The sequence below is a fragment of the Cinclus cinclus genome, chromosome 5 (assembly GCF_963662255.1).
Source record: "Cinclus cinclus chromosome 5, bCinCin1.1, whole genome shotgun sequence".
Classification (NCBI taxonomy): Eukaryota; Metazoa; Chordata; class Aves; order Passeriformes; family Cinclidae; genus Cinclus; species Cinclus cinclus.
In genome coordinates this window covers 40,504,899-40,576,987 of record NC_085050.1, presented here as the reverse complement: position 1 = coordinate 40,576,987, position 72,089 = coordinate 40,504,899, and positions in this window count along the sequence as shown.

Below are 72,089 nucleotides of genomic sequence, written 5' to 3'. Positions count from 1 at the left end.
TTAAATTGCTATTAAAAAATTGGATGTTTTACACCAGTGATTTTTTTTTTTCATTAGCTCTTCTGTGATAACTTGCCATGTAGGTTGTTGGTCTATAAGCTCATGCTGATGTGGTTTATAAATTTGTCAGACTTTATTTAAGCCATGCCTTATTTCATACATTAATGAGATATATTTAAAACTGTGTGTATTCATGCCTTTCAGGTATGTCTACTCTCATAGAGGCTGAAAAGCAGGATAGATTAGTCCTCACTAATCATTGTGTCCTTACATAATACTGACAAGCTAGACTGATCATTTGGAAATTAGTTTGGGCATTTCTATATTGCAGGAAGATTGCCAAAGCTTACTGAGAAGGAATTAAAGCCTCTCTTTCCCCCTTCCTCCTCCTCTTCTTCACTGCTTCAGTAGCTCTGACAGTCTTACTGTGTAGCTCTCCTCCTGCCTCCCCTCTGCCTGCCTGCATCTGTTACATCCTCTTGTTCTCATTTTTGTGGTTTCTTTCAATTTTTTTTCATGTGTTGCTTAACGTATTAAAATTATGAGTTATTACAAAAATTATCTCACTCTCATTACGAGTAAGATAAATGCAATCTTAAGTTACCTGAATAAGCAAAGGGTCTATGTTTCTCCCTAGTGCTGGGATTTCCAGAGTAGCTCAGAATTGCATGTCCAGCTTTCATTGGCCTTTGTCTCCAGACTCCCATGCAGAGAGCCTCCTTTGCAAAGATCACCCAGGATTTATATGCTCACATAGTATTCTCTAGTCAGCAAGTCCCTGAAGGACTGTTTCTCACTGACAAATTGTGCAACCCCTAGTTCGACTCCTAATGTACCTCCTTGCCTCTGTTCGATGGCCTCTTAATTGTGCTGCTCTGATTCTGTGTGGAGTCATGCTCCAGAGCAATCTGATTTCAGCATGAACAATCTCCACTGTTGAGTTGTCTTGCTGCATAATGGCAGGTGCATGCCTCAGGCCTGAAGAGAGCAGGTGTTATCTTAAAATTGTTTTGGTATTGGAGAAACTACAATGTAGGACAATATCCTAAGAGGTTTCTCAGCATAAAATGACAGTCTGTGATTGCTATTTAGAAAAGTGCTAGGTATAGGTTAAATTCTCTCTTTACCCCGATATCTAAACATAATATATTAATCTCAAGAGAAACTTGAGGACATTTTAATTATGCCAGAGGATTCTGACCTGGCAGCTAATATAAACATATTAATGCATTTGCAGTGTTGGGGAATGAAATCTGATTACCTAAAGAGTTTTCTGTTTGCTAAATCTGGTTAGAATTATGGTAACACAGACTATATGCAAGAAACATTGTGGTGATGACAGAATATATGTCTGAAATGATGTAGCGTTTTCACAAATTACAAGGTGAAGGGATAGCTTATCTTCAGATTTTAGCACTTGCTACTGCAGTTTGAATTATATTGTATAATCTTTACCTCCAGTCTGAAAATTGTCTGCAGTCACATATATTTAATTTAGGAGGAAAGCACATAAAGTAAATTAGGTTAAAAAAGTGAACTCTGCATTTTGTAATGTTGATTTAATAGAAAGCAGCCCAAAAATAATATAGTAATGACAGGGAATAAATGTTAGCATTATGTATAAATAAATGTCAGACATCGGTTTCCTTCTAAATTTTTCTTAAGAATTGAGTTAGGATGGATGTCTCTTGGGAAAGTAAGTACAGAACATCTGACAAACGCCTGCCAAACAAGAAGTTTATCAGAAAGCACGTTATAGAAAATGATATAACATTCGACACAGATCTCTCTTGAATATTCTTCCCTCATTCTTCCCTCAGCTCAGTGCAGGTGAGATTGTAATGATGGACATTTTAGGCCCCCTGGGGAGAGAGGGCTGGGAACTGGAGAAAACACACATCTGGGAAGTTTCTAAGGAGCCTGGGGAAAACCTAGTAGAAAGAGAGAAAAAGAAGGACCAGATGGTGTGCTGACTACCAGATTCAGAATCTGAAGATATTTCTGTTTAAATAAAAGTTCCATTTTATGTCCTGGTAAGATCCGTGAAGAAGTTAGAAGTTGCAGTTACTTGATACAAAGTAGATGGACCTCTTGCATATTAATTGTCCCTTTCTCCTTCATCTTAAGAGCTTCAGTGTGGTGACATTCTTGAGATGATTATGAGGTGTAAAACCATAAAGAACTCATTTAGCCGTTAAATATGAGAAGCTGGTACACTATGATTTTCTGATTGGATTATGGTAGTAAGTGTACAGGTGACAGTTTTGACAAGTCTAGTAAATAGAAAAGTATTATATTATTTTTCATTATCTCATGAACTGTGAAGGTACTTCTTAACTGTAGTTCCCATTTTCTCTTTGAATTATTGCTTAGCTAGACTTAAAAAATAAATGTTCTGATTAAAGAATTAATATTAAGGAAAGAATAAATTATGCCTTTAAGTTACAGTAAATCAAGATTAAGATCAATATGTTAATTTTTAGGTGTCTTAAAAATGTCTGTGAAATAGATGTGATTTTTCCTGCAATTTAATCTGTATTTTTTAGGAAATTTTAGAGACTGTCACGTAGTGATGCTTATTGCTCTATCCAATAGTAAATTAACATATGGAAGTGTGATTTTGTGAACGATGGCTGTTTTTGTGATTGAGAAAGCTGAACTCTGGTCATTTCATATTTACAGAATTCATCCTCTTAAGTTTGTGATCAAAACTGTTAGTGAAAATTGTAGTTTTTATATTCTCTCTGTGTAGTGGTTGTATCTTCTGCAGAATTTGTCTTGGGAGCAGGAGGGAAAAGCTGTCCTAGAAGGGAGAGAGAAGCTGGGACAAGGTTCCACACCACAGGTGCAGTCAGTTTTGTTCAAATCACTGTTTTTGGGAATTGAACACTAGGGTCCTGAGGGCAGCTTTGGGGGCTGCAGCCTCTCCCCTGCCCTGATGACTTTGCACAGTGTTTCTAATTCTTTCACAGAGTCAATAGACAAACAAACAAAAATATTCTAATGCTGTGTTTGTCCAAGTTCACATGCCATATTTTTGTAGACATGCCATTTGATTCTCACAAGAAAGGAAAAGTTGAAGGGTGGGTGGGTGGTGATGGGGTTGCTTCCCTGATGGGTGGCTGATGTAAAGCTTGAGACACCTATTAAAATGTATGCTTCTGAGTGCTGCTTACATTTGTGAAATTTTAAAGATATATTTGAAGTTAGCTGAGTGTGAAATATGATTCTGAGGTGATTCAAATTTTGTGAACCACAGAAAAATTGGCCAATAAAATGGTAATAATAGTAAGAAAGAAAGTTACAAGATGCTTGTTAAAAGCATAATTCAACCCAAAAAGTGATTCTTACCACTTTCCTGCAATTGTCTTCTACATGGTTTTTAGCTGTAATATCTAAGAATAACTAACTCAGAGTATTTTTAATATACTGAACAAAATAAATTATTTTATGATAACCTTGTGGTATTCTACACATTGTGCCAATTTAATTTCTTGCTATTACCAAAAGGGGCCTAAAAGAAATTGAAATGGGGTTTGATAGCTACCTGGATTTATCTGTGCATAGAACCAGGCATGTACGCCTCCAATTCTGTTTAATTTTTATGTGAAATACTTGGTGCATATATATATGTTGTATATAGCTAAACAAAAAAATTCTTATAAAACCCTATAGATTCTGATCATGGAGATTTGGTTGGTAAATTTTGAATGCCCATAATATATAGAGTGCAATACCCTGAACTGTCAGTTCTTACCTGCCTTTAGTTCCTGTGGTACATTTGAATTTCACGCAGTGGATATGTTTTGCTCAGGCTAAACATCCACACAGCCTGTTCTATGTGCTCCAACCATTGCTTCCATCAATGAAGTTGTGAAGTTTAAATAACAAATACTATTTAAAAAATGTACATGCTTTTAGAGTAATTTTGTTAGGTGCATTCAACAGAAATAATGACACCTAAATTGGTAGCATTACTGGTGGTTTTGTTGTGGTTTAGAGTTTGGCAAGTCTGTGAATGCTTCTGCTAGCTGGGCCTATAGACTAGGTTTTATAAGGAAAAAGCCTCTCTTCTTTCTAAACATACAGTTGCATTTTCTATGAAAAGCAAGTATTTTATTGCAAATAACAAGGTTAAAATGAGGCTAATTTTTTCTAGTTTGCCCTTTATTAATACAGCTAATTTTCCAATGGGTGAAGCGTTCACAGAGCCATAGAAAAGTGAAAATTTTTATTCGGTTGGAAAATGTCATTTTAAAAATTGCAAAAAAATGTCAGAACTAACTTGCGTTTGTTTTTTTGTTGTTTGTTTGTTTGGGGTGGGTTGCAGAGGGGAAAAACTTCACATTCTTAATATTTCAAGTTGGCAACATCTTGTTAAATTGTTTTGCGAGAGCTGGGAGTTTGCTGGCTGATGAATGCATGCTCTGTACTGTGTGATACCATGCATATAAAATGGTTTATTGAGCAAAATAAACAATTCTCTGCAGTCTCCATCAGACAACTTACATTTCTCTGTAGTCTCATGCTGACAGCTATGACCAGCCAAGTAAACTCTACCTGTGCATTTGCAAAGCCTTCTCTCTGTTTCATACAATTTAACCCTAAATGCCTCCTTAGTAGTGCACACCTGTCACTTGTTTTCTTAGTTGGAAATGTTTGATACTCTAATTCTGTGTTACGTTACGCACAAAGTGTACTTTGCAATAAGATTTACCTGTGAGGCTTAGGCTGTCATAGACCCTCTGCTTATCTGTCTAGTATCTCATGTGAAACAGTTGTTATTTCCTAATTAATATGTATACAGTTTTTCTAACTATTATTTTCAGTTAGCATATGGAGGAATGAGATAATTAATGTGTGTGTGTTTTTTAGTTGTTGCCTTTAAAGGAACAAAATCCATGCAATTTATTTTCATCATCCAGTTTTCTTAGTTTTTAAATGCAAAAGTCGCACTTACAGAGATACAGAGACTTTGAAAAAAGTTATATTCTCATTTCAGAATTTATTTTTTCTATGCTAAATACATCCTTTTATTCAGTTCTTACCACTGATTTTATGCCTTTTATTTACTTGTGTCAAAATGCATAGATAGAAAATAGCAGATAGCAGAGCCCCACTGTATTTTCATCCAATTTGTCAAACCATATTTTAAACTTTAAAATGGTCTAGTTTTTCTGGTACACAGCTATTAACAGGAAAGGATTCTGCAATCTTCCAGCATCCTTTGTTACTGCTAAGTATCCTGAAACTAAAATGAGCAGAACCTCTTCCTTGATGATAGCTCTGTGATCCTGTGCTCATTGTTTTCAAAATCTGCACAGAGTCAATATTCAGGTGGAGATGAGAGGCTGATTAAAATCAAGGTAATCTGTTTAAGGTATCCAATATAAAGAATAGTCTGTTGACAGTTACTTAGTAATTTTGTGATAGTGAAGTAAATTCAGAAGTTAAAAAAGGTGCACAGGGATGAGAATGTTCAAAGCTGTTGTGCCGTCCCTGCGAGGGACCTTTCAGTGTAATTTCTGGTTCACCACTCCTGACAAGGGAAAACTCTTCAAGGAGTTTATCTTATGACAGGTAAATATGAAAACATTTTGAAAATGGGAGAAGTAGTCTTATTCCTGATCTACATCAAGACAATTCATAATTAGACAAGTTTCTTGCTTTTAGATGACCTCTTTGCAAAAGCCCAATGAAAAGGGTCATTTTGTTAAAGAGAAACCCAGAGCGCATGCAAAGAGGAACACTGTGCAGAGGTACAGTCACAGTGATGTACTTTCCTTTATTGCTTTTGAGGTAGTTGTGTAATGGTATCCTGGATTAGTGATAATAGGAAAATGCCAGCAGGAGTCTGCGTCACTGTTCTATTTTCCTTGTTCTTTGATGGTATTAGGAAGAAAAGCTTCCATACAAAACAATTTAACTTAATTTAATGAGAGGAACACTTGGGTTTTTAAAAGTTTACAGTACACAATGCTTTTCCACTAATGAGATATTAAAATTTTATCATTTCCATTTGACAACCTTCTCAGCACCCTCATGAATTAAAATCTGACTCTACTTCTCTAATAAAATTGTTAATTCATGACTATTGTGAACTTCTGTAGCATGGATCAATATTTATTTTCTGAATTGGCATCCCATTAAACTTACTAAAATAAGCAATCTGGTCATAGAAAACATATTTATGTTTCAATTGAGTAAGAAGTTGATTTAGTCTTACTGCTGTATTTTGAGAATTCAAGGCCTCCAATGAAGAGAAAAACAGACTTAGGCCTGCATAAGGCAATGAATAATAGTTTTTATAGTTTTCTGTCAAATAATTCAGCATGAGGAATAAGAATATTTCAGTTATTCCAGTCACTAAGAGAACAATTAAGTCTTTGAGCAGCTCCCTGTTCTTGGCTCCTAAAATTATTAAGATTATTTAGCCCGATTTTGGACACTTTTAATCATAGACTATGTGCAGAGAATCAGACTATGTCATGGCACTGAATGATCAGATACTGACTGCAATTCATTGCCTGCATGGAAGTGCCCAGCACCATGTGAGATGCCCTCAGGGTATCCAAGCCCTCTGTGAAGAACTGGGAAATATGACACAGGATGAATGGAAGACCCTTGCTCTTCTAGCATATCATCTGAAGGCCAAGCCAAAAGTCCTAAAGCATCTGAAAGTTACTAGATGCCTATGTATGGGCGAGTGTATCAACCCCTCCAGACAGAGAGTTTAAGAATGGACAGCTCACTGTTCTTATTGGAGCCCTAAGTGTTAGTGTATTTTGAAAATTGTGTTTCATGCTCCTTTGCCTATGCTTTCCTTCCCATGCTTTCTTCTCATTTTTGACACTTTCAGTTTTGGGGATTTTAGGGGTTTGATTTTTTTTTTTTTAATTTGTGTGTGGCATTTTGCCTTGGTGGATGGACATATTAGGTTCAGTCTAAAATATTTCTTTCCTATATTTCACATTTGTAAATGTTTTCCAAATTCTTAAAGATAGTTTTCTTGGTTTATCTATTGTTGAACAAGAGTGCTGTCCATAATTGTAAAAGGAGAGAGTGCCCTGTGATGTATGTTTTCAATATAATAAGTTAAATAGGCAACTTACGAAGTGGCTGTTGAATGTAGTCATGACTGACTGCTCAGAAGCACAAAGTAAAATCACTGATCAGAAGCAAAAGTTTGATTTACTGCAGGAGAAAGTCACTAAAGGCAATTCAAACATTAGCTGATGCAGTGGAAGGTTCCCTGTTTTATATGCTAATGAATAGCTCTCTCCAAACAGGGCCCTTGCCTTCCCTACAATGAGCGCAGATGGGAAGGCTTAATAGCCAAAAGAGAGCTGATGACTGTGCCTCCCTAAACTAATGTTATTTTCTGATCATGTCTTACTATCTTAGTACATTTTCTGTAAGAGAACATGTACTCTAATTAGAAACAAGTTGCAATGAAAATGTTAGAAACAGAAATATTTTATTCTTTCCTTTTTTTTCAGATTTTCTTTTCTGACATAATTGATGAGCACTTATGATAACAGAATTTGGTCTACAAATATCTGCAAAGAAGAATTTTTAAATCAGCTGGCTCTCTGGGTTAAGGACCTCACATGGGAATTCATGTGAACTATTGCTTATTACAGCCTTCCTGATTTCTAGCGTCACTTTTACAATGTTAGCTGGTGCTAGCACACAACTGGAGAAATGTGGATTCATGGAAGCTTTATGGACTAATCAGTATAAGAATCAGTACCTCAGAGACTCAGAAATGTATGCAAACTCTGCTGTTCCAATGCCCACAAATCTCAGACAGGTATTTCAACCTAAATTCTTGTGTGGTCTTTTTCTCATTGAATGGCTAAGTAGAAAGTGAGAGATTGTTGCAGAAATAAAAGTGGTTTATTTTCAGTGACAGAGAAAGTGGGAAAGGAGGCCATAGGGACTATTCTAATCTCTCCTGCATGGTTATAAGTGAATACATCCATTTTTGGCTTTCTCTTTTTTTTGTCCTTTGTCCAGCAGAAAAAAAAACCAAATGCTTTAGCTATTGTCCAGTAGTTTCCTGAATTGAGTCTCTCTCCTATGGACCTCTTACAGGCAGATTCAATTTAAAAAAATGAATCCCTATTGGGAATTACCTTCCTTTCTCTGATTTTGGTTTTTAAGTAAAGGTTATTGTAGTAATCAGTGCAAAATAAGGAAAATGCTAACATGTGATATAGCATGTAACATCTAATAATGTGCAGGTGGAACAGATGTATCTGAAATTTACTCTGTTTGTTTTCTCCTGTTCAAGAGCTGTACATAGCAAATATAATAACCATGCAGTTGTGTTTGCTTTTCTCCTCATGAGAGGAAGGTGAGGATGCTGGAATATATAAAGGGTTTCAATTGTTTCACCTGCTCTCTCACACATTTGTACACTTGTGCACCTCCTGTTACCCTTGGCATCCTACCATCTCTGTGGACTAGATCTGCTGAAAAGAATTCCTTAAGCAAAGAAATATTTATGACTGACAATTCATTTTTCTACCCTTCTTCAGAATTGAAAGTATTGGTCTCAGTAGAGAGAAATAAGAATACAGTTATCTCCTTAGAAGAGACTTGCAAAGGGTTGGACCTTTTTCAGCATGGATGTTACTTCATTTAGACTCAGTGGAAAGAAACAGGACAGTAGCTATCCCACACCAAAGTAAGGAGGAGTAGGAAATAGAGCAGGAAAAGACCTTTGGTTGAGACTGATGGGGTAAAAAACCCACTTGTACAAAACCATATTAAAATAAAACTGTAAGTTCTTCAAATTACTTTAATGAATATTAATGAAAAGGATCTTAACTGGGAAAGAAATTTTATTGTATTGAAGGGGTATTAATCAGTATCAGAAACAATCTTCCATATGTTCCAATTCCAGCAGTTATATCTATGTTCTTTTACTGGAAAGCTGCCCAAATTATGACTTTTTAAAAATCCAAGTATTTTTTGAAATTTTAGCCTGTGTTTACCTTTTTGCACTGAAAAATAAAGTACAAGAAGCTTGTAAGCACTATGATTGCTGGGATGAAAATATGAGTTAAATTGTTTGGTTGTTTTTGAACCAAATTTCTTTTCTTGGGTTGTTAGAAGCCTGGCTGTTTACATATGTGCCAGAAACAACTGAAATCCTTGGAACATTTGAGATAAATACAAATTATGTAAGAGATTTTTTCAAGGTTTTAAAGGAACTATTGTCAAACTAATTTTATTTCTGAGTAACAGTCACTTTGTTTCTCAGAGGATTTATTTATATTCAGGGTTACTCAGCATAAGTGCTTTAAAACTAGACAAAAAAATGCCTCGATGCATTGCAGAGATCTGGAATTTCTATTTTAAGCACGAAAGTCATCTTACCCTTAACAAAGAAGCCAGAAGCAAAGCTCCATAAAGTACAAAATCCCACTGTTTAACAAGTGCCCTATCTTGGTGTGGTGCTGGTGTGTTGCCTGGCCCTTGTTTTTGCTGAACAGCTGTGTTATGATCCAAAACACATGGAAACCACAGGTCCTCTTTGTGCTAGGCATAGTGCAAACTTGTAAGAAAAGGGACAGTACCTTGATGAAGGCTACTGGTGTTCTCTGCTTTGGATTTGTGCTATTGGGACCTAAAAATACTTTAAACTTTGAGTTTATTTACTTGTGTTATCTGATAATATACAGGGGAGTTGATGTTAATTTTCTTTTCAGCGAGCCATTCATTATCTTTCAGACAAACTTTGTGTTATAGTAGTAGCAGCTGCAATACCACTGAAATGCAAATAGCATCTGGAGAACCCTATTTACCACATGATGATCTGTATCCTGGTTTGATTTTTATCCTGGTTTGGTGCTCTGTCTTCAGACCCTTTCAAAATCTTTTTATTAAAAGACACACTGAGTGTAAATTAGCACTCAAAGTAGGGCTGTAAATACATTCTTGGGAGATATTTTCATATGATCTTGGTTCTCTTAAGTTAAAAAACCCCAAAACTTAAAAATAACCTTTGGTGCAAATATCTTTGATAATGATGCTTAATGTTTTTCTATCATATAAGAGAAAAATAATGACGCCACCTCAGGAACCACAGCATTAGCAGCAGAAGTACAGCTTCTGTGGAGTTTGCACTTTGTATTTATGAGGTGCTTTTGGTGGTCATCTTTAAAAAATAATTTTTAGTTCTGTTTTCCTCATTGCTGGGGGCTAAACCCTAAAGGCTGGGATAATTGCTGCTATCCTATGCTGCTCAGGCCCTTAAAGTAAGAGAGCTTATTCATACAGTGAGACAAAGTCTTGGGGTTGCTACAGTTTTTGATTAATGTTATTACAGCACTTTTATTCTCTTTGTTTTCCTGATATATATATATATATATATATTTATGGCACCTCAGATTTTATCTTAATAGGACTTAATGCAGCCTGCATGTAACACATCCTTGTCAAATAAAGAAAGGTCAAGACTTTTCACATATGGACAGATCATATGAATGCCTGCCTGAAACACTTATTCAAATTGCATGGGAATATAGTGCAAAAAGAATATCACCACAGATTTAGTTTTGACACTAGACAGATTTTGGTCTGGGTTAAAACATATATGTTTGAAACTAATGTCAGTGGCACTTATCTCAGATTTACATCCATGTAATTGAGAAAGTCATCTGATGTTCCACAGCTGGTCTGTCCCCTAAGATTTCCTTTACTTGTCTCCTTGCACCACAAAGATTGTCCCTCTCGTCTCATATCTAAGATGTTAGATACACATCTTTCTTTGATCAAGTTATGTTTGTCATTTTTGTATCAATCTTTACTAGTCCAACCCTGCTCATTGGTCTAGTTTATCTTAAAATTTTTGAATGGCAGTCAGAGCAAGTGAGAGAAATATCAGGATAATTTTATCTGACCCATTCAAATTTGAGTTACATTCATCACTGTTAAAAAAATGTATGGGTTGAATTGTTATTGTTGGTACCATTTCCATGTTCAAAAACATACCGAACAGGAGTCAGAAATCTTTGCAAAATAGGGTGGTATGTGGAAAGAGTCCCTTAATGTTGAGAGTACTGCATCAACATTTCTTAAGTGTCTGAGAGCTAGGTAAGCTGTGAGGGGAAGACTGCTCAGCTGTCCAGTCCTTGTTTCCACAGCCTTTTGCTCTGTGCATTAGTGAATAATTCAGTCATGCTGGGAGGGGGTTCCAAATGAAGTATAAATGATCACTTCCCATGATGCTGTTGCAAGGTCCATCTTGGCAGTAGGGGTGAGCTAGGCTAGGTCTAGGAAGTTGCTGAACCATTTTTCCCTCTTCTGTCAGACATGAAATATGGCTTTTATTCATCCACTGTGATCTTAAAACACTTAATCTAAGTATCCTTGTTACAATAAGTTACTGGTAAAATTAGTGGAGGATTATAATATTTTCAGATTACAACTCAGTTAACTGAAAGATGTGAACTGTCTTTTGGACTGGCCAGTTTATCTCTGTTTTAAACCAGGAGCCCAGACTAACTTGGTTTCTTCCCTGAAATATCTCGAATTCTAGAACTCATGTCTCAGTGGTTTTCAGGAAAAAGAGGCTAATATGATATTCCTTTGTCACATACAAAATGAAGCAAATACTTTTAAAGTTGTGGAGACATCCACATGTCTAGGATTGATGGGGCTATTTTCTTCAATTTTAGATCAAAAGCTGGAAGTACTTTCTAAAGAAAATACTCTCTGAGTATTAATGGTTATGGAATATTTGAAGATATAAAACTGAATAAATTAATCTTTCTGTTGTGTTTTTTTTTTGTTACTTTTTTTGTGGAAAAAAGAGGAATTTGCAATACTGTGAACAAGGTGAAGTGTAATACAAGAGTGGTTTTCAGTACATTGATTTTGCTTTATGATAAAGGAAGTGCCAAATGCTTCAGTGCTCCTAGGTGTACATGAGTCACACTTCTGTTCATCTCATTTTGAAGTGAAATGCTCTGGAAATTGAGTATATGAACAATTCTAGATAGTCAAGAAGATACTGGTAGAATGAAGTAAGTTGCTTGAAATTAATTATTTGGGAAGTGCTTTGCAAAGCAGAACTGTAAAGGAGGTAAAATTTTTTACTGGCTTATTAAAATGTGAGAACATTATATTAATCAGTGAATTAGTGATTAATATCCCATTTTATTTTCTTGTAAAATACAAGATCTGAAAACTAAAGTACATCTATCTCCAACATACATAGCCTTCAAGTGCTTTGTCTGTCAAGATGTAGTTTGGTTTTTCATTAGGAATTTCATCTATTTTTTAAATTCTAAAATTACTTCACTGTTTTGAGCTTGCCTGATATTCTGAAAGTTGTGCATTTTCCAGAAAACCTTCCCACATATTTGTCTTCTCTATTTGTCTTCACTTTGCCTTCAAAGGAATTTTTGGAAACTAATCTTCATTTCTTGTTTAATTTGTTCCTCCTGTCCCTTTTTAAGACATCTGAGTCCAAGTTAAAAGTACAAGTGCACAGAGGTATGATCTTTGATAGCATGGAAGTGCCTTAATGTTTGGGTAGCTTGCTTGTGTGTTTAAGATATGTCTTAAGTGACTCATTTAATGGTTTCAGACACTAAATATCAAAACACACAAAACAAACAAAAAACCTGCCCCTTACTATGCTGTCCTCATGATATTAGACACCAAATGCCATTTCAAAAATGTAATTTGGTCTTAAAGTCATTTACATCTGTTGTGCTCCAAATACCTCCATAATTTCTACAATTCAATATGTCTTAAACTTATATGCTATACATAGTATATATATTTGTTTTGCAGAGGCTCTGTTTGCACTGGAAGGTTAGCAGGGCTGGAGATGTGGGGTGGTATGGCACAATAAACAGGTCCATGGGGTGCACTGAGTGTATTTATCCCACATTATTGAAAGTCAAAGTTAATGTGAGCTGTACACTGAATAAATTTGTCTCTGTGAAAACCAGTGAGTTTCTAGGCATCAAAAAACCCAAAACCCTAAGGTTAAGCAAGCAACCAGAGCAGGGGATCTCAGCATCATGGTTTGCATTCTGCCTTTGCTCCAGACTTATTTGTGCCTTGAGTTGTACTCGGGTACTAGAGTGAGTTGAAAAGATGATCTCTTCTGCATTTGTCAATGCATTGTGAAGGGTGTTGTAAGCTGAAGTACCAAACATTTTGGGTGTGCAAATAGTCAGCATTGCCTAAGCCATTACCCCTTAAAGATGTGTGGCAGTAGAGATGCCAGGCTGCACAGGGTCGTGCTGGTGTGCTGTACTGTGCCCAGCTCTGTCTCCAGAATCCTGTGGTCCTCTTGCTATATATTTCTTTCTGTGGTAAATTGTGCAGTGCAGCATGGAGCAGTTATCTTCAGGAGAAATCATTTTACTCTGATTCAAATTTAAGTGAGTGGTGGCAGAAACAGTGGGTTCAATCAATAACCTCCCTGTCTCCCCCTTTCCATACAGGGAATGATTCATTGTGTGCCCAGATCCTCTCTGTTTCTCAATTAAGAAGCTATGAATTGAAAACTGGCATCGACTTTTCACAGTAATGCAAGATCTAGATCCCCTTGGGTTTTCATCCCTCCTGCAACTGAACACTTCAGCCTTCAAAAATTTGCTTTGGCTTTTGAAGTAGGGATGTCATATCATTTTACAACAGTGAGTGTTTCTTTCCACTTGCAGCTATGTGGAAGTCACCACAGGGACCAAAATTGTTCAAGTGTTCAGCAAGAAAAGCTATATCACATTCATAAATCTCTTAAGTCAAATCTGAAATAAAAGTCATGCAGCAAACCGGAAAATGAATTTTATTCTAAATCGAAATGGGGATCAGCAGATATAGCCTGGGATTTGAAAATGATTAAGTGTAGGATTCAGTTAAGAAGTTTCACCTCTCAAGAAAATATAAAACAAACATTCTTATTCCTGACCTATAGATCTTCACTGTGTTCAGAATAATAAAATGACTGATCCAATCACATATTGATGCAGAACATCTTGGAGCATTTGTACTGAGACATAAGTCAATAATAGATTTTGTGGTTTCAGCTTTTCTTTCCTGGTTAGACCATATTTCAGTTTCAGCTCCTCTCCCTCTGAATTTTAAGTCCTACTGGTAGATGTTGAAAAGTGCTGAAGGCTGTATTTTACCTTATCCTTACTTATATCAGTGGAAATCTTGTGTAAATTGAGATTGAGGTCCTGAAGGTCCAAGTGTGCTTGCTTTATTTCTTCTCTTTCAGACTCATGTTCAGTGAAACAAATGAGATTCAGAAGGAAATGTATTGAGCAAAATATGTAAATCCATTGTCCTAAGTGGATGTAATTAGAAAATGAAATTAATCGTGTTTCTTATTCATTCAGTTCAATGTGTACTTGCAGTTTTCAGCTTTGAATCCTAGGAAGATTTTTAAAGCCTACTTAATCCTGTCTTCTAGAGACTCTTTCCTGCACCAGCTATTAACCAAATTTTCCTTCATCATCTCTTGTCACTCACTACTTGACTTTGAGGTTTGGATCATGGGTTTCCCTACCATAGCCAAAATGACTTAGAGATCTTTTCCAAATTTAAAAGCCACTCTACTGGTAACATTGTTGAATCTTGACTAATGGTACAGATAATCATATTTAGCTCTTATTTCTCTTTACTTTGTTGTCTAAGGAAATGACTGATACTATGACTTAACATAGCTTATAGGGCATGATGAGGTGATAGGAAAGGTATTTGGAGCACTAACATATAATCCCAAAATATCCCTAATCTCACTGAATGAGTTATGCATCTGCACAAATTCCATCAATTCCATCCATTCAAATTTGAATTTGAAGAACAGGATGAAGAGTAACATTTGGCATTTCCAGATGGTGATGCTCATATTTTTGGTGTGAAACTTTGCTTCTTTCATTCCACAGAAGAATCTGATATATCGGAGCACTGTCGTCAGTCTGCTGCAAAAGACAAATACATGATTTAACTATTAATCCCAGTCTCCATCTGCCACTGAAGGTTTTCACTGACTAGCCCCTTCTCAGAAACAAAATGATAAGGAGCAAAGTTTGTATTTTTAGACATATATACACAAACTTCATGGGAGAGCTTTTCTCATGGGGAGACAGTTTTTTTGAGAGTGGTGTCAAGGTCAGGTATTTTGACCTTTGGGAACAGGAGACAAGATTCCTGCCTGTTCATAGGATCCCTATGCTTTTTCAAAATTTCTCCATTATCTCTCTCCTGCCTTTAATTTTCCTTTTGTGATGAAGTCTTATGACTGGAAACTGCATTTTATCTGCCGTCATGCCCCACTGAAGGAAAGTACAGGAAAGGTTTTAGCTCATATTTCACCCAGATGTTTGGTGAGCAAAATTCTCTTTGCCTTGGTATTTTCCTGTGAATTGGAGCAAAGGATGCTGCACTTGATATTATTTCCATTAAGCTTTGCAATATTTAAGACAGAATCACTGAAGCAGTGACCTCTGACTGACAAAAATTTTTGCAAGCCCAAACTCTTCCCAAGAGTATGATAAAGACATTAGCAGATCTGCCAAAACTGGCTTTAAACCATCATTGGCCTTCCTAAAATTCACTTGTGTGTTATTTACCTTTCATTGACCTGTTATAAGCACATCTCCACTGAACAATTATACCAGAATCTAAAATTCAGGAAATAATGATTTCGTTTGTCTAGAGCATCAACCTAGCATCCTGAGAATGTAGCTTGGAAACTACTGCTGATATTTGTGAGATATAGCTAGCTGTGAGATTTTGTCTAGCTGTGTTGAAACAATTTGCTGAAACACTGATGTTTGGAGCTTTTCCTCCAAATCAAAAAGGTAATGTAAAGTAGTGTCATAGAAAAGGAAATCTAACAGAGATACTTGTTTTACCTTGATGTGAAAAGTAATAATACTAAAACATCCTGCTGCATCAATTCTGCTCTTAAGAGACTTAAGCATCTTGTAATGAAGTTGTGGTAGTCCTAAGGTTTTTTAATAGAATTTGGATCCTGTAACTGGGAGGATGTGAAAAAATGTGCTTACCTTAGCTTCCTGATGAATAAAGCATTTATTATTAATTAATGCTTGGGAAGATAATAATGCGGTGATGTCTTGCAAAGATCTTTCAGGTTTCAATTCACATGAAATTTATACACGTACTGAACTTTATCTGGAGAAGTAATGCCATGAAACAGTGTTTATGTTGGATAGGGAATTCTGAAAGTAATTCTGGACATAATATTTTAAGATAAACTACTGTTTGGATTAAGAAGAAATATGAGTATTATGTTAACCTTGGTTTTTAATGTCCTTCATCAAATTATCAATTTATTACTTTTGCTGCAGGCAGTTTCTTCTTTCATCTATACCCAGATACCTCAGGAGGAATGCTGCTGAAATTGGATGGAGCATCCTGGTCTGAAATAAATTTGACTCTCCACTCTGAATGGCAGGTTACACCAGAGGATATCCTGAAATCCCTTCCAACCTGAATTATTCTACCATTGTGTTATACTGAGGAGGCACCAGAACAGGGCCCAAGTAACCAAGGATGTGTTTGAAATTTCAGGTATACTGAAAATGCAAACAGCTGCCACAATACAAGAAAAAGTAAAATTGTACCTTCTAGCAATAACTGACTTGAATAAAATCTCCTGCTTTTCTAAGAAAACAAAAGAAGAGAAACAGATGGGAGTGAATTAGGAAAAGAAAAATCTTATTATTGTGATGCTTTAATCCATTGAAATATGTAAGCCTGAAAATGTAGTAATAAAAATTCAGGGACTTTATTTTAGGAGGAATTAGGTGCTAGCAGTTATTTTCTAGGGCTGGAGGTTACACTGGCCTGAAGAATGACAGCAGGGCAGTCAGCTCTGGAGTGTTGCATCGGTGATTCTGCATACCACAGCCCAAGCCAGAGATGCTGAAATGTGTTCTCATGACTGGGAATCCAGCTGCTCTCTCTAGGATGCAGGTAAGATTCAGCTGTGGTTTCATGTCTCATCCTCTTTTTTTCCCCTTTCTTTCCTCATGACTGGTATTGATGCTATAGCTTAGTAAAAGGTAATTCCAGTATTTTCTTTGCTCAGCCTGACTGACTCACTCCTCAGTCAGCAGTCATCAGCAGCTGTGCTTTGTGCACTGAACTGAATGACCTTTTCCACCTACTCAGGACAAATACTTTTTTTTTCCTTAGCAAAGATAGGCACTTTCTTCACTTAAAGCTAAGTGGGAAAACCGAATTCTGGCATCCTAGTTCTAGCAGGCAGCCTTAGTTTACATGCCAGCAGGTTGCATGGCATTACAACACATTTTTTATTCAAAGAAAAATGAATAGTTGCTATAGTTACGAAAAAATCATAAGATGCTATGCAAAACTGGGAAACTAATGCATTGTCATTACATGACATAACTGGCAATGAATAAGAACAGTCTTTTCCTTTTGTTTTAACCGACTGGGTGGTGACATCATTCCAGTTGCTATTATATGCAGTGCAAAATCTCAGAATCTCAGACAGTATACTGAACCCTTCATGGGGTGAATATATAAACATATAACTAGTGCATTTGCAGGTATACCTCAGACATATATATTATTGGAATCTTTGTAGATACAGTCATTAATAGAACTGGTGCCTTTACTTTTTCTCATATAAGAGAATGGTTTCTTTTTGTTGGGGAAAATATATCTGATTTTCCTTATTTTTAAAGCATGAAAAGAAAATTTTTCAAGATTCTGGTAGACACATTTTAACTTTGTAACCTCTCTTGACAGACTACATAAATGGCTTGACTTAGTTGAGAATTGCACTGGTGCCAAAATTGGTGAATCCTGAATTTAGCTAAACTTCAACAATCTAGTTAAAGCAATTGACATGCTTCTGTTACCTTGCGTTGATGGGAATCAGGTATCTATATTGTTATAGTTTGGGTTTGCCAATTGTAGTATATTCACCTATTGTTGTGAAATAGAATTAGGAGTAAAAGTAAAGCAGGCCTAAAACTTAAAAGGGAATAAATAAAAACATTATTAAAAACACAAAGAAAAAAAATTAATAATAAATTCAGAACAGATCTTCAGACCAGTCCTTCTTTCCCCTTTATCACAGCTTAACAACATACAGAGACACTTCAGTCAATTCCTTACTTAAATAATCCTTTTCAGTTCACTTTAGGGAGAGGAGTTTCCTCTTGTTTAGATAAAAAAAATCTCTTTCAAGAGAGGAAATAACCAGTTCTCCCCTGACTCCACTTTTTTCATGAATAACAGCCGCCCGGGATCTGCCATCATCAAACTCCTCCCACTTTCACAGACTTCCTAAAATTGTGCCTGTGGGCCATGGTAAAAAGTCACAGGGGATTACTTTTAAGGATGAGCTACTCAAAGGCAGAAGTTCTCTTCAGCTCTCTTCTCTCTGTTCATACTTCATTCCCAGGAACAGAGATCACCTTTTTCCCTCGGGGCAAAGGGTTTTCCAAACACTTTACACCTCACCCCATCCCCCCATGTCTTTCACCATGGTTTAAAGGAATTGTTTTGTGTAGTACAGTCCACCCCTACAACTTACAAAAAGATATTTCAGCCAACCTTCATGGCGTCTCCCCATTCTCCTTCCATCTAGGAACTTAGCTTTTGCTTCATTGACTTTGGTGTATCCTTTCTGTTCTTCTCCCTCTCACCCAAGGAAAGATGAAAGTCTGTAAGTCTTATCTGAGCATTGGAAAAGTTAAAATCTCCCCCAGAAGTTGCAGGGGCTGTGCCAGGCCATGCCGGAGCTGTGTCAGGATCTCAGGGTGCCCGGGCCACGCTGGAGGGGCAGGACGAGAACTGCAAAGCGCACGCAGAGGAGAAATGGGTGCCAAGGCCGTGTGTCCATGGCTTTCCCCCGGCGCTGCCCGCCCCCAGCTCCAGCCGCAGCCCGGGGGTTCTCCCTCTGCCCTGCCCAGCACACAAAGCCCTGGGGGCTCTCCCGAACCGGGCCCGGCTGCCTCCCCCCAGCCCGTGAGGGCGGCCGGGCGGGCTCGACCACCCCAGGGCTGCTCCGAGCCGGGGCAGGGCAGGGCAGGGCCCCCCGAGACACGGACACACCTGGGAAAAGGTGAGGATCCCAGGAATGGGCCTCTCCTCCTCTTGACCACTGGGGCCCCTGGTTAAAGACGGGGCCCAGCAGCCCCTGGAGCTTGGCCCTCTGCCTGGCCCGGGCCCCCCTCTAGAAGGGACCCGGGCTAGGTCAGTGCCACACTGTAAGGGGCTGGAATTGCAAGAGGAGCTTTCCCCATCATTTACTTGCTTCAAATGTGATTCACGGAGCGAACCGACTTTTCCAAATGGTTTCTCAGGCTGTCAACAACTAAACCAGCCTCCAATTGGTCCCATCAATTCCCAGAGGAAGTTCTCATGGAGAAAAATTTCCTAGTATCCCCTCCCCTTAGGGTAAAATCAGCACATATATATAGCCATCTATGCTTGTATGGCTTCTTTCCACAGTGCATGATTAGCATGAGTGACTTGGATTTGGGTGGTCGTAACTTATTGGAGTCTATTGCTATAGTTACTAAAATATTTCTGTAGGCAGAAAGAAAGAAAAAGCTTAGGGATGTGTCTTTTGGTGATCATCTGCGATGATAATAACTACAAAGAGGATTAATTTCTCATTGTGCAGAACTGGTCAGGAGGATGATTTTGTATAGCATGGTTTATCACAGACCCTTCCATTTACTGTCATTGTGATCACTGGCAAGGACTCTGTAAATGGTTATACCTGACAGCCATCACAGGAATAAAATAAATGTAAGTATAAATAAATAGAAAAAAGTAAATATCATAAATGCTGGTAGCTTAAATATAAAATATTATTCTGCAAGCCAAGGAGAAGTGAGTAAAAGCTGGCTAAAGGAACAAAACTAGAACAAAATTGTTTTTCCAGTGTATTTGGAAAAGAAGCCTAGCAGACAAGCTGTATTGTGACAGGCAGATTATAGAACAGCACTCAAGGGGCATGAGGCCATTTCAGGGAAGCTCCATGAGTTTCACGCATTGATGTTCATTGTGGAAGAAGCGAAACTGTTTGCACCTTGTAAGGTTCTAACACAGGAAAAAGAAGGAGTCGGCATAAGATATGTTTAAAACACACAGGCTGCAGAATAATGTGTGGTACAATTAGATGGAAGGAACCCAACTAAATCATCAGGTTTTATTCACATGCTAGTTCAGACACAACTAAAGTATGAAGCACCTTGCACTTGTAGGCTGCCTTTGGAGCAGCCCTGGTATCCAGAGACAGAAGAATGGCAACTCTTACATCCTAAATAAAAAAAAAAATAGTGGGAGCAAAGTGGGGAAGCATAGGCTGGCCATTCTGAGTCCTGTACTGGGCAGAGGAGCAGAAGCTTTGGTGAAGGGCAGATTTCAGCACAGGTCTGTTGGCAGAGGTTGTGCCTTTTTATGACTTCTTGAAGTGCTTTCAGAGCAGCAGCAAGCATATCAGTGGGATGATTTGGTCTGCTAAAAAAACGTACTGAAGTTTCCAAAAGGTGAACATTCTCCTAAAGCTTTTAAGGCATTGGTGGGCAAGAGGAAAGATCGTAACATGGATGAGTCATTGGCTGTAAGATAAAGAGATGAATGACTTAGTGAGAGACAATGAGAATGTGTGCAGATGATACTGTGTTATTCAAGATGCTGAGGAGGTCAGTGGCAGGCAGCACAGACTCATAAAAGGGCTATACAAGATCGAGGTATGATTGAAATGTTAGGCAAAATCTGATACAGATAAATGGATATTGATCCACTGGGAAAAACAATCTAAGCTTTGCATTAACATGGTAGGCTGTGAGCCTGCCATCTCCCAGCATTTTCCAATCTGATTATCTTAGGTTTTGGCAGATTTAAGTGGGATCCATACCTGTTTGTAATGAAGGACAGAAAGCAAATCATTGTCTATACATGCATTTCAGGAGAAAGAGATAATTTTCTCATTCAAGCCATAATCATTTCTGAATGAGAGAGGAAGGTCTTGAATCCTACTGTAACCTGTTCCATTAACAGAGTGGCACTGCAGTTTCCATTTTTAGATCACTTCACAGTGTGCAGCAGGGGAGCAATTTCATTGCCTTCCCAATACAATCTGGGCTTGATGGTGTATATGGGCTTTTTAATTAGCTCCCCCCTCCCCTGCACACATATTTATGCAGGGAAATTTATTCAAGAAAATGCACCTTTGAGTACATATCCAAGTTTTGTGTGTAAAATAGCATTAGATGTGAAAGAAAGCAGAGCCATTTCAAATTATTATATCACCCAGACAGGAAAGAAAACAACATGATGTAGAAAAAAACCAAATGATTGAATATTCATGAGAATAAAACCTATTTAAACCAAAGTTGTTACAGTCAGCCATTTATAAGCAATCTACAGGTTGAAATTTGTGTGCAGTATATATTTGATAAGCAACTGTAAATTGTAAACAATGAAGTAAAAGCCAGTCAAATTACACACTAACTAACAGCATTAAAAAAACCCCTCAGCCTTTAACAGTCCTTTTGTTTCCTAAAATTGTCTGTGCTGCTTTAATATATCACAGTGCTAGAATATTACCTGCAACAGAGCCTTGTTTAATAAATATGGGATCCTGTTCTGGAATCCAAATTTCTGATGCCTCTGGGAGTTGATGGTGTCAGCAGGTAACTGCATCACTGATTATTATAGCAAAAAATAGTCCTGCTCATGGCTGATACCAGGGGCTGGGGACGTACATGACTCATTTGGAGACATAATTCAGCACTTAATTCCTTGCTTGGCGCTGCAGTTCTATCTGAGTGAATTTTGTTGCTTATCCTGTAAATCATTCAGAAATTCTGTCTGTCTTCTATAGAAAAAGACCATGACACAGCAAGAACACCAATATACATAGAAGCTGTGATTGTCTGTGCTCATGTAGGAGAATCAAGGGTAGAATAAAAATTGCTTGCTTAATTTGTTGGTGTATAATCTTCTCTCTTGCCCTTAGCTCCTTGCAAACATCTTATGCCTTTTGTGTGGCTTAGGAGCTTGCATGGATGGTCATTATCACTCACACATAGAGCTATCTATGTGCCTGTGGCATTAGTACATTAGAGCACTACCTGAAAATAGTAGCAAATTTGTAATGGGAATAATGATAATGACAGTGTGGCAATGGGAAGATGGATATAATGATGGTAAATGGCAGATAGTCATAGAAATGAGACATTCTTCTTATTCTGAATTATTTAACTGTAATCATAACTGTAATTTCATGTCACCCAAGATTTGCTTGGAAAAGTTAAAATCCTTAACAGAAGGCTGTAAATAATATTGCCATACTAGACAGATATTGCTTTAAGCTGTCCTCCTTACAAATATAAAGATGTCCTTTTGGTTAGGGATCAGGGGCAATGCAGAGTAATTGCTCATCTAGCCAGGAGCCTGATGTAGGGGACGGTGAATGCTTAGAATGACTAACTTTACAAGTCCAAGCCATACTGGAAACAAATTGTTGTTGAATAAAAAATGTATGTGATGGTGTAATTTTTTTAAACAATATTTTAAACATACAGAAGACAAATTTGTCTAATCATGCATTATCTGAAGACATATTATATCTAGCTTTTTGCAAAGCGTGCAACATTGTTGCAAAGTGGTGGGATAGTATTATGATTATTATCTGGCAAGCCCCTAAAGCCACCTAACTGTGAAGTCTCTTAGATAAAGTGCATTGTGTACCCAAATTGTGCAAGTGTAAACTTCTGCATATTATGTTTTCAATTATGATTATCCAAGAATAGTGACTAGATAAGATTATCTTTGATTATGAGGACTAACTGTAGATACCAAGCTACTATAACTAATTATTGCAATCTTACACTATTTACAGATCTTGGAAGGAAAAGCTCCCAGCTCTTTCCAGCACAAAGCATCTTGCAGTCAACAGCTGAAAAAATGAAGTAGTAAACTCATTGCCTACACCTGAAATTAATTACTTTTCCTTAATAAGGTATTTTTTTTTTCTTTTGGCCATTTCCATCTTTAAGGACAGCAGTGAATTTCCTAAAGGTAAAAGATACTCTACATTTATTTGTAGAAACTCTTTATTTTATCAGTGTAAGGAACAGAAAGAACCTCAGACTTATTGGAATCTTGATATTGCCTTAAGAAGGACAAATAGACTTGATGCAGATATTTGAAAACATATAAAACGTGGTATTGTATCAGAAGAAAATTAAAAGTCATACTGACATTTCAGAGCATGCGCTTGCTGACTGGTGAATGTATGTTGATATATTGAGGTAAACTGTAGAACATCAAATGCACTCACATAGTTTTACTGCATTAATTTTTTTAAGATCTTCATTAATAAGAACCATTATTTCAGTAAGTTTCATTGAATTATAGTGTCTATTCATCTATGCAAGCAAACTGTTATAGAAGTATTCTTTATCTGGTTGTAGAGCTTATTTATACCTGAGATCTTTTATGTTGTATAATGCTAAAGAAATTGCTTGATGAGTGATATTAAATATCCAATGATATTTTCTCCCTTTGTTTGTCGGCCTCTTAATTTTAGACTGTTTTGTTTGAGATGTGCTGCTTTTTAAGAGACATCAAATGTTTCTTATACTGTCCAAAGAGGAGAAGTCTAAACTAGGGACATACAAATAACTTTTATCTTTGTTTAGGGACGGTATTACCCAATCTAGTGTTCCCCCTGAAACACTCTTAAGTTCTTTGTTGCTCGTTCACTTCCCCCTTCCCCCAGCATCAGGCTGGAGAGGAGAATTGGAGGCACAAAAGTTAAAGATCAAGGGTTTGAGATAAGAACAATTTACTGGAAACAGCAATGAAATAAGAAAATGAACAGTAACAGCAAGAACATTAATAATAGAGTATACAAGGGAGGTGAACCTTTTCCATGGAAGTGGTCACCATGTTCTTAGGAATAATCAGTATTAATACATAAAAATCTGTTTAATGAGATCTATACTGGAAAATAGCAGACACTGGGGAACTTTGTTAACTGACATTTTCTTGAAATATATGAAAATTTTTGTATGCCTTATACATGGCACATAGTTAATATACTTCTAAGTGACAAGAGACACTAGTAAAAAATAAAAGCACAATATTGAACAATCTACTTTGTTAACAACTTTATCTTGGAATGTACTTTTTCTTATTCAAACAGATAAAATATGTGCCTGAAAGAAAGCACCCTGTGGCAGTGACCCACATTCCAGCAGTTTGCAGAGAACTGTTGCAAGTGGGATGAACTCACACTGGAGAAGTTCATGGAGAACTGACTCCCAAGGGAGGAACCCCACAATGCAGCAGGGGAAGGGCTGTGCTTCCTGAGGAGTCGCAGAAACAATTTGTGATGAACTGACTATAACCCCCCATGGCCTGCCTTCCTGCATCTCTGAGACGAAGGAGGAAGAGGGGAAAAGGAGGAAGAGGTGGAGGGAAGGTATTTCTAAGATTTATTTTGCTTCTCATTATCCCCTCTGATTTTGTTAGCAATAAATTCAGTTAATATCTCCAATTTGAATCTGTTTTGCCCATGGCAGTGTTTGCTGAGCGATGTCTCCTGAACCTTATCTCAACTCATGAATCATTTTATATTTTCTCTTCCCTGTCCAGCTGAGAAGTGGAGTAATAAAGCAGCTTTGGTGGGTGTCTGGCTTCCAGCCAGGGTCAACCCACTCAAATGTCACTGACATTTTGGAGTCACAGGCACCCTGTACTACCAAGCCTGTGTGTGTAAGTTATGGAAATGGATTTGATTAGTGTGCAAGCTAACAAAATAAGTCACTTGATTACTGATGATCATGAGTGAAGATATGGAAGAATGAAGATATAGAAGAGTGAAGATGTCAAGTAACGCATAAAAAAACGCATTAAAATGACTGATTCATGATCAAGGCACTATTTTCACTTCCTGCACTGAGGAATCCTTCTCCAAGTATTATTGATTCTCGCTTCAGGCTTTGACTTCTTTGTACAGCTCTGTTGCTCTAATATCTAGAACGGCAAGTGCTGCCATTGCATACCAAGGAAACATCTTGCATCGGGTCAAAGGGTGCCACATCAACAGGATCACCTTTGTTGCTATTGCAATGCCACAGACAATTTTACTGTCTCCAAAAACTCTATGGAAAGAGCCTGAGTCTGCATTTCAGCCTACACAGAGTGGTGACATAAAACTACTTAATTATTCTGCTGAGATGAAAACAAATGAGGAAGGAGAGGGAAAGCATACATAGACACAGGCATAAATAAAATTTTGTCTTTTTGCATATTGATGCACATATTTTTGTGAGGCTTGAAGTCAGAAATGCTCTGTTGTACTTTATATTGTGCTTCAGTGAATTAGGAATAATTTCTGCAGTAAGCCCAGAGGACCTATGGATGACCCTTCTGCAAAGGTGAGTTGAACTCACAGAACTACTGATCACACTCCTGAGGAATTGGGAGAGTGCTGCGGGACCGTTGCCCTATGAAATTCTAAGAGTCCACCTCTTGAGAACCTAAAGGTATTTTGTTGCCTGTAGATTTCTATAAAATAATAGAGGTTTTTCTCTAGGGTAATGCCAAATTACTTCCAGAAGTACAAAACTAAAAAGGTAAACAGTTATTTTCACAAGGGCTAGAAAAGAAACAACAGTCTTCTGAAAAATCCAGGAATACAAAATTACAATTGGTAATACAGGTGTGACTTACCTGGTTGGCTGATAAGTATCTACTTTCTTACTGGCTTCCTTCTGGCCCATTTGAGGGCTGTCTTGCTTCTGTGCTGATTTAATTCCTTTATGGAAAGGTGTGAATGCCCTTTCTATTGTTGTAATGTCACCTTGCTGCATGAGTGACCAAAGAGGAGATATCTGGTGAGACTGAGGATATGAGAACTTGGACATTAGTAACATGTTTTGTACATGGTGTAACTTTGAAAATGACAATTTATAAAAGATCAGATTATCTTTTGGTCTAGGATTTGTGGGGTATTTCCAAGTAGAAAAACACACCAGGGACAATTTTTGGATACAGAAAATATAATTGACTACTGTGCAAAAAACACCTGGTGGTCTGTGACTTCCGATGTGGCGTTTCCTGCCAGCTTGCCAGAAGTTGCATCACAGTTTACAAAATATGCATTTTTCTTCTTATAAAGCAGAATTCATGGGAATGCATTTACTATTTTTTAAATCTTTTAACAGCAGATACAGCTAGTTAAGGATTAAAAAAATCTCATAAATATGTGATTGTTTTGTTTTATTCATTCACAATGGTATCTTACAAGATACAAAGTGTATTCCAGGGACTTTGGAGATATTTTGTCTGCTGACTCTTTATGCAATCAAAACAATTTAAATAAGTAAATTTCTACCTAACTATATTTCTAAAAGTATTTTAAGAATCTAGTTATGATTAACAGGCTGAACTTATTTTGTAAATGTTTTATGGTTTTTTTTCTGAAATGATTGTGAAGTATATAATTAGGTGTAGTGTATACCAACAGGCAAGCTATAACTGCTGAATGTTAAATAATGTCTCATGTTTAGTTACACTTTTGGCATTTAATTGACCTTTCAAAAAAGAAAAAGTTTATGCATAAATGTACTAAAAGTATACTCGAAGTAATGATTTTTCCCAGTCTTAATTGAATTTAGAGATATACAGTCAGCAAATTTTTGTTTCCTTTTATGATTTAGTTAATTATTGGCATGTTTGGGTGGTTTTTACCCTTTTTTTTTTTCTTTGCCCCCTGCCCTTCCTCCATTCTTCATTAGTTAAAAGCTTAAAATTATGAGAGGAAAATGATTTGCAAAAAAAGCCAGGGGCCATTCCTGGAAGCTATATCCACTTCCTGGGTGTGTATGGGCATTTATTTGAGCTCTGGGCAGGCACATGTATTGTGAAATTCATGTTTATACACAAAAAATGAGGACTGGATAAATATAATAATCATCTTGTCAGGAAATCAGGTACTATAGCTGGAGTAAATATGCTGGTATTGATAGCTGAGCTATCCAAGTACATTTTGCACCTCAATATAATTGAGACTGCATATCTACATGTTTGTAGGGAGGCATATTGTGTATCACATTTTTAGAAATTATTCACTTAAGACATCTGACTATATCTCTCTCTGAATGCTTTCTGGTCCTGTACTTTTAGTGTCATGCAAATTTGTCACCCTTCTAGGGGAAAAATAATGTACCATCTCTGAACATTGCTCCTAATGCTTATATGTTATTTGGGAATTATTTGTGTCCATCTGGTGGTTTTGCATGAAGTGTCACAATTACATAGGAATACATGTTCTAGTCATAGATTTCAATAAATGCCTCCTGATTCTCAGCCTCTTGAATCTTGTATCTTCCTACAGTCTTTCTTCCACCTTTCCTGGAATACTCTGGAATGAGTACTATCATTCCAGAGAGGTTTTTAATTATTTGTAAATTTAATCTATAGAACTACTTCCAACCACTCTACTGGGCAGTGAGGTTTCTGTTTCTGCCACTCCATTTCTTTGTCTACCTATAGTGTAAACCTTATTGGAAATATAAACTATTAAAGTTAGAAAACAATCAGGTTGTATTACAGTTGCCTGGTATAAAATGGGCAGAGAAACAGAAAAGCTGAAGTTTTCTGTTGTTGAAGAAAACAGAGACAGAGAAAACATGAGAAGATGGCAATGATCCTGTGAAATTGTTTTCAATATTACTTCTATTATTGCAATTGACAGCTAATTCTCTGGTGCTACTTTCTCCTTTTTCCTGTTTGGTATCTGGAACTGGGAAATATTTCAAAATTTTCCATGGAGAACATAGACTTTTTAGTAGTATATTTAAACTTACCACGCAATTCACATGCAAATATATGTAATCTAAATGTGCATATTTTTGTTTCCATCTTTTAAAATATTATGCTATGTTTACCTGCGGACATGAGTAGAAACATAAGTCTTTTATTTTCTGTTAGTTATCTCTCATAGCCACTTTTAATTCGATGGTTTTATGTTAACAAATTTTTCAAATACTCTTTTAAATTCATTTTTTAATACGGCATCCCAGATTACAAGCAATTTGGTGAAATTTTTACAATGTTTAACAGTGATCTTCAGTAAAAGTGAAGGAACCGGATGTTAATATTCTCTAGCTTTAACCCTTATGAAGAAATGGTTAAAGAGCTGATCAAAGCAGGATTTATGTAATTTTTATTTTTTTTCTAGTGCACACTACAGAAAAAGTTCTTGGAGAAGCCCCAGTTTCTCTCACTCTATGTGCATGAAAGAGAGGACTAATTTTATTACCCTATCTGGCTGAATTAACCTGTCATTTTTCTATGCAAAATGTAAATCCTTTGATGGAAGTTATTGATCCAGACATGTTTCATAGGAGTCTACAGTTCTTGTTTCTCATTTGGACCAAGAGTTTGAGTTTCATGGTCAGAAAGTATACTGAGCATCAGTAGCAGATTATAGTGTCTCATCCTGGTGTGGTCAAGAATATATCGAAGACATAGGGCATTTATTTCTGGCACAAGATTTTGCAATCTTTTCTTCTAAAGAGCTTCTGTTTTCAAAAATTGTCATTTTGCTTTGGGAATTTCCTGATCAGGTTTAATGTTGCATCATTTTAAAATTATTAAAACTTCTTTGACTAAAAGCCAAAAAAAGTTTGTTACATACTGTTATAATTGTGAAACAAGTGAAATTGGCAGTAATATCTTGACCAAAGATTTAAAATTGTTATCAGTATTTAACGGCTAATTAATTCTAAGTTTCATCCTTTTTATTTACTTTGATGTATGTTTCATTCCTGCTTGCAGAAATTGGTATTCCAGAGGAAATTTGCTACTGGAAGCATGAAACTGTCTAAAGAAAAAAGTACATCAGCTGAGGTAAGATAATCTGCTAAAATACATCATTTTTAAACGTTGATTTTTGCACCAGTTATAGAAAGGGCAACCTCTGGTTGGACTCTTAACAGCTCATAACCTCTCTGTCTCTCCTGACAAATGAGAAAGAGAAGAAGATGCTCCTTCAGTGAGCTAGAAATGTTTTTCAAAAAGATTAAAAATAGATGTGGCTACTCTTCCTACATATACCCATTATCAAAGACCTAACATTTTGACACTGGTAGTATTTAAATGATGTCCTGGTTTGTTTTTCTCTATTCAAAGTTTAGGAGGGTGGTCCACATTGGTTTGTTTTAAAACATGTTTTACATGTGAGGCTTAGTTGCATTTTTCACTCCTATAAATTCTGTTCTAAAACTGTAAAGCATACTGCTGTATGAAAAAACCTCTTATTTTTCTGTGTAGGCATTTTCTGAAGATATTGTCTTTGAGTAATGATGTAAACTTCAGAATTATACTGACTTGTTTAAAAAACTATTAATCTGCTTATGTGACTGCAGTCATTATTGATATTTGTCTCTTTTTTGGAGTGTGATGCAAGACTGAAACCCTTTCATCATCCCTTTTACTGTCATATGGCAAGGTACAGGGATGCTCCATTGAAGCATCCACTTTTCTATATAGATTCTATAAAAGGAAAAATTCTGCCTGAATGTAAGACTTAATAACATGGGAAATTGAGATTCTGTAAAATATTCTATAAGTAATTTTAAGTGTTGTGACTAAGACTGTTTATAATATTAAAAAATCATCAAAACAGGAAGTAATTTGTTTTGCTCTACACGTAAAATGGATATTCTGCAAATGGCTGGGATAGGAATTCTAACCTCTGTCTAAAATCAGAGTAAGATTTTGCTGAACTTTCTTATCATATCTTTGTTTAGAGCATAGCTGTGCCTACAAAACCACATTCACAACACAGAGGATGAACACAGCTATAAATGTATTCTTAATGTCAGTCTAGATTTCTTAAGAATTAAATCTAGGTTATTTAAAAATAATATAGCAATTTCTTCTAAATAACAATTTAACTGTGGTTAGTTAAATTGGGAAGTGGTGAAAAATTCCTTGTTTTACTTGGCTGCCATGTGTGGCTTTTGATTTACCTGTTTAATTGTCTTTATACCAACCCATGAGATTTCACACTTCGACTCTTCTATTTCTGTCCCCCATCCCACCAGCAGAGCGAGTGCAGTGACTGGTTGCCATCTGGGGTTAAGCCATGAAACCATCTGAGAAGGAAAGTGCAGAACAAACTACCCTGAAAAGTTTAGAACAAACGATAACAGGACAATGAACTATACTTAAAACTAACTCTGGTGTTATTATTTACATCTTTAGTTGGTTTGCATAAAGATATGTTTCCTCAGCTCTTTTCTATATTAAAAACAAGACAAACACCAAGATGAATGTCAAGTCAAATCCAGGACATTGTTAAATGTATCTGCTTTCAGTTTCCCTGAAAGGGGGAGAGTGCCTCCCCTCTCAGGTCGCTTCTTTTTTTTTTGTTTCAAACCTTCATTTAGGAAGAATTTGTAATAATTATTGCATATTTAAAATCAAGTTCATTTCAGGGTCAAGAGGGAAACAGTCTTCCTTGCACTGGCTGAAAAATTCTCTCCCAACCTGTTATTCTGATGTTCTCTGTACTGAAACTGTGCTTTCATGCTCTTATGGGCTAGACCTTAAAAAAAATCTTTTCTAAAAGCCCTGAAGTCCTATGTCTGTATTAACTTTATCAGTAAACTATTTCAATAACAACATTCAGAGTATCTCTCCTAATAAATAGCAGAGGGAGAAACAGCTCTGCTAAAAATCCACCTTTGTTATCTAAGCAGATAGTGAGATGCAATCAAAGCACAAGAGGATAAGCTAAGTCATCATTGTCCCATTTGATTGTCCCAGTGGTTTCCCTGCATTCTTTAGCTGCCATAACAGAACTTGTAGACCCTAGGATCTGCTGTGATTAACTTTTGGTCCTAAAGACTATGGGTTAACCACCAACTTCCCCTTCAGCAGCTAGAGATGTCCAGCAAAGGCATCTGTAAAGAGGGCTGGAAAAGGGAAGATGTATACCTAGGGCTTTCAACAACTACATCAGTTCACATGGAGGGTTACCAGGCTCCAGTTTGAGTTACTGGTTCCCAATCACAACTTAAAATTGCCTTTTCTAAGCAAAGCACTTATGTTTAATACATCAGCACACCCTAACACACTAGCAGAGGTAAACAAGGTTGTCACACATAGCCTATACAACCACCACAAAATGTGGCTGCTTTTTTGTCTTAGTACAAAATTCAGGCTGCCAGAGTCCTTCCCTCAAAAGAAGGGTAATGTGTAACTGGTCAACCAGCCTGCAAGTTTTGCTACAGATTACACAGTTTCTCAAGTTTTCTTCATTTCTCTGAATCCCATCAGTCCAGTTTGTTGAAACTGGAACAAAATAAGGACAAATAACCCTCTAGATATTTATGTTTGTTTTTTCTGGTTTTTCTGGTTTTGTTTGTTTTTTGTTTTGTTTTGTTAAGTAATATAAAGGAGATATACAGTGGACTGTGCAGGCAGTTGTGTGAAGAATTTATGTGATGAATTTATGTTTTGTTTTTTTTTAAAAAAAAAAATGTTTCCTAGCTGCACATCTATTTCACTTTAAGTGCCTGTGCTTTCAGACTTCCAAGAAATTAAAGAATTTCCTTTATGCCTCAGAATGGCAGAGAAATTAATTTATATAGTGGGTAAGTGATTTGACAGAGCACTGCCTAGTGATAAGGAGAATATACACCATTGGATAAAAGCTAAACAGCAAAGTTAAAGGATGCAATCGTTAAAGATAATTATTGTCCTGAAATCTCAGAATACTGCTCTGCTTATAAAAACAGATTTTATCATAATACATATATATAATACATATACATATATTGCCCTCTTTAAGTCCAAGCTGCTTTAATTTTGTCCTGCGAAATCCTGTATCATACCTGTCTGCAGTCTCACTCTACACATGATAAAAAAATGTATCTTTTTTTGTAATGAGTCTTTCTCTGAGTCTACATCTTTATTTTGTTATTTGGACTTTGATGTTCCTATGTGTGCAAAACTCAAAACAGACTCCTCAGGAAATTGTGCCTTTGCTTATAAAGCAATTTAATATAAAAGTAATCAAAATTGTATTCTATTCACTAATTATATCTAGCTGCATTGTGGCTAGTTAGAAAAAGATTAAATTGCTGGACAAAAATCCCATCAATGTCAGTGATGTACTTGAGGTTGTCACTGTATGTATCTATTTATCCTTTATGCATATCAGGGTGAATTTTAAATTCAGGTTCTAATAATGTAATAGCCACAAAATAAACGAGGAAGGACAACAAAATGGAGAAGGGAAAAAAAACCCCAAGATTCATTAACACTATTCAAGAATGTTGGAGGTGTTTTTGATTTGAAATGGCAAGGTGGCAATCTGTAGTTCATTGTTGACAAGCAGATTTACTAGTGTTTTAAAAATAGGCAGTTTTTGACATTGTTGATTATGTCTAAAACTCAGTCTGGTTTGTTTGTAGCACTGAATAAATTAATTATTTACTGCTAAAAAGCCATGTAGACTGACAGTTATTTTTATCCAAGAAAACTACATCAGACAAAGTGAGTGTTACCCTTACCATCTGGCTTTTTAAATGCTGGAAAGTAAGAGCTACAATTAATGCCCTACAGGCAAAATCCAGGAGTTTTTTAATGTCTCAGGACAGTAGGTGTAACCTGAACTGTAGGGCATAGTAAGAGAGGAGAATTCAAGACTGAAGGTTAGCAATGGTGTTTTGTGGCACTGCCTGTTGACAGATGGGTAGAAGGAGGAGGTCGTTGATCTAAAGGTCAGACTGAAATGTCTGTATTTTTCTATCATTTGCTTGTCATTTTCCTTCTCCTTGAAATCAAGCTTCCTGGCAGAAGTCAATACCTAACATGGATATAGTTAAGAATATTCATTTAATAAATATCAATTTAAATTCAAATACTGCTTTGCATAGGATATGTAATAAAACTATCAGAGATATGTATGTGTAATATTCAAAGTTCTAACATTATTTACCTGAATTAATTAGAAGACAATGGAATTTGCTACGTAAGTTCCTTTAAAAAAGGATATATATTCATTTATTGTTGTTACATGGTTATTTATGCAACAACATATTGGCTTTATAGTTCTTGGTGAAGTAACCAAATGAAGACTTTTATCTCTGCCTCCTGCTGTGATCTTAGATGATTAGAAGCAAGAGGAGAATGAAGCACACATCAAAGTAACTTGTGGGACAGATTTCAGTAAAACTGAAGTGATGCTATTTGCTATAAAAGCTGATAGAAGAAGGATGGATGGTGTTATAGCTTAGATTTGCCAATTTCAATATACACCTTTTCTGTTGTGAGACAGAATTAGGAGTAAAACTTAAAAGGGTGTAAAGGAAAACTTTATTAACAACATAAAGAAATAATAAATTCAGAATAAAACCTTCAGACCACCCCTCCTTCCTTCTCCTCCTTGACAACAACATACAGAAGCACTTCAGTCAGTTACCAGCTTAAATCATGTTTTTCGTTGTGGCCTGGGTAGCTGTTAAGATGGTTGCAGGTGAAGAAGCAGGAAGGGCCTTTGTATGAGTTCTACAGAGGTGTTTATTTCAACCATGTGTGTGGATAGTCCAGGGTCAAAGGCAAAGGCAGACCTCGTGGTGAGGGTCCAGGTTCAAGTAAATGGGTGTTCTGGGCAGGGGGAGCATCAGAGACCAATTACCAGGGGACATGGGAGCGGCACAAAGGTGGGGTTAGGGCATGGGAGCCAGTGGGGAAACAGGGTGGGAGTGACTGAAAGACTGAGGGACAGGGAAGGGGGCATGGGGCCAACCAAGGGAACAGAGCAGGGGTACATTGGCATTTGCTGTGAGAGGAGCTTTTTGTGTCTCCCTAACTAGGGAATGCTTCTCAGGGTCTCCACACTTTTTCAGTTCACTTTAGAGAGAGGAGTCTCCTCTTTGTTCAGCTATAGGGTTTTTTCCCACAAGAGGATAAAAAACCAGTTCTCTCGTGTCTTCACTTTCCACTAAATCCTCCCATTTTCACAGCTCTCCCAAACTGTGTTTATGGGCCATGTTAAACTCATGGGGTATTTACTTTTAAGAGTGACCTGTTCAAAAGCAAAAATTCTCTTAATCTCTCTTTTTCTCTGTTCATACTTCATCCCTAGGAACAGAGATTCCCTTTTTTTCCTTTGGGTCAAAGGATCCTCAGCACAGGTGCTTTTGCTTAATGATCTGTTCAAGTCGAACACTTCAACTCCCCATGTCTTTTTCCATGGTTTATAAGAATTTTTCGTGTAGTACAGCCCATCCCTATAGCTTACAAAAGGATTTTCAGCCTAAATTCACAGTGTCTCCTCATTCTCCTTCCATTTGGAACCTAACTCCTGCTTTACTGACTTCGGTGTATCCTCTCTGTTTTTTCCCTTCTCACTCAAGGGAGGATGGAAGGTCTGCAAGCCTTATCTGAGCATTGGAAGGGTTAAAATCTCACATGGAGGATGCAGAGGCTGGGCAAGGCCATGCTGGAGATGTGCCAGGATCTCAGGAGACTCCAGCTGCACTGGGAGAGTAGGGAAGCTCCACCAGAACAGAGCTCAGGTGCCTCGCACCCCTCCAGGCCATGTGGGTGGCTGGGCAGGCTCAGCCACCCCAGGGCTGCTCCGAGCAGGAGAGGAGGGGCTGGGATTTCAGCAATGGACCTCTCCTCCCCTGGATATCAGGGCCCAGGTTGAAAAAGGGGCCCGGTGCCCTCCTGAGCCTGGCAGGGCGGCCTGGGCTGGCGTTACCTTGTGGGAGATCAGAAATGAAAGAGGCGAAAGAGAGCTTTACCAGGCTTTTCATGCTTCAAAATGTGAATTTATGGAGGCAGACTAAACTCTCCAATTGGTTTCTCAGGCTCTCAACAACCAAACCAACCCCCAACTGGTCCCATCAACTCATAGAGGAAATTCTTAGGGAGAAAAACCTCCATCTATGCCTTCCTCCAAGTGCCAATCAAAGCACAACCAGCACAGATGGCAATTTATTATTTCTTTAGTTTGTAACCTGAAGACTGAAAAGAGTGTTTTCATAAAAAAAAAAGGAGAAGTAAAAGGAAGAAAAAATGCAATTATTTTGTGGTATTGTATGTAGAAATTCACCTCAAAATAATTGACAGCAATTTTAAAAACTCTGAGAAAAAGACTGAAAGAGCATAGTCTTTCTGGCTTAAAATCAATATATTTCTTTTGTTTTTGATTTTGTGAAAATGACACTGATAGCATGGTCAGCCTTCTCTTCAGTCTGTGGGTAGCCATGAGCCTGCTCCTTCCTTCTTTCATGCTTTGCAGTATTTATTCCTTATTTGCATCATCCCTGGGGCAGCTGTTGAATTATATGGAAGCTGCAGAATTTCTAAGCTCCAGAGCTTCATGGAATGCCTGGTTTGTAGTTTCCTCCTCTACCCACGCTTGTATTGGATCTGTGTGTTCTGGGATGTACAAAGGCTTATGACTTTTTTCTACACTGAATTTACATATTTTGTCTTAAGAAAGCAACTTCCTGGAAGGTAAACATTTTTCAAAAAATTTCCACTTGGGAAACAAAGATTTCCAGAAGGAGATACGGAATTATTCAGAGAAAATAATATTTTTGTTGTTCATCTTTGTGAATTAAGCTGACTCATCGTTGGTGAAGTAAGTAACATATGATCTACTAGTAAGAATATTTTAAGCTGGTAGAATCACACCTATTTACTTATGTGCTGGTTTTACCTTGAAAGCACCTGAGGGGAGGACACACTAGGAAGTTTTTCTCCATGAGAACTTCCTCTGTGAATTTATGGGACTGATTGGAGGCCGGTTCAGTTGCTGACAGCCTGAGAAACGAATTGGAAAAAAGTTGGTTAGCTCTGTGAATCACATTTGAAGCAAGTAAGCTCTGGGACAGTTCTTTTGCATTTCCAGCTTTTCACAAGGTAACACTGGACTGGCCCGGTCCCTTCCAATGCAGCCCGGGCCAGGCAGGGCTGGGCTCTGGAGGCTGCTGGGCCCCGTTTCCAACCAGGAGCCCCGATAGCCAAAAAGAAGCAGAGCCCATTGCTGAGATCCTCACCTTTTCCCAGGTGTGTCCGTGTCTCGGGGGGCCCTGCCCTGCCCTGCCCCGGCTCGGAGCAGCCCTGGGGTGGCCGAGCCCGCCCGGCCGCCCTCACGGGCTGGGGGGAGGCAGCCGGGCCCGGTTCGGGAGAGCCCCCAGGGCTTTGTGTGCTGGGCAGGGCAGAGGGAGAACCCCCGGGCTGCGGCTGGAGCTGGGGGCGGGCAGCGCCGGGGGAAAGCCATGGACACACGGCCTTGGCACCCATTTCTCCTCTGCGTGCGCTTTGCAGTTCTCGTCCTGCCCCTCCAGCGTGGCCCGGGCACCCTGAGATCCTGACACAGCTCCGGCATGGCCTGGCACAGCCCCTGCAACTTCTGGGGGAGATTTTAACTTTTCCAATGCTCAGATAAGACTTAACAGACTTTGCATCCTTCCTTGGGTGAGAGGGAGAAGAACAGAAAGGATACACCAAAGTCAATGAAGCAAAAGCTAAGTTCCTAAATGGAAGGAGAATGGGGAGACGCCATGAAGGTTGGCTGAAATATCTTTTTGTAAGTGATAGGGTTGGACTGTACTACACAAAAAAATTCCTTTAAACCATGCAAAAAAGTCATTGGGGGGGTGGGGGTGAGGTGTAAAGTGTTTGGAAAACCCTTTGCCCCGAGGGAAAAAGGGGGATCTCTGTTCCTGGGAATGAAGTATGAACAGAGAGAAGTGAGCTGAAGAGAACTTTTGCCTTTGAGTAGCTCATCCTTAAAAGTAATCCCCTGTGACTTTTCACCATGGCCCTCAGGCACAATTTTAGGAAGTCTGTGAAAGTGGGAGGAGTTTCACGATGGCAGATCCCAGGTGGCTGTTATTCATGAAAAAAGTGGAGTCAGGGGAGAACTGGTTATTTCCTCTCTTGAAAAATATCCTTATAGCTTGAAAAAAAAAAAAGCTCCTCTCCTTAAAGTGAACTGACAAGGATTATTTAAGTAAGGAATTGACTGAAGTGTCTCTGTATGTTGTTAAGATAGGAAAAAGAAGGAGAAGGAAGTGGTCTGAAGATCTGTTCTGAATTTATTATTACTTTTCTTTGTGTTATTAATAACGTTTTTCTTTATCCCCTGTTAAGTTTTAAGCCTATTTTACTTCTAATTCTATTTCACAACAGAAGGTAAATATATTTAAATTTGGCAAACCCAAACTATAACATATTTGGTGTGTTAGCTGGGAAACGAACAAACTAAACCAAGACAACTTGCCCCATTGATTTTTACAATCTATAAAATTCATGCTACTCTGATACCTTTGAATATCATTCTTCTAGCTGAGTATGGAGATCAAAGAATATGGATCTATCAGTCACGATACCCCACCATTTTTATCTCAGTTTCTCTCCTTCCTCTTCATCACTGGCTGGAAATGTTTCCTGCTTTATTTTTGATCGTACTTTATACTCAGACTTGATAGGAGTAAAAAATTTTGCTAGGTCATATGAGCTTTCTTCACATATGTTTTGGCAAAACAGTGGTTTTGTCCTTCTCCCTAGTAAAAATGCATAGTGAAATTTTTGTGATGTTGGTATGAGTGACAGTAATGTATCTTAAAACCTAGTACTCTCATACTGTTTCACTGTCATAGAGATTAGCTATTTTTCTTGTGTCACCTGGGTTGTTTTTTTTTTCTTGATAGAGGCTTTAAAACTCTCCCTTTTAAAGTGCAAGAAGAAATATTGTTAATCAAAACTCTTTCTCATATTCTGTATGAGAATAAATAATAAAAGCAATAAAGAATGAAAGCAATGATTTTATTTACCCCAAAATCTTTAATCTGAATTGTAGTGAAGAGGAGAGTAAATCATGCTGTACACTCGCATTGTTTCCTTAGCAGGTGTGTTTTGTGTCTCATTAATTTGAGTCCATGTTGTCGTCTGCTATTTCTAATTCTGTATGATGGATCACAACATCCTTTCAGTGCAGCTGAAGCTGGTGAAGATTATACTTGGATGCTGAATCTGGGAACACGCTTCTATTTCAAATTATTTTAAAATTAGGCAATAGATTAAATCATTATTCTCAGGGGAGATGAGTGACAGACCTCCATGCAGAGGTAAGAGAAAGATGTGCCTGTGAAATCTGTGGGCTGCACAAGCCTTTCTTCCACAGGTTATCACAGTAAAAATGAATTGCATGCATAAATATAATGTCAATGACTGTTCAGCTCTCAACATACTGCAGTATATTATTCCATGAGCAACAACAGCAACTCAGGTACTAAAGAAGTTTTAAAAAAATGCTCCACCAAAAAACTGGACTGAATTTCAGTGTCTAGTGTAGCAGGTCTTTTATGCTTAATTTTCTCTGAGAAAGAGATCCCACTGTTGTAGGAAAAAAGGCACGTGTGCGGGTGACCCTGCTTGCTGGGACAAGGAATCTATTTGCAGTCTCTTTTGTCTGTGGCAGCCTCTTTGTACTCACTTGTCCCCTGGATGGGCAGTTGCTGTGCTGTGTTTTGCACCATGGCCCTGCTGCAGAGGGTTTAGTAGCAGCCTAAGTTCAACTCATATGTTGGTTACATTGCTCATACTCGCCTTTTTTCCTGGTCTGGCAAATGAGTTCAGTCCAGTACGGTTGTCCTGCCAACATTACACATATAGGATATGACTTTAAAGTAAGATTGATGTGAATATTGAGGGAACTTTCCTTCGGTTTTTTTCTTGCTACACATTCCAGTGTTTTTACTAGAACAAAAAACCCCTTTTCATTGTGAATGTAACCTGGTGATCTCAATGGACTCGGTTGGTTTTTGTAGTTAAAGCAGCAGCTGCCTTATTTCTATATGTTACTCAAACGTCATAGATATTGAAACTACAGCCAGCTGCTTGGGCCTCTGGCTGTTAACAAATTGAAGTTCCACTTGAGCTTTAATTTCCCTGCAGCAGAGGGAATTATATTGTGTCCTGTAAATGTCGTCAGCTGGCAGCAGAAGCAGGTGGCCTGTTACTTGTTAGTCAGAATCTGGGATGCCAAAAGGCCTGTTTTCCTCATTGCCCATTGCCATGCTGCTCCCTGGGGAAAGGGCAACTTTTACAATTTCAGCTGCTGAGATTGTTGCCGAGTGGTGTCAGCTTTCCAGGTTAAGTAAAGTTGACTAGACAAAATGTGTTTCTACTGAAGTTCTTCTGCTTAAACAAAGGAGAACTAGTGTAATCCGACTTCATCTCCTTACACTCCAGTGTTTTACTCAGTGGGTAAGCAGCAATTTTGAGTATGGTGTTCGATGAGGACAATTTCCCACACTTAACTATCAATCTTGAGATTTATTTTTTTCTTTTCCAGTGTTTTCAGCTGACATCCAGGTCTGAAAGTTTAGCTGAAGGTGTGACTCATTCCTTTGCAGGTCTTTAGAGCAAGACTTATATTCCAATTAGGTATTTTTGCAATCAAAACAATATGTCAGAGTAACAGACAAATAAATGCGTGTTTGGATTGATTTTACTGAGGGGAGAAGGAATAAAAATTTTACTCAGTTACCTGTGAAATGTTACCCTCTCCCAAGAAAGTTTGACATTTTGCTTTCTTTTTTTTCTCTTAATTGAATGAGAAGTGAAATTTTTGGGTGGGGAAAATACTGCCTTTCTGAAAACAGTGCAATTTACCTTTTGGAGACAAATATAGCAGAGCTTATACCTCTATAAGAGAAAGTACAGATCTGGAAAGGTAGTTGATTAACATCAGACTTCTAAGGCACTTCAACCATTCTATCACGTTTTTATTACTAAATAATCTACTTTAAAAAGCATATTGCTGTCAAACACAGTATATCCAGTTAACTTGTGCAATCATCAACAATTATACCAAAGCCCTTGAGATGTAAATCTTTAGGCCACTGATGGGAAATCTTGTTCTGAGAAATCATGATTAATGTTTTATTCCACTCATAAGAAAATCCAATAAAAGTAAATAGGACTCAAAGAATTAAAGGCTTTCTGGCTTCATTTGAACAGTGTGTTCACCACAAAGAGAAATTTCTGAAAGGCTTATCTAACGTGATGATAGTAAGTAATCTAGATTGTTGTTCCTATCTGCTTTATATTTTATTCAGTGACCCAGACCCTCTAGAAACCGTGAACAATATCAACAATGTCAACAAGTCATGGATCTCGGCCCAAATGTATAATTAAAAAATCTAGTATCCATCTTGATTGTGTGAACACAAATAGCTTACTGAAGTCTGTGAAATTGCAACATAGAATTCTTAAATTTATGGTAGAAGGATGACACTCCCACACATAGCTATAGAACAGAGGAAAACTCAATATAACTTAAAAAATATTACCTGATTTTGTAAGTAATACTATTAACTAAGTAAAAATCTACTCAAAGCTAACTGAAACAATCCCCTCTTCCTAAAACCTGGGTATATCCACACCAAAAAAAAGAACCCAAACCAAACTAACCAAATAACAATAACAAAAAAACTAGGTGAACCTCTTTCTTTGTATACTCTTATTTAACAGTGTAATTACAGAAGAAGCTATTTTACATATTTTTCATGCGATAACACAAAAAGGCAGATAAAAAATTGCTAAATGTGATGCAGATTTATCAATAGACTGGAAATGTAATATGGATTGTAAAAGAATGGTGAGGGGAATGGTGACATTTTAAAAGCTAAATTTGAGTGGCAATCTGTAAAGAATAAAGAGAACAATGGTTAGTATTAGTGATGTTTTTAAGAGCATATTTGTTGGAGTAGGCTTTCTGTGTGTGTTGTCTGTAACAGATTAAAGGAATGATATATAATGAGGCAGATGCTACAAGTATAAGCAGAAAATAATATTAGGTTGAAAGAACATAAATGTGTTTGTAACTCAAGAATAGGCCCTGTTTTACCAAAAGATTTTGGGCTTTATCAGGTCTATGACGGAGCATGAGTATTGCTGTAGTATATTGCTATTTAAATCCAAGTTATGAAAATGAATGTGAAAATGCAGTTAGCTATTCTTCTACAAACCCTTTCTGAAATCAAGTTACATTGAGATTTATGTTGTTGTAGTGAATATTTACAGCAATAAGAGAATGGATGTATTTCTTCTCAGAGATTTGCAAATGTTAGAATTTTTCTTAAATTATCATATGAATAATTATACATTGAATTAAATCATCTCTATAGACAGATCAAAAATTGTTTGATGGCAAAATTACATTCTTACTGTCTTTGTGAAGAATGCTCTCAGAATTATGGGTTACGTAAAAATACCACTGTAAAGGAAAAAAGGTCAAAGTTGATCTTAAGCACAGCAGTAAAACAGAAAAAAATCTCACTTTGACTGCCCTGAACAGAGCTGATCTATTGGGCATCATTTTTACTATTATTATTCATTATTATGAAGACTATTCCTAATATATAGTTTGCAGTCAGAATATTTCTGCAGCCTATAAACAACTTATTCCTTCTCATTAGTACATTTCCTTGTTACTGTAAGAAATACTGCAAAATTTTCATCTCAAGTCAGGTACGTTATGTAAACCTATCTGAATGTGTTCTTGTAAAGTTAGAAGGCAGAATCCTGCAAATAACAGCATAAATATTGCTTGTAGTATTTCAGACATTCTTATTTAACCACACAAGATATATATTCGTTTTTGACATGAAGAACTCTCTCACATTGTGTGTTGGTTTGTGTGACAGTGTTTTGGTCTGCTTTTTTCTTTATTTCCTCTTTTTTTTTCCCTGTGAGATTTTGTTTCTTTTGGAAAGAAGGTATACAATTAAGAAAAGCAAAAAAGAGGATCTAAAAATAGTTTATAAGCTGACTGATTCTACTAGCTTAAATCTGCTGTGGTTAAAAATATAAAACCCCTGCACCTTCTCGGTGTGCATGTGTATTCCTTCCTTATATGTTTACAGAAGTGATTAACAGTGAACTACTTTTACATTGGTTTTTCTGTAGCAATATGAGAGAGTGTACTGATAGTGCTCTTATTTTTTTTTAAGACCTTAAAAAAATCTAATTACATTGGCACCATTTCTATGTTAATGTACTGCCACTACAGGCATGAGGTTGTTCTACTAGTTATTTTAGGATTTTTTTGTAAATTTGGGAGCAGTAGTATTGGTGCTCACTTCAGATGTGATCAATTTACTAGACAATACAGTGTTGTTGTAGACTCATTTTAATAAAATGCAAGTAGATATTTATTGAATGTTATTCATACTGCAAGGTCAGCAATATCTCTTATTGATTGCTGTAGCTCGTCTCTGGAAAAGATGGTGCAATAAAATCGTCTCAGTTTTCAATGCCTCTAGTAATTATGCTATGCATTTGATTTTATTTCTGTATCTTCATCTGCTGATTGTTACAATTAAAATTGCATTTTTATTGACATTTCTTCTCAGCATATTATAGTTTAACGTAGATAATTTTTTCTGATATAGGCTCACCAAATGGATAGAAAGTATTATTGTTACTTAGCTTTAAAGAGTGATTGCTTGGTAACTTCTTCAATGATGCTTCCTGCTTTTTCTGAGATATATTTTTATGTGTAGTTCTGCCAGATTAAATAAGAATAAGAATGTTTTGAGTAAAAATTAGGTTCAGAGTAGGTTCTTGTTCAGAGAGTTTAGTTCAGAGTTTTGTTCAGAGTAGGTTCTTTCCTTTTCAGATATCTCAACATGCTGAAAGTTCTATTTGAGGAGAGAAAGATAATATTTTAAAAAATTAAGTGGTAATACATAATTGAATAGTGAAACAAATAAAGCATTTTTTAATACTTTATGCACCTAGCTTTTCTGATATTACTCCATAGTACTAAAGATGCTTATTTTGCTTTAAGTGAGAGTTCTGAATGGGACAGAATTCCAAATTTTGGGAGTACATATTTTTTAATTACTACTCTGCCTTTTATACGTGAAGGTATCCTGCAAGGAATGATTCTTTCTCTTATTGGAGATAAGCCTGAGAGGCAAACATTTCCAACCTAGTGTACTTAGGTGAGCTTTGTCTGGTACTGAGGAAATCCATTTCCATTCTGAGACAATATGTTTGAGTTTTATGGGGGGGGGGCAGCACATGAATGAGCACTTGAAAATACAGCTGAAGGAAAGATCTTGTGTCCAAGTTGAGAATAGTAAAAACTATTAGTTTTTACTAATAGTAAAAACTTCATTTTATGTTAAAAGGCTTCCAAGAAGAAAACAATTTAATTTTCAAAGAGAATACTATATAATAAGTATAATAGAGACTGAGTCAGGCAGTGGTTTGTTTATTCTGTTATATATATATATTCTGTTCTGGAGATGTGAAGAGGAGCTGATAGCTTATTTCAGTTTCTTCTTTTTTCGTGTTTTCAGTGGTTTGAGAGAAAGTCCTTCAATAAGGCATCTGTTATGCTCATAATTTTGATGCACCGCAACTAAGTGGGAATGAAAATTTTTCTTCTTAGCTACTTGGGATGTTCAGTTGCATAAAGTCACTTTTAACTATCTGGAATGATCAGCTTCAAAGAGTCAATCTTGATTTGATTAACTGTATAGGTAGAAAACTGTCCAATTCAATACTTAGACCTAATTAATGCAATCATGAAGGATGCAGTAGATACAGGGAAAAAAATTGGTGTCTCAGTATTTTTTCTTCTTTCATGGCATCAGGAGTCTGCTCTGCTCCAAAATTAGTAAGACTCCATCTGTTCCTGTGAACCATCAACTTTGGCACAATTATGGCACAATTATTTTCTGACTCTAATTTATAATATCAGACAGTATGATATTATGATATTATTACTTGGTGACAGCCAAGTGGCCTAAAATCTGTAGCTCTGTCATGTGCAAAGGTTCTAATGTTTTCTATGAGTATGGGACAGACATTGAATACATTGTTTTGGACATCATACAAGTGCTGCAGTGTCTGAATATAAAATAATCTGAATTTTGATCCAGTTTGGAATGTCAGCCTTTCGGACTGGTGAGATTCAAAGCTTGCATGGTTTTTTTTGTTGTTGTTGTTGGTTTGGTTTGGTTTGGTTTGGTTTGGTTTTGGTTTTAGTGAAAACTTGAGACACCAAAGCAGCTTTGTGGCTGTTACCATTGAACATTTACACAAGCAGCAGAACTTGGCAGAAAAGGTGGTGGGAAACTGGGAACTCTCTGTGGCAGGCTGCCAGGCCACTGGTTGTACTACAATGACTTGTGAGTTACTATCCTTCCATCTGTGAGACTCCAATAAAAATTAAAGTCATCTTGACAAAGGTGTACTACTACCAGTCTCATATATTAATTCTTTTCTGCTTTGTGACCATGTTTCCATCACAAATGCTACTGTCTTTTATAATCCAATAAATTTCAAGAATTTGTGGAAGTAGGAAGTGCTCCACTCAAGTACTGAAATACAAAAAAAAGTCACTGTTACACCCTTGACCTGAATTCTTTGTTCAATTCTAGTCATCTAGATGAAGTCTAGACAGCAGCTACTGGAGTAATCGGAAAAGTAGGGACTTCATTTTACCAGAGTACTGAAAAACTCTGTCTTTTTCCATCTAGCTCATAGATCATATGATTGTTTGCTAGGAATTTATTAAAAGAAAAAAGAATGCTGGTCAAATGCCTTAGAGAAATTGCCTCAGTCAAAGAACAAATGCACACAAATTAAAAGACCAAGGACAATGGAAACAAATACAGCAAACATTAGAAGAGTAGTGATCTGGTAGCCATAATAAGAATTAGATTTTGAAAAAGACTTTTAAGGTTTCAGCTATATCCTTTAACCAATTTGATAAGAGAGCACTTCTGAAAGGGACTAGGCTGTATGATACACATTGCCTCAGAAAACAAGGAGTTAGACACGATGACAATAAAAATGGTTTTCATTGGTTTGTTTGTAAAATAGTATCTTAACCACCTTGTACCATGCCTGGGCATTATTTACAGGTAACTGCTCTGATTCTTTTTCAGCTCAAACATATTTTATGCCTTATATACAGAAAAATCCTAGATGTTGTCAGTGTGGTCACATTATATTGCTCTGGGGCTTCTCTTGCTCCAAAAGCTTGTAATTCAGGCCTGGTATGTTCAGAATGGTTGTAGGATTTGGGTGTCTAAATCACACTGATGTCAGACATAAATAATCATCAGGAGTTAGATATATGGGTTTGGAGTCTGCACTCCCTAGCTGTGAATAGATTTGCGACTTAACAGTGAAGTTCAGGATTTTGAAAAATGACTTTCCAATCTTAGTTCTGTATATGAGTTATATTTCTATGTATTTATTAAAATTGCCTATTAATTAACTTATATAAATGATGTATGATCACACTGATATTACTGCTTTTCCTGTAAACTAAAGGGTTTGTTCATGAATTTGTCACATTTCAGCAAGAGGGAGCCAGTTTTCCCCTGAAGTTGCCCCAGCTAATTGGCATGAAATGGTCAACATTCAATGCAGTAGCTCTTTGTAATTTTCATTACCTTTCATGCTGCTTTTTTTTCCATTCGTGACCACAAAATCTTATTTCATTTTAAAAGGTTTTAATTTAAGACTGTGTTTCTGGTATAAAGCATATAAAACATAAAAGTGTGTATTTACCAGAATTAGGTTCTTACAAAAGTAATCTCTTTGACTTGAATAAGACTGTTTAACTGAATGACTGCTATTTATAATCAGTAACATGGATCACTTTAATTCTATTTTCCAGGGAAATATGCTGTTATCATGGAAGGCTGCTATGGTCGTGTAAAGAAAATGTTTAACAACTCCTTGTTTTATATTTACTGCAGAGAATAAGTGAGCTAAAGAAGAACCTGACAGCTAGAATAAGAGGTGTCTGCTGACGTAAGAGAGAACTTTTTTTTTCAAGGAGGTACGTCTTCTAGTTTCAATTAACTTTAATTTCAGTATCAGTTCTCTAAAGTGCTTTATTTTCTAATGTCAAAAGGGGTTAATGAACAGTAATTTCACTAAAGTTAATCGCTCTTTCATACAGTTTTTTGAGCACTTTAGTACAAAAGAATTCAGGATGAATCCCTGCACTTAGCAGGTAAAAGGGCAGTGCCTGGTTATTATTTTAATTCTCATAAATTAATTTGTCTTGAAGAATTTCTGTCTGTGCAGTATTTAGGCTGAAGCTAGTTGTAAGTTTCTAATTGATCTTCCTGTGAAGACTGAAAATAATTTTTCACTCTCTGTTTCCTAAAGAAAAGAGTGTGTTTGCTCACTTGCCATTGTCTGTGCCCACAGAGAATTTCATTTGGTGAATGTTCTACTTCTTCCACATGTGCTCAATGGATGGATCATACTGGTTTGGCAGAGAGCAGCTTCAGTTGCCCTTTCCTCCTTGCTTCTCACCCAGGCCAGTGTGGACTCTTTGTCATGTCCTGTCTCTTCTCTGCAAACATTTGTGTCTCCCACCATTTCATCAGCACAGTTTTTCATATTTAGTTCTGCTTCGTGGATAAACATATCACATAGTTTTGGAATTGATGTTAATCCAATTGATGTTAAACCACTGTGGTTAGCAGTGTAGAAGTGCATATATAGCCACAACTGATGAATATTTCTGATTAAGGCTGTTTTTAATCAATTAACATGTGCTTTCAGTGTATTCTACACAGCTGCTTTGGATTCAGTGGTGCATGATAATTATTAGCCAGGTGGCTACCAGAATTTATATAACTCATAATAGGGTGCTTGTTATATAGATCCTTCTTTTCTTTTCTTGTAGTCTTTTGCAGATACTCAGATCTTCAGGGACTTAACTGCTCTTGTGCCAATATTCCTTAGATTTTTGTACTAAAAAAAAAAAAAAGAACATGTTATTATTATAGTGATCATCTTTGTGATTTTACTTCTATGTAAAGCCAACCACAGTTTTGAACTAAGAAGCTTTTTCCTCAGGATACAGAGCTGAAAGTAAAGGTCTGTAAAACCTCATCTTCATTATTTTTGCTGTGTAAATAAAAAATAATTCTGGATGAGCTCTTTCTTCAAAGCACTAAGGATGCTGTTATGCCTATGTGGCATAAGCCAAAACACAGTAACATTACTGCAATCAAGGCAGTGCTAAAGAATCTGAAAGTGGCAAAGATGAAAAGCCTGTCAATCTGCATAACTTTTCTGTCATTCTCCGAAAATATCTGTATATATTTCTTTATGTGTTATTGTGTTTTACGTAGATAATTATATGGGTATTTGTACGTGTGCAAGTGTACTAAATATCCTAAAATTCGTTCTTTTTTTCTCTTTTACTTGTCCAGGACACTTTCAGATTATTTTATCCATTTTCTCTCCTCAGTTTCCTGTTTGATTATGACACAAATCTTTCAAAAGATCTACTTCTTGCTCTTCTTATAACTGCTTGCAGAACAAAGCTACGCTGAGAATGTAAAAGTGTCTTCAAATAATCCAAAAGGAAGAAGAAATCAGAATAACTTTAGAATAGTTCTACATATGTGTGGAAGTGGTTGCAAAAATGTTTCTCAGGTAAGCAACGATTCTTTTGCTGCTCTTAGTTCTAGGTAGTCTCTGTGCATTAATTTGAGCTACATCAACTAAACCCACATTCATACACTGTTCAGTTTAATCAGAACTCTGGGTTTAAGTTGTCTTAGAGAGAGCAAATGGCAACTAATCCGGATGACAGTCCAGGAGAAAAAGAGCTAGAAAATGGAAAAACTTCTAAGCAATTATTAGGTCATGAATGGTTTGCACTAGCTTGCTACATTGGGAATAATTTCTCCTTCAAATCAATCTTTTTTGCTAGATGAAATAATCCAGGAAACAGAAATGGCATTCAAATTTATTTTACTTCTAAAATACAATAGTTCACTAAAAAGATCGAATTTGATAAGGTGATTGTTATTAATGTGACAACATAGGCAATGTGCATTTGAATGAAAGCCAGATTGCTGGGTATAACAGTCACCTTTCTCCTCAAAATGAAGAATTGAGTAGAAGTTTTATAAAGCCTTGATAATTTTTCCATTAATGTTGTGTAAATAAGATTCAAGTCTAGAAATGTTTGTTTGCTTTAGCAATGTATGATTTTGCAATTAATATTATAAAAATGAAAGACTTATAGCATATCCTAATTTAAGGAATTACCTTCTTGACATTAATGCCTTCTAGGCTATAGTTTAAAGCCCGATTTAAAAAACCCCAAAACCTTCCTGTTAGAAATATTTTTGTTCTGCCTTTAAAAAAACAAAATATTTTTCTAAATCCTCAAAATATTACATTTCTGCTTCTAATTGTTATAGCAGTTCCTTAAAGAAACAAAAAGTCTTGCGTTTCCAGGTATCATAACAAAAGTTTATTATGAAAATATTATATGTAAACTTGGAGAAGTGTGAAGAGGATTTGTACAGGAATTTTTTCCTATTTAAATGCAGTTATAAATCAGAGCAGAGATAAAGAATTTGTAATACTAAAAGTACTTAATATTGAAGTTCATAAAGTTGCTTGAGTCAAAATGCTATATAGTCTGACAAATTAATACAAAGAATCACACATCTAAGGCAGAAGGAAAATAACTGTAAACTTCAAAAGGCCTTGAAAAAAGATATTGACATGGGAACCAGTTAAAGAGCATAAGATAGCCATGGTTTATTACTATTGAATGCTGTGAGCAATGCCAATTTGGCACCATATTTAGGCAGTTGCACAGGAACAAAAGAAGCCCTCTGTATTTGTGTAGCTCCAGAAAGAATCTGATTTCTTGCTAGAATGTTAGAATAATGCATTCATTGCCATGAGATATTAGTAAAACTACAATCTTCTGTGGGAGAAGAGGTAAACATGTTTGTGCAGTAAAGTTAAGGACAGTTATAATTTCTGGATAGACTGGAAATAGTTCATTGTGGTTAAAGACAGGTAAATATTTTTAAAGAAATATTCTCTTAAGATATTACATACTTATCCAATATTAAATCTTGTGCTTCTTTTGCTACACTCAGTAGGGACCACTGTTGAAGGCAGAGCACCAAATTAGAAAGTCAGTGTGGCTAATCTACCCTTAATGTGCCCATTACATAGCTATTTTCTGCAAACACATTAATGTTTTCACATGGAAGCCAGTCTTGATTATAATCTAGAACACAGAAGAAGGGGAAAAAAAAGAGAAAGATTTCTTTAATATGATTTAACAAACAGTATATAGCTATTTATTGGTTATACAGGTTGCTCCTTCAAAGAGGAGTGTAGAAGAAGTTGCTGTAGGATTTTAGGTGATTCTTTTACTGATCCTGGTAAGGTCCATTAAATACTAGGGAAAAAAAATCAACCTGATTCATTAGATTAAATTTCTGTAAATGTGATTAAATCCTGTCCTAGATTTGTTCATATATTAGTAAACTAATTCCATTTACTGAAACATTTGCTTTGAGTCTGAAAATAATTAATTTCCCTAGCTGTAAACTATAGGAAACAACATATAGTAAACTGTTAAAGCATTCAGATTATTGACTTAAAAGGCAGAGTTACAGCAGAAGTGTTGATATATTCAGAAAGGAGTCATTAGAAGAATTACATTTAATTTGAGGAATAAATAATTTTTGGTTATATATAAAAAAGTAGAAGAATAAAAGAATTCTTAGAGAAGGTTTAGTTTCATCTGCCACTGAGGATTTTAATATAAAAAAATTGAGTTTTCTCTTCAAATTCCACAGGAATTCCTACAGTTGACAGGGGTGTAGGACTAAGCTGAATCAGAATTTGACAGAACAAAGACATCCTTTTTTGCCTCTGAGTGGAAAATTTTAAATGGATAGCATCTCCATTGAGAGGGACTCAGAGAAGACTTTCAGCACTATTGCTTACAGGAGAAAGGGTTCAATTAGTCATCTATGAATTTTCAAAGGTCTTGACTCATAAAGGGTTTGTGAATGGAGAAGAACAAACAAAAATATTTGGAACAGATTTAGAGCACAATCCCGTTCCATTTTCAGTAAAGGTCTGCATCTAGAACAGGAGCAAGACAAGTTATATCTACAGTCTCCTGTTCTACTTCTGCTCTGAGCCAAGAAGAGGACCCCTGAACAAGCCTGGTGCGGAGCCAAGCTAGCCCTGTAATTGTTTCCCAGGGGCATAAGCTCAGCACTGCTGGGCAGGTGGGTCCCACCTCCACACTGAAAATATTCAGTGGAATTTCTGTCTGGGACTGAGTGAGCTTGATGAAGGTGAAGGAATGCACAGTACAGGAATGTGACAGAGGCTGATGTCTGATTTCATGGTTAAGATATTCATTAAGAGACAGGATTCTAGGGCTATTTTAATTATTGATATAATGTCATAAAAAGAGACTTGAGTGCATCATCTTCCTCTGAGTACCCTGCATTTCTGAAGGGCTGAACTCAGATACTTCCCCTTTTCATGGATCAACTCTTGAGGTCCTGTGACAGCTATTCTCCTTCCAGTAATGTTGTGAAACTCAGTCCTCTATTCCATTAATTTGCCTACAAGTGAGTTAGAAATGAAAAATATCAGGAAAAGATTCAGAAATTATTAATCCTGATATTATCCGAGTTGATTTTTTAAAAAACTGCTACACCTATAAAGCAATTTTTCATACAACCATATTTTAGTTAAATGCAAAGAATATCTGGCTAAGTTTCTGAACTAGAGGAACACTTATTCTCCCTGAGTCTCTGGTCTGAGTCCTTTAAGATTTAATCATAATTTCATATTACTTTGAATAAAAAGGATACACCCATGAATGTTAGACATGAATAGAGAATTCATTTTCAAAACGTAAGTCCCACATCATCACTCAATTTATCTTTAAACTGCTTTATTACTGGTATCCTAGGGCTGGCTCCCTCACACTTCTGGTTCTTGTATGTATGAGAGGTTTAATATTCACAGCACCCATTCAGCTAAATATTAGCACAGAAAGACTGCCAACACCACCACTATTGTTCAGTCGTGTGCACATTTAGTTGCGCCAAATCAGACAGAATAAAATATGGAGGGACATGTCAGTACTAAACTCTGTGTGTGTGTAGTGTTCAAAGGAAACCATGTAAGCAAGATTAAGTGCAGGACAATGTCCAGTTTAGAACAGCATATAAAACACTAAGAAGCCTGTGAAGAGCTGGCTGATACGCTGAATCACTGGCCAATTAAACAGAAGTGGAAACAGAATATGTTTATCACAACACATTGTCTTTGGCACCTGCTAACTGGATCATCACATGAGTACTGAAAGTCTTACTTAAAATGGTAACTTAAAGAAAATGCTGGAACAATTTTTTTCTTACAAAAGCTAAAAGCTGTAACTGATTATGAAGCGCAGTAAATCATACTTGTAGAATTCATGCAACGTTTAGAGTCTGTCAGTTTATTTGCAGCAGTACTATGTAAGTCATAGTTATTTAAGCTGCATAATTTATGATACAAAAAGTAAACACTTGATTCACACCTGGATAAAAAAATGCCTGCAAAATTGATATCCTAAAGAAAAAATATTTACTTATGTGAGGCAATTTACATTGGTCACTGCTGTATTTTCTATTTGTCTAGAGACAAATTCAATTTTATGTACTACAACATAAATTTATAAGAATAAAATACTTTTCTTTTACCAGAACCATCAAGTTTAGCCTGTAAGTATATAAATTCATTCAGCTACACTGCCCTATTTTTCACCCTCTGGATCTTAGAACAGAACTCTTGAGAAGATGTTTCCGTATAGCTTAACAGGTGACTACAGTGTTAATAGACTTAATCTGTATCAGCTAAAAACTAATTTTTTACCAACTTGGTATGGATTAAAATAGTCCATTATGGTAAAAAAAAAGTGGTATGAAGAAAATCATATCCTAGAAGGAAAACCAGGATCCTCTACCAATTTTAGTAATTTATATTCTGTTTGGTTTTTTTTTCCTTAGTAAAGGAGAATAATATGCCAACTATTTTTGTTCAGAAAAAAAAAAAATACTTTCAGTAAGACTTGAAAAGCCACAAGAAGTATAGAAACCAAGCCAGAAAGGACAGAAGACTGACAGAAAAAACAAAGCAGAACTCCAGTAGCCTGAGAACAGAATGTGTGAATGAGGCTATGAGGTGAAAGATGTAGCTGAGACTGTAAGTACTGCAGAGAGTCTGCTGAATTTAACTTTGCATAAACTATACAGCAAATATAAAATGGAAAAAAAATAAAGCTGAGAAAAGGGTCATCTTAGAATCTGTTTAGCAAATTCTGAGACCGAGTAACTAAATCAAAACAGCATTAAAGTGATGTGGGCTACAAGAAATGCCATTGCAAAAACAATCCAGCCCACCATCTACTCAACTATTCTGTTTTTAGCAGCAACTCTCAGTGTCGTAACATGTTTTAAAGAAAACTGGAAGAAGACATGTGCTAAGCAATTATAATTGCCCTGAGGAAAAAGTTTCTTTCTTCAACCCATCAGTTAGAGGTTTTTTTCTGCCTTTAAGCATGAGTTTTAATATTCCTTCCATGTGTTTTGTTTCATAATATTTATAGTTTTTCATATATTCTTATTATTAATTTCATGATTTCATTATTATCATTATTATTGCTGATGCTACTGACCCTCTGGAAGCCAAGGATGTCTGCAATGATAAACAACCATATAGTTGTTTATATATGTGACAGAAATATATTTTATGACTTTAAAGGGCAGCTGGAAGTTTGTGCTTCCAAACACTTACTAATGTCATCACTGACATAACAGAAAGGTGAAAAGAATTAAAAAGGCAAATGTTATTTAAGGGAAGAAATGAGGTGGAATGAAAATAGATAAAACAGCAGCAGCTTCAGCAGTTACAATTCATATAGGCCCTTTGACTCCCAAAAGTAAATGTGATAGAAATTAACTGTAACCAGTTGTTACTTAAAATTGTTTGGATTCCATTTACCCGAACTTTCTAAGGGTCAGCAGGACTGCCTGTTCACCTAAGGTCATTTAGACGTCCCAGTCTCTGTAAACTGCGGTAGTATCTGCAGTGAAAATTCCCCTTCCCCTATAAAGAGACATTTATGAAGATTTTTTTTTTACTGCTTTGGGAAACTATATGCAAGACAATTCAAAAATAGACATTACAGTGCCAATAAGGCACTATGGATTAAATAAAACCTTACAAATTATATTTAAAAAAAAAAATACAATATGCAAGTATTTGTGTTTCCCTTTCAGTACCTGAACTCTTTGGAGGTTCTTGAGTCTTTGTAGTAGACAGGAAATGCTCATATTTTCTACTTGTGAAATGATTAACAGATAACATAAAATACCTGTATAAAGAACAGAAACCTTCAGGTATGTATCAAGTCTCACAGGAGTTCTGGAGGAAAAAAAACAAAACATTGTAAGACCAAGTAATTCTATGTGACACACACCCACCTAATATATTCTGAAATACAGATTGGTTGCAGAAATCCCTCCTAGCCCAAATCTTCTCCATCTATAAAAAGTAAAGTGAGAGAAAGAACAGGTCAGAAGAGGATACATGTTAAGGACAGATCAGAGGAAACTATAATACAATGACAAATAAAGGTCTTAGCTGTGGCATTTAACCACCGAACTACAGTGGATGTGATGAAAAGCTATCTTATTTTTGGTGATGCTTAGGGAGCAATTAGATCAAGATAACCTACTTGAATTCCTGATGCCAAAGGGCTCTGCTGCTGATGTCAGTCTTTTAAATAGCCTGTGTGGCCTCCAAGCTAGTGACCTGAGAAGAAAAACTGCTATTTTGCCTTCTGTCCACTTTCTGCAGCACTGCCCATCCCCTGGCTCTTCAAAGAGGTCCTTCCTTTAGCTTCAAAACTCCCATTTGAGATATAAATAGCTATCACAGGAGATACTCAGAGGAAGAAGAGTGGAAAATTCCACAGATGGAAAAGGGAAAACCAACCTCCAACTGTAGGCAATAGCTCATGATTGGACATCTGTCAGAATATAGTCTGTCTTGTTCACTTTCATTGCTTGCATAGTGTTGGGGGTTGGTTCTTTCCCTTTTCCCTCTGTGGAATTTTCACCATTGTCATGCTAAGATACCTGTTGACTGGGCCCTGGTGGCAAGGGGGAGGAGAGAGAGAGAAGAGGGAAACCCCGCGAGATCCAAACATCCAGAAGAGCAGATGGAAGGCTCTGGCTCGCCCCATTTTTCCCCCGCGGAGTTCGGACGAGAAGGACGATCGCTGCCTCAGCCCCATCACTGCCGTCCCAGCACCGGGAGCCACCTCACTGCTTTCGGACTCTCACCTTATCCTGCCACCATCCAGCACTCTGCTGAGCACTGGGACCCACACCGTGAGCGGAGGGCTCTCTCTCCATCTCTCTCTCCCCCTGGGACAGCGCTGCCATCACCCCCAGCCCTCCTGCGGCTCTGCGGGACCCGCCCGCCCCCAGCACCGGGAACTGCAGCTCAGGGAAAAGGTGCCTGCAGCCAAAAAACACTGGGGCTGAGTTACTGTTCTGTTTGTGGGTAATTTCATAGCTGTTGTTGTTCTTGTTTGTCTTGTTAGATATACTAGTAAAGAACTGTTATTCCTACCCCCGTATCTTTGCCTGAGAGCTCCCTTAGTTCCAAAATTATAATAATTTGGAGGGAGGGGGGATTATGCTCTCCATTTCAAAGAGAGGCTTCTGCCTTTCTTAGCAAACACCTGTCTTTCAAACCAGGACACCTCCTAACTTCAACTTGCATTGAATCAAGTTAATTTCTAAGCTTGAGACCTCTTTAGCACCTGCGTCTAATTATACCTTTAAGACCCACTTGCAATCAACCCAGTCAGTCTCATAAACACAGGGGTGATACCTTAGTGCAATACAGAACTCTACAGGACGAGGTCAGGACTTTTTCTTACGATGTATGTTAGCTTTTATCATCCTGCAGTATGCATTTCTCCTACTGTTTGTCTGCAACTGACATATGTGGGTTTTCACACATATCTGGATTTCTTGATGCACCAGAATATTTTTTTCCCTCTGGTAGGTTACCTACATTTTTATTTTGAATAAAACTGAGTAAAATTTTAGTCAAGCCTGCCCTGAAATGTCAGAGAAAGTTAGATAAATTGGGGAGCTCTGAAATACATTTGTGCTTCCCATATATTGCAGACTCTCAGCTCAGGCGTGGGAACTGACCTCTTGCTGACTGGCTGTAATTCATCTGGCCAATGTAATACTACAGTGGTTTAGGCTTGAAGAGATGCAGAATATTGTAAAGTAATCAGGTGTACTTGCAGTGAAATTTCTTATAGGATTTTAGAAAGAATGCAGAATTTTTTTATTTGGACAGTGTGTTCACGCAACACAGAATGGATGACAAGAATATTTTTCAGGTAATACATGGATTTGCAGAACTACAAAAGTAAATGCAATCTCATTTTCCAGGAATGGGATTTAGACTGAGATGAATGTGCCAGGCCTGCTGTCTGTGCAGTAGGCAGTGCCACTCAAGTGGTAAGTCAGTGTAACCTTTCCTTTGCAAAATTATAGCAGGATGCTTTGGTGTGTAGTCCATTTTCATATCTAAGAGCACCTTCTTGTCCTTTGCCCTTCTAGTCTCCTTGGGCATTGTTGCCTCTGTGGTGGACATGTGGCCCTTCTTAACAGAAGTGATGACATCAGTTGCAGTGCTTGTATCAGCTCTTTGAGAAAAGCACATTACTTTCATCCCAACCATGTTGTGTGTTTCACCACTTACACAATTGCAAAGCTTTTTCCTCTGCTTTTCCTAAAGAGAGAAATAACAGTGCCTCATAATTTTTTGGCTGCTCACATTCTCTATTGAAGATGTAGAACTTATACATTAACCCTTGATTTAAATCCATCTTACTACAACAGTCAGGGATTTTGTCTCTAAAACAGCAGCCTGTAAACTCTGTAAACGTGAATGCTCTTAGGGATTATTTTACTTACAAGCTTAAAAAGAAGGGTATTTTTGAACATTAAAATAATTTCCAGTCAATTTTCAACAAATGCTAGAGATTTTTAAATAGCCATAAATATGGCACAGGATGGCCATAAAAATATGCACATCTTTAGCAGCAGGACTCAGCCCTCCTTGAAATACTGATTTGGAGACTGACAGTGATGTTGTGATTGCAGTAAAAATTGAATTCTGCTTGAGTTTAAGACAGTGTCAATAGTAATATAATCCACAATGTCTATGAAGTGCTGCTTATTATGCTACCATCAGCTACCACTTTGCAGAATACCATTAGAGACTGATATTTACTATAAGAAAATATTCTCAGGAAACAGAGTAAGCTGCAAAATAAAATCAACGATAGCTCAGTTTCTTTAGATGAGTCCAGTTTTGAGATGCAATTGTATCTGCTTTCACTGGAATTAGCTGTGGACAGGGAGCATTCACTGTATATGGCTCTGCCTTAGGATATTGTATAATAAAACATAGCTGGGCTGAAATGCATGAGAATATTGGTACAATGCTTAAACAGATAATAACAGATCTCTTGGGACTATGGCTTAGGTGCTATATTTGTTTCTTCTGTGCAGTAATTTTTGACCACTAGATGGGACTATGCAACCTCATGCAACTCTATTAACAACAGTATTTGAGAGGTTTTTTTACTTGCAATTAATACTTCTTTTTCCCCCGCTGAAAGAGAGCTTTGTCCACAACACTTGAAAAGGATGAAACCAGCAGAACTTCTTGTAAACAAGGATCTCTGTAATTCTAGTGAGAACAAAAAAAAAAACAAACCAAAAAACAAAAAAACCAAAACACATTACAGTCCACCCAAAGATCTATAAAAAATCCAGCATGCATTAAAAACCAGTTTTGAAGTTGCAACAACTCATCATCTTAACTCTGCTCTAGTACTACATATTTAATCTTTATGATCCTTCTCCTTAGTATGCAGTTATCTTGGCTGTTAACAGCTGAGCCTGACTCTCTAAACTATGCCTTATACACATTTCTTTCTAATATTAGGCTCATCCCGGGTTCTATAATACTTCATTCAGATTAAGATGCTGTAAAGGGTAAAATAAATGAAAACTAGTTATCCCTTTCCCAGCTAATTCGTTGCATTTGTCTTTTGTTTCCCAGTGATTAGATTCACAGCGATCTGGAGGCTGTAGCAGTAAAACACTTTCTACTTTGATGAACTCAGCAGGTTTTATTTCATTTTGAAACAATGTATGGGAGATGGAAGAGTGATCTTTGTTTTCTGTTGTGTTTTTAATGCTTCTTTTTCCTTCCAAAATATTTTTGTTGGTTTGAGTTTTTTTTCTCCCCCCCCCACTTTGTTTTGATTGTTCTCCATCTTAGAATAGTAATTGCCCCATGGTTCTTTTCATTTGTTGTTTAAAGAGGCTTACTTTCATTCCCTGTTTTAATCTGGAATGTTCAGGAAAGGCCTTTACTATGTGATAGGGGTTGTTGCTGAGTTTATTTTTGTTTCTTGTTGGAAATGTGACTTTCAAACTCTATGACTGTCTTTTTAAAATCTAAATAAAAGGAAACAAAGTGAAACTTTAATTTTTGTTTGTGTGCCTGGAGTATTTGATAAGAGCATCTGGAGCACACTTAGAGATTTAAGGTTGACTCTAACAGTTTTGCTCATCCAGTCCTTTTTGTGGCATATACTGTCTAATTTACTTGTATGTCCACAAGGCATATCTAACTTGTCTTTCACCATTTAAGCTCAGGCACTGAAAGCCAACTAATTTTTGTTTTGTTGTTCCCCACAGAGAATTTGTACTTTGAAATAACTAGCCAAAGGATAGAAACAGTATTATTCCATTTTACCTAGGCAGCACAGGATAGTGACAATACCATTAACATACTGAAATAACATCCAGCTGACATGACCATTGTCACATATTGTAGAACAGTGGCTCCTCATGAAAATGACATTTTGGTAGATGAACCCAGCATGGTTACTGAGATACTTTTAACAAGATTAATTCCCATGCTCCAGTAAACATCCTGTCCCTCTAGGGTCCAGACAGGTCTCAGAAATGCCTTACAGTTATTCACACAGAGAGCCAGAAACAAAGGAGGCAGAATGAGCAGGTTGTCTTTTACCATTGCCAGGAAGACAATAATAATTAGTAAGACAAGGTAATTAATATGGTTTCTATTTCTTTGCTGTGTAAATGGTGTGTGCATGCCTGTATACCATAGAGATCTGGATAAAAAACGTGAATTCTCTTTCTTTAATGACAAATTAAGTGGTTACAGTATATTAATTTCTATTTGAAACTAATTTTTAAAATCATGACTGATACTCTAGTTTCATTGTGGGTGAGGAAATCTGACTGACAGGGTTCTTTGGCATTTTCAAAGATCTACAGGAATGTCTGACTCAGCAGAATTTAAGAGTCGTGTATATGGAGAAAAATTACAGACTGTTCTGTGTGCATTTTAGAAAGAGAGTGCATGGTACATTCACATAGGTCTGTGTATAAATATATATAGGTGTGTGTGTGTGTGCTCACTTTCATGGGTGCATATTGAAGGCTGCTTCTCCTGTCATGTCCCAGGTGTGTTTGGAAAAGTTCCTGGTGTGTCAAAGAAGGATATCTTGAAAAACTGACAGGACTCTTCCAGCAGTGGCACCCTTTTGTTGGTCAACTCTGCATAGCCTGCTTCATAATTGACTTCAAAGGCTTGCTTTGCATCCATACCCCACAAATGGGTATGCATCATGGAGAAGGAAGAATATTCAACAGCTGTAATTTCCTAAGCAGAGATGTCTGGAAATGCAACGCATGCTTACCGGTTTCCCATTTTCTTATCACTGACAGTGGGAGGAAGAAGGTCATTTGCGTGCACAAAGAGACAACTGCAGGGTGAGATTGTTTCACATCTGAACATGGGCAGGATCAGGTCTACCTGAACTCCTAAAATGCAGAAAGCCAGACCAGTCTCAAGAATATTCTCGTCTTTCCCTGAGCTTCATGAAGCAGGTATGTGGGAAAAAAAAAGAACAACAAGCTTTTTGCCACCTTAAAATGCCCATTTTAGAAAAGTTTTACCATTCTTTTCTTTAAACAATAGCTTAGAATTTTACAGTTTCCTCCACAGAGAGAGATTATGACTGCTGCTGCTGTTGTTTAACTAAAGTAGAATGCAAGCACTGCTGCTGATTTGGAAATGAGAGACCTATTCTTCCTTATCCGTCCTGTTCGCAGGTGCATGGCTGTTTCATTTAGCCTTGTTGCTAGAGAGAAAATTCTGTCTTTAGACAGACCTGCTTTTGCATAAAAAATTTTGGTTTTCAGAAAATATATGATTACTGTTGCTTCTTAGAAGTCACATATTTTTATGAGTAGAGCTGAAACATTATCTGGTTCCATTTGTGTATGAAAGCTTGAGGTTACATGAGATTCTATGCAAATTTTTTTGAGGTTGCGTGATGTTCTTGAGTGAGATGAAAGCTGTATTTTGAGCAAACCTCCCCTCCCAGCCCCGCCCCGCCACCCCCCCCCCCCCCCCAAATATTCATATGGAGGTTATTTCATAGGATGAAGTTAGTTGTTACTCCTACTCATCAAGTTTAGGCAGTGTTTAGGAGACCTAGCATGGACATTTGAGTAACATTACCTGCTGTTGGGGGTTGGTTCTCTCCCTTTTCCCTCTGTGGAATTTTCCCCATTGTCATGCTAAGATACCTGTTGACTGGGCCCTGGTGACAAGGGGGAGGGGACGGGAGGGAAGAAGCAAGCCCCGCGAGATTCAAACAGCCAGAAGAGGAAGCGGAAGGCTGGGTCTCGGCCCATTTCCCCCGCGGAGTTCGGACGAGAAGGACGATCACCGCCTGTGTCCCATCCCAGCATCGGGAAACCACCATCGGACCCTGCCCTGCTGTCTTCTGGCTGTGAACTACCACCATCCAGCACTCTGCTGAGCACCAGGACCCACACCGTGAGCGGAGAGCTCTCTCTCCATCTCTCTCTCTTCCCCCTGGGACAGCTCTGCCATCACCCCCAGCCCTCCTGCAGCTCTGCGGGACCCGCCCGCCCCCAGCACCGGGAACTGCAGCTCAGGGAAAAGGTGCCTGCAGCCAAAAAACACTGGGACTGAGTTACTGTTCTGTTTGTGGGTAATTTCATAGCTGATGTTGTTCTTGTTTGTCTTGTTAGATATACTAGTAAAGAACTGTTGTTCCTATCCCCATATCTTTGCCTGAGAGCTCTCTTAATTTCAAAATCATAATAATCTGTAGGAAGGAAGGATCACATTTTTCAGTCCAAAGGGAAGCTTCTGCTTTCCTTAGCAAACACCTGTCTTTCAAACCAGGACACCTGCAATATGCTTACAGCATCCAGCTTGTCTCCACTGAGGGAGCTGAGTACCATCAGTACCCTGGGGTATCAATGAGATCTGCCTCCAAACACCAACAGCTTTAATAGTTTCTTTAAGGGAGGCAATTTTATAACTTATTCATTTTATCTTATGCAGGGCAAGCTGATGAAAAGTATTTGATAGCGGTAGTTTAGATGACCGTAACTGGGTTAGCAAGGTTGGTTCCCCTGTGTAATGGTTTACACTTTCAAACCTTACCTGAGTGTAAGATTTAAATATGTGTCTAGAGATACGAATGTGGACTTGGAGGAAGGAAGGAAGAATTTTGAGATTAGTTTGTACTGTAAGTGGATTAACCATGGATTTAATTAATTTTTATAGTTTCAGAACCTATAACTCGATGAGCCCTATCTGATGGTGTGGATTTTATAGAGAAATACTTACTTGACTTGAGTTACAGGCTAAGTGAAGCAAACATCAATATGTTGTATTCTCTGGGGTGTGTAATCATTATAAATTGGGTACTACTCAGAGAGCCCAAAACACTAACATGTTTCTTCAAAAGGGTTAAAGGGTACATCTTCCCATTAGCTGTCTGAGCCTCTTTGGAAGTTTGCAGTGAAAGGACAAAAAATAGTACCTGATGCTCCTGGCTGACACAGACTAACTTTTGGACTTGCAGGTCCTGCAGCGTTTTATAAAATGTTATGTTTTGTAGTAGAATCGGGGCTAAAAATATGACACTTAAGAATGCATCAATATGTGTGGTCTCACTGCAGACTAGGAAAACCAAAGTTGTTGAGGAATTGTTTGAGGATATCCCAGAGGACAAAGAACTTCTAAATTGTGTGTAGCACAGAATATGTAAAAAGTAGAGGTATGATTCATGCCCCCAAAACAGTTATTTTAATCTTTATGCAGAGAAAACAATCCCTGAACAAACCAACAAGAATAAAACCCCAAGCAAACCAAAATAACCCAACCCCAAAACATGGATAACTCTGAAAATAATCAATAGCAGAACTGTCAGACAAGATGCATTCTTTGTGGCTCTAGAAAATTCCAGATATTTTTAAAGAAAATAATATATATAAGAATTAGGTAAGTGCCAACAAGAGGAGAAGACTGATACTGATACGGGGAGGATTTTGTTTCTTTTGGTGTGGGGTGCTTTTTCTGGGGGGGGATTGGTTTGGGTTTTTTTTTTGTGGTGGTGCTGTTGTCGTGGTTGTTTTATTGTTGTTGTGATGCCCTCAGGTTTGCAGCAGATTACTTTAGGAATAAAAAGCTTAGTACATGCTCTCATTCATATAGTCATTCAGTGTGCATTTTAGGAGACACTGTTCTCTCAGGCTACCACTGGTCATGTTAAGGGTTAGCCAAGAAAATGCTAAAATGTGAAGATGTCTGAATGTGATGAAAGAATGGTAGAAAGGCATGACTCCAGACTCAGTGCAGCTGGAGAAGAGGTGGACCTGATAAATTAAAGCATACTAAGAAAAATGTTAAGTTGAAATGAAGCTAACACACTTGGAAAGTCCTGTAGAGAAAAGTGAGCAAACAGGCTGTGTAGAAATGAGTCTGATGGGGACGGACAGGGGCGTGGCTTCACCTGCATATGCAGGAGGCATCAACCTGAGACCATGGGAGTTGGTATATGTTGATGGAGTTACTCCATAACAAGTCCTGTTTCTGGCTCTTATTCTCAGTTTGTTCGAGACTGGTCACTTTTAAGGGTATGCTCCTAGTTCATGTTTGTGATTGGACTTTTGCCCTCAGATACTGCTATATATTGGTACATTCGACACACTGCAGGCCTTTGGGTGTTGCCTCTTAGACTGCACGGTTTCTACATTTGTTATTTTATCCATTGAAGTTCTTTATTTTTTTGGCAACTCCATAGTTCCCGTCCCTCTATTTTTGCCATGCACCCCCCCGGCTGGACTGGTCTTGGTATCGCTGCCTGCCAGCAGTGATAAGGAAATATTTAACTGACCAGCAGGTCTGTAGTTACAGATGTCTGTAAGGAACTTAGTTGGTACAGTCGTTGTCTTGTATGAAAACCCTGGATATTTGTGTCCTATGCATCATCATCACTAAGGAAAATAAAATAGAAAAGTGTCTTTGGATTTAGTCTCTGAGAGCAAAAAATAGTTTGATTTTTTTATTTACAGAAGGTTACGGTTAAATGAAACTGACTGTAAGCCACTTAATCACATGGCCAAAAAAGGTGCCTGGCAAACAGGATCTAGTGAAGAGAAGCATCATTTTCAGCAGCAGATGCATGCTTTTCCAGGATTTGAGGAAAAATTGGGTAGTTTGAGATACAGATTCTCAGGCTGTTTGACAAAGGTAAGTGGTTAGTACTCCAGAGGTTCTGTAAGTTCTATACCTGCCCATCTCATACAAAAGCAGGCAAACAGACCTGCTCTGCAAAGGCCAAATGAGGGGTCGTTCTAGTACCGTATCTTATAGATGGTAAAACAAAACTGTTATCCTGAGGAAATCAAGTTTTTTACTAAATAGGATTCTGTTGAAAGATACCTTAAGAGCTGCAGAAGAATATAATGACAGGGTGATGCAGAGCTGAAAAACATCATAAAAATATTTTATACACCAAGAAGACTGATAACAAAATAATTCATAAGTTTTTTGGGTTTTTTTCCATGCATCAAGAGTAGGGGATAGTTAAAGTAGTTTAAGAACAACAGTTATTGTAAAAAGCTCCTGGAAAGTGGCTGCTGAAGTATTGTATGCACAGAGACATTTGCACTTAGGAAAAAAAATACTAAACATCCCTCTCCACCTTGCATTCATTTTGGGCTCCTGGTCTCTCTTCCCTGTTAGAAATATGTACTTACATAAGTCTGGGCTGTGGAAATCAAATGCATCTTCACCAGATATTAACTATATTATGTAATAGTTCATAATGGAGTTTAGGAGATATGAGATGAACCATTTCCTATCTGGTTTATTCAGAAAAAGTGTTCAATTCCTCCCTGTCTTGTTTTCCTTGGCACTGTGAAATTATAGAACGACAGGAAAGGGGTGTGGTTACCTGTTGGCAATTTAATCAACGTAAAACTGCAAAGTAGAACACTTTCCTTTGTTAAAAAATTGTATCAGAGCACATAGGGATCTGCAGTTAAAGGTGCAGATAAAGCAGGTATGGAGATATGGGAGCTGCTGAAACACCCTCTCATGGTAACAGAGTTTATCAGTCCAGAAGAACATGAACTACTGAATTCTGTGCTTCCTTGCAGAACTTCTATGGAAGAACCAGATAAATAGGTGCAGACACCCTTTACTTTTCCCTAAATAAGATGGGAGCCTGAGTGCCAATGAATTTTTGGTATCCCACAAGCCTTTTGGTATGACTCTTGTGGCTGCTAATCTTGAAAGATGGCATGGCCATCCTCGTAGAGGAGTAGCAAGAAGGTTGACTGTTGGCCATGTTTAGGACAGAAATAGGTACTTACCAAATCTTCTCTAAAGGCTTGTTTACCTATAGCCCCTAAACAAATGCAAGCTTCTATCTTTGATAACTGTAGTGGTTTTAATTTGTTAATTTGAAATTTTTTAGCTAACGTACTAATTATTGTGGAGGGTTTAGCGCTGGCTAAATTGCCAGTGCACTTACTAGGATTATTTATTCATTTTTTGTTGTGAGACAGGATTAGGAGGAAGGTAAGATAGGTTTAAACTTAGACAGGTATAAAGAAAACTTTATTAATATAAATTAAAAGGAAAAATAATAAGAATTAGAATAAAAATTTTAGAACACTTTTCTTCCTTCTAAACTTCTGTTTTTCACACTGACAGCATATAGAAACAAGTTAGTCAGTTTATCATCTCTAAAATAGTCTTTTTCTAATTTATTTAGGGAGAGGAGTGTCTCTTGCTTAGTTTATGGAGACTTCTCCACAAGAAAATGTTTTTCATGTGGCTTTAATGCTACAGTGATCAGCCAACCAGGAAAATGGAAATTTGATTATTGTGTAAAAATCCATCTTATTTTTTTGCTTTTTTATAGTTGAATTATGGGCTATGTTAATTTATGGGGCACTCTTTAAGGATGAGTAGTTTAGAGCAAAGGTTTTTTTTATTTAACTTTGGGAACAGATCTTCTCTTTATATTTGGGGGCAAAAGGCATTATAGTTTTTTTTTTCTGATCAAATTTTTTATGGGATTACTGTTACTTTAACATTTGCTTACTTTAGCATGAATGCCTTTGCTCATATTTAAGTATGAATCCTTTACCACCCTGTAAGAATTTTATAATTTATAAGGAAATAAGAGTCTATCTAGCTGCTCTCAGGGCCCCGTGGACCCCCTGGCCCCCAGGACTCAATGTTAGCCAGATGTTTTAGCAGTGGCAGCATTGAAGCTGAGCCGTGGGCCCCTGGCCATGCTGAGGAGAAGGGGGCAAGCTCTCAGCAGCTTTTTGAAAATATATATTTCCTTGGGTGTCTCCTTCCTTCCTCATTAAATGTCATATGTGCAAAATCAGCACATTAACATAAAGTTTCAGGATTCCTTCCTGTTCTTTCCGAAATGACAGGCTTAGGCTGATAAATTGTTAGATGAGCTCTTGCAGCTCTCTCCATAGAGAAGCTGGATAACAGCTGGAAGACAGGGGGTACTCTATTTTAGGATTGCCAGGCTGCAGGGAGCTTCCCTAAGGAAGTCTTGAAAAATGGTGTGCTGTCAAGCATTGCGAGCCTGCCTGTGGCTGTCACTGCTTGGTAATGGTGGATAGCTGAACCAAGCTTCCCAGGGGAAGGCAGTTCTCCTCTGGGGAGAGTGTGCATAGAACACCTGCAGCTCACACATCTCTCTCTAAGGAATCCTTCACAGCAAGACAATTTTGCACTGAATTCCCAGACCATCCTGAAAGGGACTTTGCATAGGGTGATTGATAAACAGAAATGAAGCTGGAAGGTGGAGGATGACAATAAATACAAAAGGGTGTAATGGGCATAGACTACAGGCTTCTGCCATATGCATCCCAAAGCCAAAGGTAGGGACAATCCAGAATTGCTTTCTGTGTGTTTTTCCATGTGCTCACAGCTGGGGCTACACAGTCCTGCGGGAGCACAGAGACCAGCATGGTCAGAGTCTTCGGGCTGATGTCTCAGATACAGGGATATGTGGCTATGGAGAAGAATAGCCACAGCCACATGGCTGCAGAGAGGAGGCACATATGCATGATTCTGGCAAGTGATGTTGGCTGGACCTCGTCACACCAAATACTGGCCAGGTTGCTGATTTGCAGAGGAATATTTCATTTTGTGGCTGAGAAAGCTGGGCTTGAGATCTAAGCAGAGGGAAATGTTGCCTGCAGATTTCAAAGAGCTTGGTGGGTCTATAATTCAGATGTGTGGCTACACCCCTGTCATCTTCTGGTTTTAGGTGAGAGGCAAAATGTTGCTGCCCTCATTTTGTGCTATTCTGGCAGTAGGGCATGGATAGTGGTAGTGGTTTGTGTAGCCATACTGGGCTACCTGGTGAAGTATATCTTGAAAGGTATAAATAATTCCTAGTGCAGGAAGTGATCAAAGTGCCAGGAGTAGTTCTCCACAGCGTAATTTAATGGACTAAGTGCTAACTAACATTCATGCTCAGGAATACCAGGATGCACTGAAAGAACCCACTGTAGATTAGAGATTTGGCAGAAAGACACAGCCAGGGTTGGTCTAACAAAGCAGTATATATGCAAGCTGTAGTAGAGCTACAATGTGAAAAGAGAACTGAGCTGAAAGATGCCAGAGCCCTGAGTGTTAAAAATAAAAAACACCCAAATTTGCTTAAAAACCTGAATGTTTGAAGTGAGTGGCTGCAGTTCCAAGATATTAAAAAATAAAATTACATATACTGCCTAGAATTGCTCAGTTTGGGATTTTTTTCTAAGAAAGTAGGTGAAGTTTATGTTGGCTTGATTTATCCTTAGTGCAGCTCAAAGCACAATATTTCACTTCAGCTGGTGAACGTAACTTCTGTTTTTTCAGCAAAGCAGAAGTGAAGCACACTTTTGTTATGAAAAGCCATGGAAAGTTGAAATTATTAATTTGAAAATGCTAACACAATAGTGTCCAACTTATTGATTAGTTTTTAAAAATTTTAGAAAATATTATTAATTTGGATCATACTGTGGGCTTGCTTTCATCTTGTTGAGTTCTGCATATTTTGATGAAAAAAATGAGCCAAATATTGAAACTTGCCTGTACATTGATAGAACCACAGGCCATTTAGATTGGGAAAAAAACTTAAGATCATCAAGTGCAACCACAGTCCTCACACAGCCAAACTTGCCATTAAACCATGTCCCCACGTGCTACATCTCCACATCCAGGAATGGTGACTCAACCACTTCCCTGGGCAGCTTGTTTTAATTCTTGGTAACACTTTCAGTGAAGAATTTCCTCTAAATATCTAACCTAAACCTTCCTGGTGTGACTTGAGGCCATTTCCTCTTATCTTACTGCTCTTTACTTGGAGAAGAGACCAACACCCACCTCACCCTAATGTCCTTTTAGATAGTTATAGAGACTGAAAGTCTTCCCTGAGCCTCCTTTCATCCAGGCTAAATAACCCCAGCTCTCTCAGCTGCTCCCCATCAGGCTTATGCTCCAGACCCTTCACCAGCTCTGTTGCCTTTCTCTGGACACACATGAAACCCTCACTGTCTTTCTTGTAATGAGGGGCCCAGAACTGGACACAGGATTCGAGGTGTGACCTCACAAGTGTCAAGCAAATGAGGACAATCAGTGCCCTGGTCCTGCTGGCCACACGTTTACTGATATAGGCCAGGATGTCATTTCCCTTCTTGGCCACCTAGGCACATGCTGGCTCATGTTCAGCTGCTGTTCACCTGCACCCCCAAGTTCTTTTCAATATGGAAGCTTTCCACTCTTCCCCCAGCCTGTAGTGCTGCATGGAGTTGTTGTGACCCAAAAACCTGTCACTTCACCTTTTGAACCTCTTGCAATTTGCCTCAGTTAATCAGTACAGGCTATACAACGTCCTATATCTGTAAAGCCTTCCTACCATTCAGAAGATGAATGCTTTCAGCTTGGTGCTGCCTGCAAACTAAGAGTGCATTCAATTCCCTCAACTAGATCATTGTTATAGTTATTAAACAAGATTGTCTCCCATACTGAACCCTGGGGAACAACGCTAGTGACTGACCAGCATCTGAATTAAACTCTGTTAACCATATCATTTTATCCTAGGATCAATTTAAAAATTGAATTTACATTGCTTGATAACTTGCCTCATCTATGAAAATTTTGTGTTAAAACTCCTGTGCAGCCAAGACTTAACAGGAGACCAAAGCGGTCTTGTATCATGGACGATGTGCTCCAAGGGTATATATAAAAAAAGAAATTATGATGGAAAGAAAAAAAGATTATTTATTTGTCATACTTTGGTCATCTTGCTTGAGTGTAGACAAGTTATATCTATTCTTCTCTGACCTAAAGCAATTTCTTGAGAAAAGAGTGTAAGGCAACCATGAGCACAGGATACATGTGGTAGCACAGATGCCCTTCCCAGCAGGTTTTCAGTGAGTGAAAGTTCTGCTCATCTTTTATATCTAAGAGCAATCTTCTCTGGCTTTGCCACTCCGTTATTTCCTCTCACAGTGTCTTAACATAGCAAAATAGTGACTATGATGGTTAAGAAGTGTAATCACAAATTCTCTGCATCAGCGCATTTTCTTGTTATCGGAGGAGTTTATGCATTTTCTGTTCAATAGTGAAACCATAATAACTGCTTTTAGAGAAGTAATTTATCACTGAGGAAAATTGCAGTCTTATTTTTTTAGTGTTTTATGTGTGTTCTTAATCAAAGTTCAGCTTTTACATTTGATGAAAAACTAATGCTTAGCCCTATGCTTCATGATGAAGGTGAAATGACACCTAAAACCTGCTTTGTTGATTTGTGCAAGTTTTTTGGGTTTTTGGGTGGGATTTCAAATAGAATAGAATAGTACATTTCTGAAATCAAGAATTTTTCTGTAGTGGCTTGATTATAGCCTATGATGACTCCTGGGACAGAATTCTAGCATAACTAGGTTTGTTCTTAATGCATTCAAACTTCATCAATTTTGCTTAAATTATATTCAAGTATGAATGTTAACTAGTAGAACTGTCGTCTTTGGATTGTTTTAGTTGCTGTGAAATCATGGTGGAATAAGGAAGATAAGATCCTTTCATGGTTCTGACTGCACTGTTCAGCAGGGACATTGTGCAAATCACTTGATTAACAGAGACTGATTCTGAACTAAGTAAAAACAAGAGAAAAAGTCTCCCAATTAACCTTTTCAGCATATAGTTTAAAGGAGGGTAATTTACTTGCTATGATACTGATTTTTCATTAGCAATATTGTGTCTTTCTTGTCTCTTACACAAAATTGCACAGAATTTGAGGAAGAAACAGAAAGGCATGTATTGCTGGCAGGTATTATAGCTTTATGCTTTTTATCGTCAAAGAAGGAACTTTCTCAAGGTCAGTCCAGAGAACTGAGCAGCCAGTGCATGGGCTGTTCTTCACATACAGCTTCTGCTCTGGTGTATATTTATACATTCCACATGTCTTGTTATATATTTGCTGGAACTTAAAACATGTAACTGCAGTTAGTTGTACTGTTGTAGTTGTACTGTTGTGTGATTTATGCGTGTGTGTGTGTGGGCTCTGTGAAGGATCAGGAAGAGTTTCTCAATAATTTGAGCTAGAAAAGTCTCAAGATCAAATACATCCTCTGTAATTTGACATATTTTGCTCTTTTGGGTTGTTGATCTTTTCTACTTGCTTTTTTTCATAGTTGATAATCTGTTCACAAGCTGTCAGTCTTTTTATTAGACTTTTCCCCTTCTTTTTCAACAGCTTATATAGTTTTTAGTTCTAGACACTTTTACAGCAGCTGAGTTCAAAGAGTGCTTCTCTGCATCCCTGCTGCTCTCCTGAGGCACATCTTTCAGTGTGTAAGTAGGCCTGCAGCTTCACTTCCCTTTGTGGTACACTGTGGAGGGTGCCAGGTCTGAGATGCTTTAAGAGGCTTGCTTGTTCCCAGGAAAAGAAGCAGGAGAAACTTATATTTGAGCTTGAATTCTACCATCTAAAGATAGGTTAAGATACAGGCAACTTGCTTTCCCTGCAGCAGTTTAGCATCTCAGTCTAAATCTTTATTCACAGTTAGTTAATGACTAGAAACCAATGCACTGATTTTTTTTGGTTTTTTGGGTTTTTTTTACATAATGTCTCATTGATGACAGAATGGAAATAAAATGATATGGAGAATATTAGATTAAAAGTTGAGAACACACACAAAGAAGACCCAACCCCAAATATATAAAGGAAAAGTCTGTGAGAAAAGATTGAAGAGATAGTGAAGGAAAAGTCAGGTCTCAATAGATGAACAAAGAAAGAGGCCAATATGTATAAGGGCAGGAAATCAGAAGATTGTCATATGCCACTTTTTGGGCAGTAGGTTTTTATCTCAGATGTGTAATAATTTGAAATCATTGATAGTGAGACTACTGACATAGATGCACATCTGAAATGACACTCTACCACTGTCTTTCGTATAACTTCAAACTTCTTAATCTTAAAATTCCATGGGCTAAATTGTAGTCTATTATGATTATGTACATCTAGCAAAAGCATTCAAAATCAAAGAAATTATGGTGGCTACTAATCAGAGAAAAAAAACTTCTGGTTTGAGACCAACATTATAAAATAAGATAGAACAACTGACAGTTCAGAGTACAGGAAAGCACTGCAAGTGAAGTCCTAAACCTCTGTTTTTTACTACCAAAGAGGATCTATGAATGCTCTTCTGACAATCATTAAATGAGTAAGAAAATGTACCTGAGAATATAATTTTATCTTGGTTAAACACAAATCTTTGACCTTGCTGCATTATTCACTCTTCGAAATTGAGGAATTCAGAAGTATTACATTATATATATGCCGCTCTTTTAATTTTTTATTGGTGCTTTTTTTCCCAATGTTATTTTAAGGTCAACAAAAATTAACTAAGCTAACAAAATGCCTTAGTTATTAATGATTGTTTTTATTGCATATTTGTGCCATAACCAAATGCTGTTAGAGATGTGATATGACTGTCAATAGCTTCATTTGGTATTGGGAAGAAAATGCATACTTTTCTAAACTCATGAAAAAGTACTACTCATTAATGATAAAGCAAAAGATACTGTCGCTGTCCACATTTATTTTCCTTGTAATCTGAACTTTATCAAAAATTAATAACAACAAAAATAAAATGAAAGCCCAGCACACATTACATATTGTATTTTCATCATTTTATTATTTAGAAATAAGTCCAGGAATGCATTCAGATTTCATATCCTTAATAAAGAAACTGTCATAAACTTTGAAATTTTGAACATTTGGCATTTTGCCCTTTATTTGAGTAAGGACTGACATTAGCTTTGGATTACTGATATTCCCATATAGCCAAAGCTCTCCTTTTGAGATGTAATTTTCTTTTTTAGCTTTACTTAGCTGTGAAATTTCCTTGACAGTCTTGAACCCTATCCTGTCTTTCAGAGTAGTCACACAAAAATGGATAAAAACTATGACCACTGGAAGAATGCAGTAAATGGCAGTGAAACACCAGGCAAGACTTGTATTAGAGTACAAACAAAAACATGTTATCGTTGTTGATGCAAGGTATTCTCTACTGCCAGTAGAGTCTAGTAAATGTAGATAACTATGAGGAGTTCACCAAGTTTGGACCACTAATAGTGACCTCTCCTAGCAACTCTGTTATGAATGCAATTGCATTTAAATTGCTTTTCAAATGTACTGAATTAGTGTAAATCATACTGACAGAATGATGGCTCTTTCTTAGTTAGGTTGACACCCATGCAGTACCAAAATATTTAAGTTATATCTAGTTTTGAGATTTAAGTTGCAGTAGGTAATTTTACTCGTATTCCTCAGAAATGCCCAACTTAGTTCATAATTGACAAATTCAAAGGATTCAACCTTTCTTCAAATAGCTAACATCCTCTTTAGACAGTTCTTCTCTTATTCACAGCATCGTATGAAATATTAAGTGCATACTTAAAAACATTTAATAAACTAATGAGGACTAAATATGAAATTTATTTAATAATATTGCAAGTGGCAAATTTGATGTATTTTGCTTCCTTATATATTTAAAACTGGGAAAGTCAAGTATGTGACTGATTTTTTTAATGGATTCAGTCTTGAAAATATTGTAATAACTACAATGCTGTTAATTTCAGTCAATCTATGATTTTACTGAAGGCTATATGAAAGCTACTTCAGAAGTTCCAGAGCAGAATTCTGGTCTGGAAAACTTGGAAAAAGTATCACAGATTCTCTTAATGTTTAATAATTTTATGAGGACTAATGTACAACTAACCTGAACTTCAATGGAGCCTCTATATAGCTGTGCAAAACAGCTACTACTGATGAGCCAACAAAATTGCTTTAGGTGTTTTTCCAGTAATTAAAAGAGATAGTCAATAACATTTTCCACAGTTTCTAAATAAATTTAGTACCTACTACTTGTGTAATCAAACACTGATATTCTAGACAAAAAATGAGTGTGGATAAAAAATTGATTTGGTAACATAATACTATTCCATTTAAGACAATAGCTAGTCTGGATTTACAGCAGGATAGAAGATAACATTTAATCCACAATTCATAACTCTTGATTTTGAGTATTAAAGAGAATGATGGTCTCAGTCCAGAAGTTCCAGAAATATTGTCTGCCAAAATT